The 71,067-nt window shown below is 45.3% G+C and overlaps 3 protein-coding genes across 4 annotated transcripts in view; 2 read left to right on the top strand and 1 right to left on the bottom strand.

Moving 5' to 3' along the window:
* Positions 1–1,785: 1,785 nt before the first annotated feature.
* Positions 1,786–34,086, top strand: HNF4A (hepatocyte nuclear factor 4 alpha). 2 transcript variants are annotated; one of them, XM_075072286.1, is made up of 11 exons: positions 1,792–1,906; positions 2,010–2,012; positions 11,318–11,492; positions 14,739–14,833; positions 18,397–18,503; positions 22,666–22,821; positions 27,375–27,462; positions 28,449–28,604; positions 30,576–30,812; positions 31,939–32,061; positions 33,944–34,086. In XM_075072286.1, the coding sequence occupies exons 1-11, from the start codon at positions 1,792–1,794 to the stop codon at positions 34,084–34,086; spliced, it is 1,398 nt and encodes a 465-aa protein (XP_074928387.1). The 2 variants fall into 2 exon arrangements, with proteins under 2 accessions (XP_032623237.1, XP_074928387.1); XM_032767346.1 differs by lacking the exon at positions 2,010–2,012 and having other exon boundaries at positions 1,786–1,906.
* Positions 34,087–55,403: 21,317 nt separating this feature from the next.
* Positions 55,404–64,943, top strand: TTPAL (alpha tocopherol transfer protein like). Its single transcript, XM_032767339.2, has 5 exons — positions 55,404–55,493; positions 57,285–57,738; positions 58,462–58,655; positions 59,587–59,697; positions 60,613–64,943. Exons 2-5 carry the CDS (start codon positions 57,300–57,302, stop codon positions 60,886–60,888), a joined length of 1,020 nt encoding a protein of 339 aa, XP_032623230.1. The 5' UTR covers positions 55,404–55,493; positions 57,285–57,299; the 3' UTR covers positions 60,889–64,943.
* A 643-nt stretch (positions 64,944–65,586) lies between these two features.
* The window catches only part of SERINC3 (serine incorporator 3), a 12,310-nt gene continuing 6,829 nt past the window's right edge, over positions 65,587–71,067 (bottom strand). Inside the window, exons 7-10 of the mRNA XM_032767324.2 lie at positions 69,931–70,021; positions 69,133–69,310; positions 68,168–68,395; positions 65,587–67,162 (exon numbers count right to left, since the gene is read on the bottom strand). Of these exons, the coding sequence (XP_032623215.1) occupies positions 67,024–67,162; positions 68,168–68,395; positions 69,133–69,310; positions 69,931–70,021 (636 nt within the window). The 3' untranslated portion in view covers positions 65,587–67,023. The remainder of the gene's footprint in view (positions 67,163–68,167; positions 68,396–69,132; positions 69,311–69,930; positions 70,022–71,067) is intronic.

A 71,067-nucleotide genomic window follows, 5' to 3' on the forward strand; every position in this document is an offset into this window, starting at 1 on the left:
CCTCGAGCAACCAAGTGGAATCAAGGTAGCCTATGGAGCATATAGCAGTAGCCTCAAGGTATAGGTGGTGTCTGTGCCTTCAAATATAGAGACTGTCAGTGTCTTGGGGCACAGACTTTGCAAATCACCATGCTGAGGACATCACCATGATTTTCCATTCATGTGTCGAATGTCACGGCCCAATGCCATGTACAATTTCGGAGTCTGAGGCCCCAGGATTTCAGTGTTGAGCTGCCATTCCTATCAATCAAGTCTTTTTGACTCAATGTGGCCCAGTCTGTCCTGTGTGCCTGTGAAGAGTGATCAAAACTAGTTCAAGGCCATTAACTCGCAGAGTGTAGACTAAATCGCCCTGCATTGATTGAGAAATAAACTGGGATGTTTTGATTACACAGAGAGCTGACACTAATCGTTAATTACTGGCCCTTCTATGCAATTCAGCTGATGCTGTTAAGTGATAAATTGATTTCCACTTGTTGATCTTGTGGTGTTGTGCAATGGAAATTACAGCGGATTATATAAAACCTTCCCAGTGCAAACCACTGCCACACACTGGATAAACTGGCATCTCATAAAGCGCACACGCAGCAGATGAAACCAGGAGCTCAGAAAAAGAAGAAGAAAAAGCTCTGTTTTCTGACATGTGTAACATACATTCTTACTGTCCTATATTGTTTGAAGGTCTGATCCAAAGCCCCTGGAAGTTAATAGAAAATCTCCCATTGATTTCAATGGGCTTTGGATCAGGACTTAACTCTACAGCATGTGTTGCATGCTACAGTGTATAAGTAAGACACCCTGCAGAATAAAGTTCTGTTGTATTGTAAAATGCCTGGGGGGATTTTTAAAATATAAACACACAGGGCAGATTTTTCAGATTGGCCCTTGAAAATCAAATACAGGAAAATGAGCTGCTCTTCTGGGGTGAGTTTTTTCAAATATGTTAAGGCACAAAAAAAAAGTCATTGCAATTTTATGCCTGATCCACTGTGCACTCAAAATGCACCCAGAATCACACTTATGCTCACCTTTGCCATCTACCTTTGCATGTCTGGCTCTTCAGAAAAACTGTCCCTGAAAGCTGTTGGGAAGGGCTGTAGAGCGAGAGGTGTTTATAGTGAGCTCTGACCCTGTAAAACTCGGTTTATAGGGAAGTAAAATGAAAGTCTCACGTTGTTACCATGTGGAAATGGCAATTCTGGTTAGAGTGACCTTCTGTGAAATGAAAGCGAGAGAGAAAAGGGTGTGGGGGACGAGAGGGGGAGAAAGCCAGAGGATATTAAAGGGGAGGGAACAGGACAAGAACTTCGTTCTCCAGGACGGGTTTTTCCAAGTTTTTCAGCTAAAATTAAGACCAATAATAACAATTAAGCATCAAGATCAATAGCCCAGCGAATGTACTTCACTCATTGAGAATGCTCCTCTCTCTAAGTGCTGCCACCCCGGCATGTGCCCAGAAGCTGAAATCAGCAAAGTGCATGTAGATTCAATAATAAACAGTCAACAAAATTGCTGCTGCCCCACCAAAAAAAAAAAAAAAAAAACCCAAACCAACCATCCAGCTTAGCGTTCACCAGTGGGTGAGATGATTAAAGATTAACCCCCCCCCCCCCGCCTCTTGCCTCCACCCCTCTAGGGAGTATAGGCCTTGAAGCTCAGCAAATCCTTTCAGAGAAATATCTGAAATAAAAGACAACAGATAGGGGACACAGTGAAGGCAGCCGGAGGCTAAGGGGCCAATAACCTCCGACGAGGGAATCGCTGCAATCTGGCCCGTGTTTGCTGATGATAATGCGTCTCTCCAAAGCCCTGATAGACATGGAGATGGCAGATTATAGCGCAGCTTTGGACCCAGCTTACACCACTCTGGAGTTTGAGAACATGCAGGTGCTGGCCATGGGCAACGGTAAGTCTGCCTCTGCGTTTGCTTTCACTAGTCGAAGGTGGGGTTGGTGGTAGAGCCAGCCAGTGCCTTCGGGAGCACAGGTCATCTGGCAACAGGCATGTAGCTGGTGCAGAGGGCACACGGGGAGCTGAAGCACCAGGTCGGAGGGGGACTTTTCCTGCTCCTGTAGAGAAGGGTTTCTGTTTAACTAACACGCCACTTGAACTGATCAAATGACATTAACTCAGATATCAAGGCAATGAAAAGAACCTGAACAGAACAGAAGTTTCCTGCTCAACGTCTGGCCCTGGCAGACACAGCAGAGGGACTAGGAGCCCAAGCTGACAGCTACTGTCTCTTACAAGTCCCTAACCCAAGGAAAAGGAGAAGTGTGGTTCTTTACCTCCTTGCAAGGCAGGGCTTCCGAGTAAGGAGCTTTCCATGGCTTGACAGAAATACTGTGAAGCCCAAAGTTGGGATAGTGACCCTGGACAGAGAGCAGCCCCTCTAGCAGTGAAGTAGAATGAAAGCCCCAGAAGGTTTCAGTGCATCACGCCACACAGATTGTAATACCTCCACATAGAGAGAAGCTGTTCATGTGCACAGGTGGCGTGACATTTCTCTTTACAAAAGGCTGATCGTAGCTAGCTTGAACCCCATTGCATGGCATAATTGGTGTGAATTGAAACATATGTGGGGCTCTGAGGGGAAGGTTCAGTCCTTTAACTGGAAATAGTATCAATGTCTTATAGCTGTGATAAAAGGGCACTTTCACCCACACATCCCGGGGGAGAATCACAATTCTATCAGGATTTGCAACTTTTTCCCACTGGTTATATTTTGGAACTTGTGAGGATTCCTTTTTATTAGACACTCAGAGACACAATCAATGAAAATTCCTCTCCGGGTCCCCCACAAGTCGTCTCTAAATACTGGTTTAATCGCTAAGCCGAGTATGCTGCAGAAAGCAACTAACTAGCTCTCAGGGCTAGCAGAATGACATCCCCGCACCCTGGTCAGCTTCTTTAACACCAGCCTGCTCTGGAGACAGAAACAACTTTTACTTACAAAAAGAACAGGAGTACTTGTGGCACCTTGTATCTTTTTGTGGATACAGACTAACAGAGCTGCTACTCTGAATCCTGTCACTGATCTAGTCTCACTGTGGCTGCAAGGAAGAATTTCTCCTGCCACAAACCATCTCTATAGAGTTGGGCTCCCCCTGTATATTGTTCCTCTGCTCAGCACTCCATGGGGTCAGCATTTCCAGAGCATATGAACCCAGAGGGAGCAGATCTGAGTGGTGGGTGTAATCTGCCTGAAGTGGGGCATAGACTGTAACTACCATTAACGGCATCAAGGCTGTTCAGTGCATCAAGTCTCAGTACGCAGAGCTCCTCTCTCCAGTGCTGTCTCATGCAGCTTGGCTGAAAATGCTGCCAGAATTTCTAGAGGTGGTAAAGATTTATTAAATCCCCCAGCCTCTGCCAAGGGGCTCGTTAGGGGCAGAATGGGTGAGAGAGAGAACATAATGGGTTATGCTATGGAAATTAACTCCACAGCCCTGAAACATCCCTCATCTGCTGTAACTCCTCCAGCCCTTGTTTTGGGTCTTGGTCCCACATTTGCATCTTGGCAAGCTGAGCAATTTGGCTTGGAGAGTTCAGGGGACACAGGGTGGTGGGATGCACAGAGAGGCAGCCTCCTTCATACTACATTTCCTTGAATTGTGTGGAACCAGTTGACTTGCAGAGAAGTCAGTAAGATGAGCCTAAGCTTTACTACTAAGCTTAAAGCCCCTCACGTGGCCCTTGTGCCATCCATCTAAGCAGGGCCGGCTCCAGGCACCAGCTGAGGAAGCAGAAGCCTGGGGCAGCACATTGTAAGTTCGTCAGCCAGCTTTTTTTGGAGGGGGGTTGGGGGGCAGCAAAAAAGGTACAGCCAGCCCTGCATCTAATGTATTGAACCCTCTCATCTGTGGGGAGTCATCACAACCTCTAAGGCCTAGAAAGCCTGTTGAAGCTTTGTAGGGCCAGAGCAGACACTATCTGTACCGAGTTTGCTTCAATATGTTTTTAGCAGAAATGGCTGACAAATTCTACAGGGACAGTTCTGATTTTATCAGCTGTAGCAAAGGTGATCACCTTGCAACAGGCCCTGCAAGAGGAGAGTATCAGCTTCATTTCCTACATCTTTTCTCTTCCAAGAAGTTTGTGTGTTCAGGACCAGTAGGAAAAATGCCCTAGAAACTCTCTGCTAGTAACTCAGCCAATTCATCTGAACAGCTTCCCTCTTCTTGATATGTGATACTTTGGGGCCTTTGAGCTATAATGGAGAAGATTTAAGTGAGTCTACATTAGTGGCTCTCAATCTTTCCAGATTACTGTTCCCCTTTCAGCAATCTGATTTGTGTTGCATAACCCCAAATTTCACCTCATTTAAAAATCAGACATAAAAACACAAAATACAGCACACTATTACTAGAAAATTGCCGACTTTCTCATTTTTACCATATAATTATAAAATAAATCAATTGGAATATAAATATTGTTCTTACATTTGAATATATAGTAGATAGAGCCGTATGAACAAGTCATTGTATGACATTTTAGTTTGCACTGACTTCACTAGTGCTTTTTATGTAGCCTGTTGTAAAACTAGGCAAATATCTAGATGAGTTGATATACCCCCTGGAAGACCTCTGTGCACCCCCAGGAGTATGTATACCTCTGGTTGAGAACCGGTGGTCTACATTTTTAAAAAGGATGAGGACATGAGTGTTAACTCCGATTCTGGCAAAATTCTCACTCAGGCACCCACAATCTGCCTACCTAAATAACCCACCTCTTCTGTTTTGTTGTTGTTGTTGTTTTGTTTTGTTTTTGCATTGGACACAGTCCTCTACATTTCTGATCCAAACCTGCTGTGAAATGTTGTTGTGTGCTGTTAAACAGATATTATGTTCCATTCCAGAGGTGGCTGCATTTCAATGGTAGATGCAGTTCATACCTTTTTATAGTTTTGATGCTTCTAGTTTTGGAAAATGCTTTGGGATTGGTCAGGATAAAAATTGCTATATGAGTGTTAGATCATTTTCACTGTTATTAGTTCCCTGGCTTTAAAAGGGAATTAGCTTTTTCATCTTCCCTGTCCTAACTTCTGACTAATCCCCATTAAACAGGCATTGTTGGGACAGCCAGGGAGAGAGGACAGTCATTTAAGTTTCTGACACCATACAAACAATAGTTTGAAAATTATCCATCAGCAGATAATTCCATTTCCGTTTCCAGCCAGTGAGAACAGGAGACTGGTAGACAGTAAGCTTTTTGGGATAGGGACTGTCTTTTTGTTGTGTGTGTGTGTACAGGCCCAGCACAAGGGGGCCCTGATCCCTGACTGGGGTCTCTGGGGACTACTGTCATTCATGTAATAAATAATGAGGTGATTGTGTGCAGCGCTCTCTGATGTTTTTCTTCTCTGATTCCATAACTTTGTTTTATGTTATATATGTCTGGAGGAAATTGACATATACTCATTTTTCTGACATGATTTCATCTCTGACTGTCTGAGACCCTGTGAACTGTCACACTAAGGGGAGGCATGTTTGTAGGCAGCAGCCTTCCTGCAAAGCATCACAGAAGCTACTAGCTGAAAGCTAAGAGAAGTGACTCACTCACTCAGGGGGCAGGTGCCAGATAGGACAACACAACTTTGAAAGCGACCCCTAAAATCCAGAGTTTCAATGAGAGGGAACAAAGCCCAGAAGGGCAGAATGCATGAGGACAGGTAGATATGAGCTCAGAGAAGGAGCAAGTTCCTGGGTGATACCGAAAAGCAGGAGGGTATCTGGAATTAGAATCAGAGATGGAAGCCTGTAAAGGGGACAAAGGCTGCAGGGAAGGACAGGAAGGGAGTCTAAAAAAACCACCTCAGGAGAGATTAAACCAGCTGCAAATTTCCCATCATTAACATGGCAGTGCAGGCTGATGCTACAGCCCCCAGCATATACCTTGATCCAGGGGGCAGGGGACATTGCATGCTCTGGTCGGTCACCTTTCCCTACTAGAGATTGCTGGAGGGCTGCAATTTACTCTGTTCTGTGTAAATTCAGTATGGTTCTCTCAATCCTGGCAAGATGCAAACACAGCTTGCTGGACTGGACAACAGCCACTTAGAAAGCTTACATCCAAACAGAATCCCCTCCGCCCAGCCTCAGCTGCTACTGCTGCTGTTGCAGAGGATGGATTGAGCAGACCCAAGGCCTTAGGGTTTGTCTGCCTGGGAGATTTGCCCAATTATATCAGTATAATTATAACGATCTAACTAAACCACTCTGGTTATACCAGTATAACTCCCCCATGCAGACACTCTTATTCTGAAATAGGCTTCTGAGTTTGAACAGCTTCCAAAGTGACATAAGCCACACCAGAAAAAGGCCCTCTGGGAGCAGAATAAGAGTGGCCATGTGGGAAGTAGAACTCCTGTGCTTTAAATTCACACCCCAGTTTATACCAGTATAACTTCCCTTCACAGACAAAACCTTATTCAGAGGTAAGTGAAGAGGTGTTTTGGAGCCTGTGTGTATCTCTATGCAGTGGATCAGAGGGAACAATTTCCTAGTCTGTAGCAGTCCAGTTCTCTAGCCTCTCTGGAGCCTAGTTAAACAAACAGGCAAACAAAAGAAACTTCCCACAAGCAGGGCTTTAAACAAAGGGCTCACGAAGCTCCTTCAGCCTGGCCTCTAAATGAACTCTACAGCAACAGAGCTTTGCCAGCAGCATTGTCCTACCCTCCTCTCCACCCCAGGATTCTGGCTCCTACTGCCAGCCCCAGACCTTCCCTGCACAACCCTTTTATCATGTGCTGGTGAAAGGCCTAATTTGCCCAGCCTTGCTCCCAGGTGGATCTCTCCACCGAGGCAGCTGTGGCCTATACTGAGAGAGTGTTAACCCTCTTCCTGCCAGAGCCTGTGTGAGGTCTATACATCTCTTCACAACAGGAAAGGAAATGGTGGGTAGAATATTGGGTTTCTTCCTCTCAGATCAGACAGATTCTTCGTGGGGGTTAGGGCAGAGATTCATTCATAGTGCAAGCCCGAGGAAGCCAATGGAGTTACCTCAAGAACGGGTTTGACCCCCAGGCCCCATGAGATCCAGTGTCTGTTGTATGCAAGGCAGAGGTTCATTCAAACCTTTTTTTAGGATTCCAGTTCATTTTTAGTTTATGCCCCCTGAGTTTTTGCTTTGCAGAGACCATGTCACTCACCACAGATGGTTGACGATGGTCTTCTAGAGCCCCATAGAAATTCCAGAAGTCTCCATTAGAATCCTTCAGGTAGCTTTCTAGGATTTTCTTATGGTCTCTCCTAATTCCTACTGGCGTCTATCAGTGTCTGTGTCAGTACAGCAGTGGAACCAGTAGAAATCAGAAGACCAGCAGACTCATTTCTCTGTTTCTATGGCCATCTGGAATCACTCAATAATTTTCATCTGGAATTTCCATTGAGCAAGACAACTGTATCTGTGCTGATATGTAACACATGGAGGTGTCAGTCACAGTTACAGGGTTAGCAGCATTCCGTGCCATCAGCCGTAAGGTTTGGTTGGCTCCCATCCTTCCCAGTCAATGTTTATGCAAAGCCCCTGGGGGAGATGATATCATAAAAATCATAGAAATGTCAGACTGGAAGGGACCTTGATAAGTCACCTAGTCCAGTCCCTTGCATTGAGCTGACTAACCTGTTCACAAAAACCTCCAATGAAGGAGATTCCACAACTAGAGCCCTGCGCGGATACAAATTTATATCTGTTATCGGTGGATATAAATCAGTATCTGCGGAATTGCAGGGATCTCCCGGGAACTCAGCAGCAAAATGGGCAGAATGTGGGGCCACCGCTCCCAGGAGCCAGCGCCGGCAGTTCCTCCCATGTGGCTGTACTGCCCCTAGGCCCACTCCCATCCCTTCCATGCAGCTGTCTGCATCACTGCATCTCTTTTCTGGGGTTCATACAACCACGCCGGAGGACAGGGCTGGGGTTCAGGGCCGCCCGGGGGGGGGCAAGTGGGGCAATTTGCCCCAGGCCCTGGGCCCCGCAGGGGCCCCCACGAGAGTTTTTTTTGGGGCCCCTGGAGCAGGGTCCTTCACTAGCTCTGGGGGCCCCAGAAAACTCTCATGGGGTCTGGGCCCCTGGAGCTTCTTCAGCTCTGGGTCTTCGGTGGCAGGGGGTACCTTCCACCCCTGGGTGGAAGGACTCCCCTGCTGCCGAATTACCACTGAAGACCCAGCACTTCGGTGGCGGGTCCCACTTTGGTGGTAATTCGGTGGTGGGTGCCCCCTGCCACGGGTCTTCGGGGCACTTCAGCGGCGGGTCCCGGAGTGGAAGAACCCCCCGCCACCGAAGCGGGGGCCCCCTGCCGCCGAAGAACCCAGACCTCTGAATCCTCTGGGTGGCCCTGGTGAGGTTGGGGGGCAGTACAGCTGCAGTGGAGGAGCCGCTGGCACAGGGCGCTGGCTCCTGGGAGCAGCAGCTCCACGTCCTGCTCCTTTCACCCCTGCAGTTTCCGGGAGACCCCTGCGTTTCCGCGGATACCAGTTTATATCCATGGATATCCGCATCCGCAGATATAAATTTGTATCTGCGCAGGGCTCTATCCACAACCTCTCTAGGTAATTTGTTCCAGTGCTTAACTATCCTTACAGCTAAGAAGTTTTTCATAATGTCCAACCTAAATCTCCCTCGCTGCAATTTAAGCCCATTGCTTCTTGTCCTGTCCTCAGTGGCCCTCCTTTTTATAACAATCTTTCATGAACTTGAAGAATGTTATCATGTCCTGCCTCAATCTTCTCTTCTCCAGACTAAATAACTCCAGATTTTTCAATCTTTCCTCATAGTTCATGTTTTCTAGATCTTTAATCATTTTTGTTGCTCTCCTCTGGGGACTTTCTCCAATTTGTCCACATCTTTCCCAAAGTGTGGTGCCCAGAACTGGACACAGTACTCAGGCTGAGGCCTTATCACTGCTGAATAGAGTGTAGAATTACTTCTTTTGTCTTGCTTACAACACTCCTGCTAATACATCCCAGAATGATGTTTGATTTTTTTGTAACAGTATTACATTGTTGACACATATTTAGTATGTGATCCACTATAATGCCCCAAATCCTTTTTCCTAGTTATTTCCTGCTTTTTTATATGTACAATTGATTGTTCCTTCCTTAGTGGAGTACTTTGCATTTGTCCTTATTGTATTTCATTCTGTTTATTTCAGACAATTTCCCCAGTTTGTCAAAATCATTTTGAATTTCAATCCTGTTCTCCAAAGCACTTGCAAACTCTCCCAGCTTGGTATCCTCTTCAAACTTTATATGTATACTCTCTCTATTACCATCCAAACCATTTATGATGATATTGAATTGAACCAGATCCAGAACAGTTCCCTGGAGGACCCCAATCAATATGCCCTTCCGGCTTGACTATGAACTAGTGATAGCTATTCTCCAAGTATGATTTTCCAGTTAAGCGCTGACTTTATAGTAGGTTTGTCTAGGTTATATCTTCCTAGTTTGTTTATGGGAAGGTCATGTAAGATAGTATAAAAAGTCCTACTAAAGTTGAGATATATCACATCTACTGCTTCCCCCCTATACACAAGGCTTGTTACTCTGTCAAAGAAGGATATTAGGCTGATTTGACAAACCCATGTTATTATCTTCTAGGTGCTTACAAACTGATTGTTTGATTATTTGCTCCATTATCTTTCTGGGTACTGAAGCTAAGGTGTCTGGTCTGTAATTCCCTGGGTTGTCCTTATTCCTAGATGGTGGCTTGGGGTCTAATGTTCTCAGAGACTCAAGGATGCCCAGATCTGTCTCCCAAGTTCTACAGTCTCAGCTCTCTCTTTCTGGGCTGGAGTGTGCAACCCTTGCTCAGATGGGGGGAGCACTGACTCACACAAGTCAATGGGGCTCATCATGCGGGAAAGGGCACCCTCACCTCAGTAAGGACAGCCCAATCTGTGTCTGACTGCGCTAGGGATCATCATGAAAGTGAACTGGCTGCGGCGTATCCTGACAACCCAGGTGTGGTGCCTGTTGACAGGAAAAAGCGTTTAGAGCAGTGGACTAACGCTGCATTTGAGGGAGTTTGTCCACACAGTCCACCAAGATGGTTGATGCCCTCAGAGACCTTTTGGATTAATTGCTGCTTCTGGATTTCCAGTTGGAAACAGTGGCCCATAAGGTATTTTTCCATCAGCAGCTGGTCAAGAGGCTCTCATGCAAACCTCACAATAACTATCCCTGTGTTTGTCACCACACTCCTCTAATACAGTCTACTTAGGGATAGTCTGGGCCAATGGTCCCCAACCTTTTCGTCTGGCAGGCGCCAGATGAAGGACCATGGCGCTGGTGGAGCACCCGCCGAAATGCCGCTGAATTTCGGCAGCATTTCGGCGGTAATGCCTCTCAATGACATCACTTGTTGGCAAGCGGTGTTATCGAGAGGTGTCGCAGCCGAAATGCCGTAGAAATTCAGTGGCATTTCGGCAGATGCTCCACCACCGGCCAGGAGCGGGCGCATTTAGATGCCCCCGCAGGCGCCATGGCGCCCACAGGCACCATGTTGGGGACCCCTGATCTGGGCTCTTTGAAGGCTAAAACGAGTGCAGAATGCAGCTGCATACCGATTAAATTGGGTGGCCTACACTGAGCACATGACACCTGCGCTCCAAGCACTGCCCTGGCTAGCTGTCTGCTTCCAGGGGCAATTCAAGGGGTTGTGGTCAGCACCACAAAACAGAAACTGAAATGTGAAAATCCCCAGTGAATATCGGCTCTGTGCAGTGCTAGTTGTGAGCTGTGTTGCCACGAAGTTTGAGACTGTGTCTGGATTCCAGACTGTTTGAATGCTAATTACACTGTGTGTGCAGTGACTTTCATCACAGAGTCTTGATGCACTTTGCAAACATGAAGTATTTACTGTCCCCCTTAAACTGAGCCATTGGGTGGCCTGAGCACCCAACCCCCTAACTGAAGTCCATGGGAGCTGTAAGTGTCCTGCTCCTTAGAAACTCAGGCCACTTATTTGGGTGCCTAACTTTAGGAATCCAGGTTGGAACATTCTGATCCCAGGGCCAGATTTTCCAAGGAGCCGAGCACCCCCAGTATGTGCATATGTGTGTGTGCGTGCATGCATAGGTGCTGTAACTAGAGGTGCTGCTGCACCCCAAGGCTTGAAGAGTTTTCCACTATCTACAAGGTTTACAGTCTGATTCAAGGGCTTTCAGCACCCTCATGATACAAATTGTTCCAGCATCCCTGTGTGTGTGTACGTGCATGCCACAGGGTCCCCCTGGTTACCTGCTGCCTCCTTGGGTAAAGAGCAGCTTCTCTGATTCTTCATTGTCTCTTTCTCTTTGTCCTTCCTGACGTAGACACATCTCCATCAGATGCGACAAACCTCAGCGCCTCCAATAGCATTGGGGTGAGCGCACTGTGCGCCATCTGCGGGGACCGTGCCACGGGGAAGCACTATGGGGCCTCCAGCTGTGATGGCTGTAAAGGCTTCTTCAGGAGGAGTGTCAGGAAGAACCACATGTACTCCTGCAGGTATGGACTGAGGGCACCAGGACATCGTGCTGTGCAAGGCTCCAACTGGAGCAGGGCATGTGCCATAGACAAGAAGGGGAACGAGTCTACCAGGAACTGCACTAAGAATCCCCCAGAACTTGGGGTCACTATTCCCTGTTGTCTTCTTTACCCCACATCTCACAGTACTGACCTGTCCCTCCAGCTGAGGAGGGCTGGACACAGCTCCCAGCAGAGCTCCTCACCAGCCTCAAGCCAGCGGTCACTTGAGAGTAGCAGGGAATGATGGCCTCATTCTATGGGACTAAGCACACTTTCTCTGCAACACTCTCACCCCTGCTGGGCTGGGGAGAAAGGCTGAGAGGAGCCGTCATTGCAAAGCAAGATAGAATGTTTCCTACTGCCGGGGGCTGAGCACCTCGCCTCCACCACACTCCTAGTCTGGTGGGCAGGCGTGGTGCTGAACTCCCATTCCTCCATGTGAGGCAGTGCAACAGGCCATTGGGATATTACTCCTGCATCAATCCCAGCAGAGTCTGGTCTGGGGTAAAATTTCCAAAAGCACCGAAATCATTGTAGAAGCCTACGGCCTATTTTTAAAAGTGAGTTAGGTACTCAGATGTGGCGGTGTTCAGATTTTTAAAGGGACGTTGGCATTGCTCAGCTGAGCAGAGCTACGCTTAACCTCTTGGCAGGCCGTTCCTGGTAGAATTTTCAGCCTAGAGTGAGGTAGCTCCGTGCTGCTGAGGCTCCCTATAGAGTGTGTGGGGATAGTCAAGCACCTACGAAAGTAGAAGCTGGGCAGCTGAGCAGGGAGCTGCCTAACCAAGCCAGGAGTGAAATGCTGGAGAGAGGAGAGGGACTTAGGGGTCTACATGGTTGAGCTGGTGCATTTGGCTGAAGAGCCAGAGATAAACACCTCCTTCTGCCTGGGAATCCCAGCTGTGAACCCTCTCCTGGAGTTATGCACCTAAGTCTAGATAGCCCATGGCCTAGCAGCCAGTACCACGTCTCTCTGGCTCCTGTTCAATACCTCACTCACTCTCGCCCCACGTATATCTGTGACCCTGGCTGTCTTGTGTGCAGATGCTGAGCTTCCCCCACCATCTGCAGCCAGCCCTCCTGCTTAGGGGGTAGCAGCCATCAGGTCTTGGGCATGCTCAGGGCATGTCTATGGGATGGGGCCCTACTGATAAGTCAGGTATCCCCCCACCAAGTTTGAGAATCCTGCTTTGGGGCCTCTGGGATTTCAGTTTGTGCTGCAGCTCTGAGCAGCTTGTTAGCTGTGGGGCAGCAGCAGCACTTAGGCTGTCTTGAAATGCTGACAAGCAGAAATGTAGGCACCGTGAGGTTTAGGCGGCACCTAAATTGCAGCTTTGAAAATGCCTGTGGTACCCCCATGGCGACTGTAGGCACCTAAAACCCTTTACAAATCTGGCCCGTGGGTGCCTAAGTTTCACTGAAAGTCAATGAGGCCTCAAAGTCCCTTTTGAAAATGAGACTGAGGTGCTTTTGAAAATGGTATCCTAGATCTCGGAGAAGCTGGCTGGGGAATGTGCATGGCAGTGTAAATGCAGCACCTGAGGAGCAGAAAGGAGCCCCCGATGTGTGACAGAGGTGTAATTTGAAGTGTAACTTGGAGCCTAGGGCTAAGCTTTTCAAAAATGGGTGCCTAATGTTAGACTCCTGCATCCATACAGGGCCAGTGCAAGGATATTTTGTTCCCTAGGCGAAACTTCCACCTTGTGCCCCCCACCACCACCTTCCCTCCCCTCCCCCTGGAGCATTGCTTATTATAAACTTTCAAAAATGAATATAGTAGTGTAAAAAAAAATTGGGGGGCACCGCTTTTTGGTGCTCCCAAATCTTGGTACCCTAGGTGGCCGCCTAGTTCACCTAGTGGTTACACAGGCCCTGCATCCATACTTAGACATCTAAATAAGTGGCCTGATTTTCCAAAGTGCTGAGCATCCAGCAGCTGCCACTGACTCAAGTGGTCATGGTGACACATTCAACAGTTTGGAAAAGAAGGCCACTTATTTAGGTGCCTAAACATGGATTTAGAAGGCTACCGCCAGGCACCGATCCTGGAAAATATTGGCTATGGGCTTTAATGGAACACAATGAAAACAGCACTCTCAAAAGCTAAACAATTGACATGGCAGGGGCCTTGTGTCCCTTGGGTCCCCCGACACGCCATATTCACAGGTTTAGTAAGCTGACGTGATCAGCCAGCTGAAAACTATATAGCGAGCATGAGAAGTGCCAATAAAATCTGTACTGCAAACGACTATTGACACTGTGCTACACACTAGAGCCATAAACAAGGGAAACAAGGGAGTGTCATGGACCTGGATATAGCAGTGGGGAAGGAAGAAATTGCTGTGGTTTGGATCAGAGAAGATTGGGGGTTATACTGGGAGATGGGTCTGTTTGAGCTTTAATGCGGTGTTATGTGGTGATAAAGGGCGGGAACCTGGGGGTCAGGATGTCTCGATTCTAAGCCTAGCTCTGGGAGGGACTGTGGTGTAGTGCAATGATTCTCAACATATTCCATACCAGATCGCCCATCCTCCAGGATCTCCCTCCTACCTATTTGTGTTCTACTGGGGACCCCCCACACATTTAGCAGTATAGGGGGGCAGGTTGGTTCTGACCACCCTGTCACTTGTGTGTGACCCTGCTGGGGGTTGTAACCCCCATCTTGATCAACCCTTGTCTAGTGGTCAGAGAAAAGGGCTAAGGGTCAGGACTCCTGGTTTGTATTCCCACTTCTGCCATTACCTTGCTCTGCAACCTTAGGCAAGTTTCTTGGCTCCCATAGAAATGAATGGGAGTTCTGTGTACGAATTCCTAAATTTCCTTGTGCTGCCTTAGCTGCGATAATTCTTCCTCAGTTCCTGGGGGAATAGTAGGTTAATTGAGAGCCTCATATTAAAGCAGCCCTGTAAGAGCCCAGAGTCAGTGTTCTTTCCTCAGGATCGGGGGCTCTGCTCATAGACTCATAGACTTTAAGGTCAGAAGGGACCATTGTGATCATCTAGTCTGACCTCCTGCACAATGCAGGCCACAGAATCTCACCCACTCACTCCTGTAACAAACCCCTAATCTATATCTGAGTTATTGAAGTCCTCAAATTGTGGTTTGAAGACCTCAAGGTGCAGATAATCCTCTGGTTTTGTGTCTCAGAGCACAGGGCCCCTGTGGGCTGCTCTTTCCTTAGACTCTAGGTTGTTGCAGCTGCTCACCCCCCTTTCTCCTCCCCAGGTTTAACAGGCAGTGTGTGGTAGATAAGGACAAAAGAAACCAGTGTCGATACTGCAGGCTAAAGAAGTGCTTTCGAGCAGGGATGAAGAAAGAAGGTAGGTGACTGTGTGCTTTGTCTGTTCTAATGCCAGCCACTGGTTGGGTGTGACACCAATTACACAGCCAGTTTGGTCACCTCTACCCTGCCAACCACAGACACCTACACACAACTTCACACAAATACCAATCCAATTATGTACACTTCCAGAGACATGCCTAGATGCTACAGACTTCAACCTGTGCACCAACATCTACTTGCACCCACAAACACACAAAATATTTACAGGCAGGCACTCCCTCCCTCTGACACACACACCTACCTGCACTTGCACATCCAGTGTAGCTGAATACACGTGTATAGGACAATATCGCTGAAGCATTTAGAAAAGCTGCATAATGTTGGCAAAAGCACCAAGCTTCAGAGCCCCAGTTAGTTTGGATACCGAAAAGATCGCCACATAATTAAGACCCTAAGTGCATGAATCACATCAGGTCTGATCAGTGTGAAATCAGCTGTCTCTCACTTTATATTAATTATTTTTTAGGGGGTCGGGGTTGGCTGCAAGTTCTCTCCCCCTGGAGTATCTGATCATTCTGGAGTCCAGTGAGTAGTCACTGGGAATTGAGTAACCACCAGTGCGTTCCACAGGGCCCAGCAGACTTTTTGGCCTTTCCTCATTCAGCCTGTGCCCTAAACTAGAGGATAGGTTACCTAGTTGATTGCCAGCTACTTAAGGCCTTCTCTGCAATGGTGAATTGTTTCAGTAGAATACTACAGAGCCTATACAGCTAATGTAGAGACAGTGTACACCAACAAGAGGAGTTTTGTTGCTTGGGGGTGTGGTTTTTTTCATATCCCTGACTGACACATTTATGCCAATATAAGTTTTAAGTTTAAACCAAGCCTAAGGCGTGACTTTAAAGCAATATAGTTATACTGCTCTAAATCCCTGTGTGGACACTCTTATTCCAGTATAAGGGGGTCATCTTTGGTTTAGCTTATGTCACTTGGGAAGCTAAACCAAAAAGGGTACTTCTGTAGTGGAATAAAAGTATCCACAAAGGGAGTTATACTTGTATAGATGTAAAAGCAGCAAAGAGTCCTGTGGCACCTTATAGACTAACAGACGTCTGTTAGTCGATACAGCAGACAACACTAACGTCTGTTAGTCTATAAGGTGCCACAGGACTCTGCTGCTTTTACAGATCCGGACTAACATGGCTACCCCTCTGATACTTGTATAGCTGTATAACCAGTAAAACTTTCCCGTGTAGACAAGACCTCAGTAGCGTTTGGTATCTAGTCCTTGCTCTTTAGCACTGAACTTATTCTGCTGATAAGGGAACATGAGGGTCTCCATTTGGAGGAGACAGACATTTTTGTTTTTCAAAACACTGGCTAATAATTTTTTATGTCATGGCAAAGTTTGAAAACTCTTCATCCTCCTGCCCCAAATAGGGATTGGTGCAAAGGGCTATTTTCAATAAAGAGCATTTCTGAATGAATTGCCTGCTATATTTTTTTATCCTGAGCAAGTGCTGGTGGCTTTTACATAAGGAACAAATAACCAGGGACATTTTACACACTGAGAGAGGTGCCTTTTCACAAGTTTACCAAAAAGCAAAACTCTATTCATTTTTGCTCAAAATTTTCATTAGTACCCAGAGAATTATGCACAGTGTGGGGCATACTGAAGGAGCCAGCAAAAGGCCCATGTACCACTTAGCTCCCACTTAATCCCAAGTGGTGCACAGATCTCAAGCTGGCCTTCTGCACAGAGATCAATGTCGCTCTATACACAGACAATGGCAAAATGTCCATTCCAAAATGGTGCATTTCCACCTTTAAGAAAGACCCTGGTGGAAAGTGCTGATAATTCACCCCCAGTAACATGTGTAAATGGTCATCAAAATATCCACTGCCAGGTGTGGCTACTCACCACAGCCTTGCTTTGCTCCACATGCTCCCTGCACAGCTACCTTTAGGGCCTCTGCAGTGTTTCCTGCATCTGTAACACAGACATGATGGGCCAGTCAGTGGCGTAACATCAGAGATGAATTTGGTTCTGCGAATGCACAACTTAAAACCCAAAGTTCTCCTGATTCCAGCTTGTGTCCTCTCTGCACTCAGCCCATTGAATAAAGCAACCTCCCAGGATAACAGACATCTCATGCTGCTGCAGCCAAAACACGGGCCCTTTGAGAACACCCTAACCCTGCCTTCCATGAGGAACATTTCTCCCCATACGAATAGTGACTAAGCATTGCCAAGAGCTTGCCTTAATTTTGCCTGAAGGACAGAGGAATCCTCTCTCTTTAGAGCCTACTCATCTTGTGCTTGAAGCTCTGCTTGTGTCTGTTAATATTCAATAGAAGTTACATTAGGTCCATGACCAGCTAATACTGAGCAAACATTTAGAAAACATCCTGGTGTGACTGAACCCGGGGCCTGGCCACTGATAATGAGCGATGTAACCTTGAGAGCTCCTATTTACAGCTGCTGACTGCAGGGCTTTTATTTCAGCCGAGCCCAGTTATTGCTTTTTATCAGACTGAATTATACATTCAGAAAATATAAATCCAGGGAGCCACAAGCGTTGTGCAGTTATTTTGGTGATACAGGGGATCAATAGCCTCTTCTAGCAGATTGCTTGGATGACTGTATCTCTTCCAGCATAGTTTGCCTACCATGGGTCACAATCAGCACAAGTGCTTTTCAGCAGATGCTGGAATTCACCTCCTCAGCATTATTGCTCCAACAGCAGAAGACACCCCTTAGACTTCCAGCCTAAGCCCTTCAGAGGAACAAACCAACCAGGGAGATGCATGAGAGAGAAACATACCTGTCACTGTGACTCTTCAATCTCAGATATTCTGTGTCATACCTAATTGAGAGCCTAGATACTCTAGCAATAGTCGCTGCAAGATGCACAGTAACTCTTGTTTCCTTTATCATTCTAGCATACAGGTGGTTCCCCAAAACATGATTGTACATCTCTATGCTGCATGAAGGCAAAGCCGTATTGGCCACAGTTTCAAAGGCTTCCAAAGTTATGTCCACAAAATACATTTGCACCCAGCTTTTGTGTGTACATAGTGAATAGCTGGGTGTGTGATGGCCAGTTGTCACAAGTCATGGGTGGGGGGAGGGTTGTGAGTGTTAACAAGGCACATGGACATTTTTCATGCATGGCTTAAGAGGTTCCTTTAAAACACTGGCACTATAGCATGGGACCAAGTAAAGACACTCATTTCTGCACTTGGGAGCAGATCCACTACCCATGAGTCACTGGGGGGCTTTCCATTGACCTCAGTGAGCATTGGCTCAAGCACTTACACTCCAAAATAGTTCAGTACCAAGATGTTTTAGGCACCCAGGAGAGCCCAAATGTTGAATTATGTGCTACATTTTGATCACCAATGTTTGAAAATCAGGCTTCCCATGTTTAAAACTTGATTCAGCCACATCCTGGCCTGCCTCCCACACTGTGTAGCTGTGAAACCTTGGCTAAGGAAAGCTGAGGATTTAGTGTGTAAAGGTAATACCAACGAAGTGTGAGGGCATTTGGTAAACACATTCCTGACTGAGCTTTAGCTGACCCCAAATCCTTCCTTGCAGCTGTACAGAACGAACGTGATCGAATCAGCACCCGGCGATCCAGTTATGAAGACAGCAGCTTGCCTTCCATCAATGTCTTACTGCAGGCAGAAGTCCTTGCACAACAGGTACCTCTTCTTTCCCGGTAGCCTACTGCTAATGCATCAGGTGCAAAGTTTTCAGTAGAGCCAGGTGAATAATCCATCACTGATTCTAGGGTTACCACCTGGGGCACTGTGGGGGATTGTTACTTGTCTGCAGACTGAACACCATTTTTCTCAAAGGTGGTTGTTTCTTGAAACCGTTTGTGGTGTAATTGTTGGTCTGGAGCTGATCTGTGAACAGGGTGCTGCAAGTGCTTGACATTTCAGCTATGTAGACTGGACACAAAAGGCCACATCCTCAGCTGATGTGAGGTGGTGAAGCTTCACTGAAGTCAATGGAGCCATGCTGACTCACACTCAACAAGATTAATAGGCAGCAAAATTAAAATAAATAAAAGGAAGCACTTCACACAATGCACCGTCAACCTGTGGAACTCGTTGCCAGGGGGTGTTGTGCCAGCAAAAGTATAATTGGATTCAAAAAACAATTAGAGAAGTTCATGGAGGATAGGTCCATCAGTGGCTATTAGTCAAGATTGTCAGGGACGCAACCCCGTGCTCAAGTGTCCATAAACCTCCAAGTGTGAGAAGCTAGAACTGGACAAAAGGGGAAGGATCATTCAAAATTGCCCTATTCATTCATGCCCTCTGAAGTATCTGGCCACTGTCAAACACAGGTTACTGGATTAGCTGATCTGATGAGTTAGATGATACTGGTTTAGATGGACCCAGTATGGCCATTCTTATGTTCTTAAACCATCTGGCATGTAGGTCATATGGTATGTTTCTATTCCCTGTTTAGACAAGAATAAATCTTGGAATCTGGCTTCCGGTGCAAATAGTTGTGATTATGAATTCAAGGTTTGCTTTATGCAAATATTTTCGCTAACATTTGCTTAAAATTCTTTGTTTCTGTAAACATTCCTGCCAGGACACTCATTTGCTAGAATATTCACAGAAAGGGGCCCAGAAAGAGGAAGCAAATTTGTTTAAGAATTTGAATAAATAGCCATAGGCTTAAAAAATTGACTTTGTCTAGGATGAACTGAGCCCCAGAATTCCAAGAAAGGCAAACACTCGGGATGTCCCTATCAGGCCTCCAGGTCAGAAAGCATTTCACACAATCTCCTCGCCATCAGACAACCTGAATCTAAAGCACTGGCAATATCCAGCGGTGCAGCCTTAAATCCAGTGACATAATGCAAGGAAACCATTCAAACCATTACCACTGCAGTGCAAGGAAGGTCATCTTACAAGACCATGCATCACCCAGCCCATCTCAGTCTTGGTCGCCTTAAGCACACTCCCTGCCCTCCCCACTCTGCCAGTGATGCCAATCTCAGTCCAACCAGGGTCTTTATCTCCTTTGATAGGCATCACCATGTCTTGCGCCATGTTGCTGCTTATACTTGGAATGAGCTTCCCAAATCTCCAAGTCAAACCACCTCCCTCACCTCATTCAAATCTCTCCTAAGAAGGGCTGGAGGGAGAATAGTTAAGAAAGGAGAAAGGGGGAAATTAACAGAAGCATTAAGGCATTTCTAAGCACAGCGGGATGACAATTTTTGTCCAAAACTTTTTTTTGGTTATAAATGCAGATTTGGGTTGACTGAAATATTTGTGTTAAATTTGCCATATGGTTTCAGGCAAACCAGCAAACAAAAACAACCCTGCCAAAACAAAACCAAAAAATTCTGAAAAAATTGAAATTTTATTTAAATTTTTTTAATTTGAAATGACTTTTTGTTTTGAAATTTATTTCATTTTCATTTAAAACACATAAAAACTTTATAAACACTTGAAAATGAACAAAATATTTAATTTGAACTGCAGCTATTTTTTTCCTTACTTTTTGAGGAAAGTTTAAAATTTTAAAACTTTTCATTTCAGGTCAGTTTGAAACAATGTTTTGGTTTGTTTTTCGGAATGGCCAGCAAACTGGAAAATCACATTATTTACACAGCTCCATGTCCAAGCTCTAGGGCTTGATCCTGAGAAGTGCTGAGCATTCCTGGCTTCAAAGGGAGTTGAGGGCATTCAGGATCCCAAAGGAGTGCTCAGCAGCCTACAGGATCGAGGCCCTAGTGAGTAACCATGTGATCTTTTAATTGTCCCCCTTGTCCTTCCTTTCCGCGTCCCCCACCTTCTGTCTGCTGATACTCTCTGTGGTGTATTGGGTAGAATGTCTGGCCAAGATTTTCTAAAGTCACTAGTGATTTGGGATGTCTCTGTCTCAGCTTCCGGGTGCCCAACGGGAGACGATTTTCACAGTCGGGTGCCCAACTGATTTTTCTTAGCATAAATCCAGCACTACCCAAATCACAAGGCCTTTCTGAAAATTTTGGCCCATGACTTAACTCATTCTGCGAGGCTCCTAGCACATTTATGGGCCCTGTAAAGATAACATCGCACTCTGCTGCAAGGTGAGATAAGGGTCCTCTGGCCACGAGGCTTGCAAGGGAAGAGCATTTTACAATGAGACTGGATGTTCTGAAGCAGCATGCTCCTTTGTTGAGTCAGGTCTCCTGATAAAGCCAGCAGCCCCGAAGAAACTCATTGAGACTGCTCCATTCCAGCAGAGCACATACAGACTCATTAAACACTGGGGATCCTAGCATGCTAATCGGTAACTTATATATGCCTCGCTAATTAGAACAAGATATTGCTGAGAAGCCACTTTCTCTGGGATCTCAGGTCACTCACCCAGAGGTCTGTGTTTATTTGCTAAGCCTTCCAGGCACCCTGATTAGGGTAATACATGGTGAGATTTTTACAATCTTATTTATTCAATAACAGCTCTAGAGCTGGAGATGTTCCAAGAAATGCAACCTGGAAAAACTGCTGGTGCCTTTCAAACCAGTGAGGCCGTGAAAGAGGGAGCCAGGGCTGGGTGAAAGTGCTGGGATGCACAGGACAGGAAGAGCAGGATTCCAGAGGGCAGAAGGAAGAGAGTCGCTGGGTCTGGTTAATCACTCACAAAGTCATAAGGAAAAACTGGTGATTAAAGCCAGATTTTGAAACAAGCTGAGTATGCAACTGTGCAGGCAACATGTGCATGCACTTGCGCATCTGATTGGCATGGAAGTTTGCTGCACCTTTGCATGAAAATGGGGTCCCTGCACATGAAGATGTGCCAGATCCATCATTTGCAAGTGAAATGGCACCATTTCCCTTTACAGTCATAGTAATTCTGCATGCAAATTGGACGCACGGTGTATTTTCGTGGGCATGTTTGCACATGTACAGTTTAGCAAAATATTTCTGACTTTAAACTGGGGCTTCAGCATTTCAAATGGGGATTTTAAATTTAAATGTTCTGGTTCTGATCTCACTTAAGCCAGTTTTAAGCCTGGGTAACTGACCTCAGTGGAGAGACTCCTGATTTATTTCAGTAGGAGTGAGAAGAGAATCAGGCACTATATTCAATATCTTATGAAAAAAGCCCGGCAAAGGCAGTGATAGCTCTGGTTGGTTGGGAGCAGGGTATGGCTGGCATGGCAGGTAAGGTAGTTCTCTGATCCCTCGCTGGTGAGAAGAAGTCTTTTCTCTAGCACCAGCACTAGCCTTGATGAGACTCTGCTGAAGGAAAACTGGGTTTATATCAGTGCCCATAGTACAGAAAGAAGGAATGACAGACTCGTCTGTGGGCCACACTGGGCTCTGGAGTAAATCCACTGAAACCTGACTTACTCAATCGGAGGAAGAACTCTTGACTCTGGACGTGTTTCTCACATGCTTTACAGACCGCTCAAGTCTGGTCAGGGAACGACACATTGATAATGGGGGTATCTAGGCTTTGCCTCTGTTTTTCATTCCCTTCCTCCTGTGATAAAGAAAGAAAGCAAATCTAGATCCAGCTCCCAAGTTTCTGGGGGGCATATGTACTGATCCAGGCTCCTCATCCAGACCTAGCTTAGAGATAGCTCAGTTGCTAGTGTGGAGCATCATTCCTCACATCTCAGCTATACAGAGGAAAAAGCTCCTGACTCCATTGATACCTGCCTGCCTTTTAATCTGTTCTTTGATTAATGTCTATAGATCCACAAACCTACATGTTATATCAGAGAAGGCAGAAATGCTGCCCCCACTTTTCATGGGTCTTCCCAGCTTCTGGGACTTTCATATCACTGGCTCTTCCAACTCTGAAATGTGAAGATCCTACATGGGTCCCTTCTCATCATTGCAGATATCATCACCAATTTCTGTGATCAACGGAGACATCCGAGGGAAGAAGATTGCAAACATAACAGACGTGTGTGAATCCATGAAGCAGCAGTTGCTTGTACTGGTGGAGTGGGCCAAGTACATCCCGGCCTTCTGCGAGCTTCCCTTAGATGATCAGGTTAGTGCCATTTGACCTCCCATGGCTCTTTCCTGCGGAGGGTAATCTGTGGCCAAGAGGAATGGCCCGATCTGCAAAGAAGTTGCACATTGTTTACTCAATTACCACGACTGCACAAGCAGATCAGATAACTGCATGCATACAATACTAGCACTGGCCATTTGCATGTGCAGTTAAGCAGACTGCACAATCGCTGTAACAATGTGCTCAGCTAGACGCATGTAGCGCCCCTCTCCAGCAGACAGAGCTCCAGGAATCTATGTAATCTCCTTGGGAGTTACACGCATAATCGTGCACACATTTTACAAGCAAAATTTTTCATGGACAGATGGTTGGTGAATCATTGGTTAATGCTACTGCGGCACTTTGAAAACCTAAAGCACTATACAATGCTTAGGATAATTAGACTGATTAGGTACAGTATATTGGCTTAACGTTTGAAGGCCTTTCTGTTGCCTAACATTAAAAAAATCTATCTTTAATTCATTCACTGGGCCTGTGGTTTCCTGGTGTCAGTGGTAACTGTTATTGATAGTGATTTATAAATTATAATAAAAACGTGTCTAAGATCCCAAACCAACAGCAGCATCTCTGTAGACTGAGAAGTTCTCATATATTTGTATTTAAAGCAAGATATTAAAGTAATTTACTTACCAAGACCAGCATAGAGTGCTCTGCATTCCCCTTGAAAGAAGTGAACCATAAGATCTAAGGGTATGTCTACACTGCTGGCAGAGTGTGATTTCAGACATACCGTCGCTGGCTTTAATCTAACTAGCTGAGGTCCGTGGCAGCCTGGGCTTCAGCACAAGCTGGCCACCCAAGTAAGAACCCAGGGTCCCAGGAAGGCTTGCATACTGCTATGCTCCCCACACTAGCTAGATTGAAGCTATCTTTGGCATGTCTACACAAGCTACATTCATACTTTAGACATGCCCTAATGCAGCCTCAGTGGCACAAGGAAGCGCTCAGAGTTAAGGACTGCATTTCAAAGTTGCATGCAACTGATGGAAGTGGTGAAAATGCACAACTATCTATGTACAGGTGGTACGCATGCTCAAAATACACACACATAAAAGTGGGAGTGTGCAGGGAAAACTAGTGAGAGTCCATTTCTGCGGAGGGCTCACAGTACCTGTAGTGGGGCAGGAGGATGTTTCCAAGTTAATTGTTTTTTGTTCACAAATTTAAAAAGGGTTCTTTTCATCCAGGACCAGGGAGCAGCCCAGTGACCTCCGGATCAGAGGGTAGTTTTTACCAAATCAGAAGATTAGGATATTTAGAAAATGAGAGTGCCCAGCTAGTAAAGAAAACCCACTGTCATCTCACAGTGCAGATCTCTGGGAAGTCTGCATATTTTACAGCCTTTAGGAATGCTCCCATTTCTATCTATTTGGGTGGTAGCTTTGAATTATTTACAGTGATAAACAGCACGCTAAATTCCTAAAGCAAATACACTTAGAAATCACAGAAAACAAAATGGTGTCCAACAGCAAATTGTATTTACCTAGCAAACAGGCTACAGCACATAGAGGGCTAGATGCAGCTACTGTTCTATCAAGTCTTTCAGTGCCACTTGGAATGGATGTTGTAAAACTCAGTTAATGCTTTGTAAGATCTATAACAGTTTGCACATGGAACGTCCTCACCAAGTGTCTTTGGCTTAGTCATGGGAATTTTTTGGAAAGAAAATAACCAAGGAGCAGATTGCCTGACCCCTGTGTTCACACTGAAGAGAGGTTTTTCACATGCTTCCTGCCCCGATGTGATTCCTGGTCTGAGTAACTGCTCGTCGGTGTGAGTAAGGGGCTCACAGTCTGGCCCAATATGTCAGGGAAGAATCCAGGAGAAAAATATTTGCATTTTTTTTTCTGAAATGCACATTAAAAAAAACCCGAACAATTAGACCCATATTTTCAAAGGAAGATGAACCACATGACAGTGTGGGATCCACAACTAGAAATGGCAGCAAAAATGTGTGAGTCCCTGAGCCAGCTGCATGGTGGATACTAGAGAAGTTTTCCATCAGAAACTACAGTTTCATGGAAATCAAAATATATTGTGGGAATGCCAGTTTCAGTGAAACTTTCCACAGGAAGATGTCAAAACAAATTAATGTTGAAACACTTTAAGGTAAAATACTTCATTTCAGCTTTCTCATTTTGTTTAGACTTTTATATTCAATTAAACTATTAATCTTAATATTATATTGGTATATGTTATATTAAATATTTTAATCGAATATAAAGTCAAAATGAATCAACATTATCGAAACAAAACATTTCAACATTAACAACATAATTTAACATTATTGAAACAAAATGTTTTGATAGTTGTGAATCAAAACATTTTGGCCTTTTCATTTCACAGGAAACTGTGAAACTTCCGATGCAGAATTATTTATTTTTTAAGTTCAGAATTCCCTGAGGAATGGAAATTCCGGTTTTGACCAGCTCCCGTACACACAGATAGGTGTGGTTACATGACAAACTGGATGACTGCACACATCTGGCCATCTGCACATGCACTTCACATTGTGTTGCACAAATGAGGGTTTCACAACACCTTGAAGCATTCACCCTTTTTGTAGAAGTCCCTGTTCTATTTATTTGCATAATACCTTTGTCCCCTCAAGTGTCAGCATCTTTTCTAATCAGAGCTTTGTTGTAGCTCATTTGCATTCTCTTGACACTTATGGTAGAGTGAGGCTTCCCTTGGCTTCATCTGATGCTGAAAGATAACACCCAGGAAAACTGTGATATGTTCCTGCTCCTTGCTTCATTCTCCTTTTCACCCTCTGTTTATTCAACAAGCAGAGGCTGGACCATCCCTATCAGGACACACTTTTCCAAGTCTCTCCATTAATGTTTAATAGTTGTTTTCTTCGGCCAACATCTCTGGCTGGCTATTAAGAAGCAGCTGGGCCACACTGTCCAATAGTTAACCTTTGTTTCTACAAAAGCTTTGAAATTGTTAACAGAATGGGGCAAAAGATCCGGGACATTCTCAGGAACCACTGAGGGGTGTAACATGAAGAATGTCAATTATTAACGTCAGGGCAGAAAAACATCTCTTTGCCTTCATTGGTCTAAATTGCCACTGGGGGAGCAAATGACCAGAAGATGACCCCACCTGCTGGTGGGATATAGCACGTGGCATGGTGACCCCACCCGCTGGTGGGATATAGCACGTGGCATGGTGACCCCACCTGCTGGTGGGAAGTAGTGCGTGACATGGTGACCACACTATGGGTGGGATGTAAGGCATGACATGGTGACCCCACTCCTGGTGGGACAAAAGAGGGACATGGAAATTATCCTACTTATTGTCATGATGTAGAATGTGAAATGGAAACCACCCTCTTCCCTGGCATGAATGCATTATGCAGGAGTGACTCTGCTCCCCCAACTCTCCAGCATGGCATGTATCATTCAGAAGCGACTCAACCCCTCTGGTGTGAGTGTCCAATGCTATTCCAGTCAATGCGATATTATTTGTGTGACAAGTTCTGCAAGGGTTGCCAAAGTGTGAGAAAAAGACAGACCCCTCAGGTATCTATCAGAGGAAGGAAGCCCCCCCCAGGCTGGGTCACAGACTCTGGGGTTTGATCCCTGCTTGTCACGACTATCCGTTCCTGAGCCACTGGCTGGCTGCTCTGTGGGGTAATGCCGTCTCTCTCTTTTCTCCCAGGGTCAGTCACAGTTTCTCCCAATCACTTTTTGATAAGACGTCTTTTATAGATCCTGACAACCTTCTTCCTTCCTTATACTTGGGACACTGGAGCAGGATGAGTATGTCTCTGCTGCCATGCTGGGTGCACAGTTGCTCCTCAGACTGGGCTGTGTACCTCCCGATTTCCATCTCTTGTGCAGAGCCACCCATAGGCGGGGGCAAGTGGGGCAATTTGCCCCAGGCCCCGGGCCCCACAGGGGCCCCGCAAGCCCTGGCCTGACAGTGGTCCAGGTCTTCGGTGGCATTTCAGCAGTGGGGGACCCTTCAGTTGCTCCGGGTCTTTGGCAGCATTTCGGCGGCACGGGCCCCTTCAGTGCTGTCAAAGACGTGGAGCGACTGAAGGTCCCCCTGCCGCCAAAATGCTGCTGAAGACCTGGACTGCCACTGGGTGAGTACAAGCACTGCAGCTCCCCTGCTTTGGCCTAGGCCCCCTGAATCCTCTAGGTGGCCTTACTCTTGTGTGTGGTCAGCAGTTGTGAGAGTCTACCTTAGTGTTGCATATGCCAGTGCAGTGAGGTGGGTGAGAATTCTGTGCAGGGATCTGGACCAGCTCAGGTGCTGGGCTAGTATCTTGAGCATCTTTTGGTTTAGATTGTTGGCTCCTTGGCCAAAGGGTTGGCGGTACTGCACCTGAGGAGTGGTGAGATGTAGGAGAACATTGTGTTTGAACCCCCACATATAACCAGAGCAAGGACCTTACTCCTCTGCCCTGACATGAGCAATGCAAGAGTGGGCACTTCTTCTACATTCTACTTATGTGGAATCAAAGCACTCGCCCCCCTTCTCCCAGTCACCCAGGTAATACATCTCTGTCCTTGCAGGTGGCATTGCTGAGGGCACATGCAGGAGAGCACCTGCTCCTAGGAGCTGCCAAGAGGTCCATGGTGTTCAAAGACATCTTGCTATTAGGTAAACCACTTCTTCTCTATGCTAGGATGCTGCTGCTTCCTCTAGTAAGGCAGATACACTCACACGGGATCATCCTCTTTATGGATTTGAAAGGGATGGGCATTTTATTTCGTCCTGTGTCATTTTTGGTGAATGACGCATTGGGTCGGAATTCTCATGTATCCAGGGAACCCAGCACTGTCCTGGGGTTCAGTTTGTGCTTCTGATCTAAGGGTTTGGTTCACATTTCCACCATAAAGCTCCATTACAGTGCTCCATCAGGGTAGAGGGGCCTACAGGTCATTGACCCACCCCCCGTTAAGACCCAATCACGCTGCCAGAGAGGTGAAAAGAGGCCTTAGTGTAAGTGAGAAGCAAAGCCTCCATCTTCATTCAGCTTTTCCTTGTTGCAATGATCTTCCTGTGCCCAGTAATAGAGTGAGAAGAGGCTGCTTAGGTAACATAGGTCAGCATTTATGGCCAGCACATCCCTTCTGCTACAGGAGAGGAAGGCAGTGGATGTATATAAAGACAGGCCCATTTGCTGCTCGGGGATGGGTGGAAGAGGCAACTTCACTTGTCCCAGGTGGGTTTAGTCTTGTTCTGAGATAGAAAAAAGCCCAGTTGCTAAAGCCCAGGACTGTTGTGCTTATTAGGAAACCACTGGCATGTTGCAGCATCCTGTCCCAGAGTAATGATACCTGTCCCATGCATGGCCCACCCATGGGGAGCAGCTTTGTAATGTCCTTGAAGTCTACAAAAGATCCCGGATGCTTGCTGATTCAGGAGGCCAGAGTGATTTGTCCCCACTTACACTCATACCCACATACCACACTTAATTCCAGCCTCGGTCATGTGGGGTGAGGAGTGAATGTGTGAAGCCCTGGTCAGCATTTTAAAACTTGGTGGATGCAATAAAGTCTGAGGCGCTCAGGTGCCTCCTTGTTGCTGGTTTGATCAAGAGCAGCAGAGAAGACTCCTGATATAGTTCTATTGTGTTCCTAAAGGAAATGACCACATAATCCCACGGAACTGTCCTGAGCTGGTAGAGGTGATCCGTGTGACCATCCGAATCCTCGATGAGCTGGTCCTGCCATTCCAGGAGCTGCAGATTGATGACAATGAATATGCCTGCTTGAAAGCCATCATCTTTTTTGACCCAGGTAGGCCCAAACCTTCAACAATTAATCATCAAAAAAGATTGTCTCTTACAAAACCCAGAGTAGCAACCACACAAGAGCTTCGCCCTGCTCTCACACTAGCCAGTGCCCCAGCAATTTGGTACAGTGTCGGTGGGATGTACCTGGTTTTCTCAAGGTGGTTTCTCCAGTGCTTTCAGAGCCCTTTCAAGTCTCCAAATCTCTTCTGGGACTCTGTGTCTCCTTGCACGGTGCTGGCATTTGGATACAGCGAGATAGTGCTGGGCCTATTATGATAGAGGAATTTGACTCCCTGGATAAAGTTAAAAAGGCAGCAACCCTGGCAGGCAAGACAATAGGATTGTTACTAGCAGAGCTTGGAGCTCCAGGAAGGTGCTGGTTCCACAGTGTTCCTGTGGGATCAATGGCCACACTTCATGCTCATGTACCAAAGCAATCCCAATGGAACCGGGGCAGAGCTAATGTCATCCCACACCTGGACCCCACGTGTCAGGGTTGGAGGATGAGGAGGTGGGGGCTGGGAATGCAATGAGATTCCTGAGGAATTCTGAAAGGGCAGAACTATGGATCCATGACAAGGCAATGGCTGAACCATCAATTTAGGAGACAGATTTTCACAGTCAAGCTGGACGGGCATATCAAGTGGGGTCCCACAGGGATCAGTTCTGGGTCCAGTTCTGCTCAATATCTTCATCAATCATTTAGATAATGACATAAAGAGTACACTTATAAAGTTTGCAGATGATACCAAGCTGGGAGGGGTTGCAAAAGCTGTGGAGGATAGGATTATAATTCAAAATGATCTGGACAAACTGGAGAAATGGTCTGAAGTAACTAGGATGAAATTCAATCAGGACAAATGCAAAGTTCTCCTCTTAGAAAGGAACAATCAGTTTTACCCATACAAAAGGGGAAATGACTGCCTAGGAAGGAGAACTGCAGAAAGTGATCTGGGAATCATAGTGGATCACAAGCTAAATATGAGTCAACTGTGTAACTGGAGTATTGTGTCCAGTTCTGGATGCCGCATTTCAGGAAAGATGTGGACAGGTTGGAGAAAGGTCAGAGAGGAGCAACAAAAATGATGAAAGGTCTAGAAAACATGACCTGTGAGGGAAGATTGAAAAAATTGGGTTTGTTTATTCTGGAGAAGAGAAGACTGAGAGGGGATATAATAGTGGTTTTCAAGTACATAAATGGTTGTTACAAGGAGGAGGGAGAAAAATTGGTGGTTAAGCACTGGAATAAATTGCCTAGGGAGGTTGTGGAATCTCTATCAGTGGAGATTTTTAAGAGCATGTTAGACAAACACTTGTCAGGGATGGTCTAGATAATACTTAGGCCTGCTGTGAATGCAGGGGACTGGACTAGATGACCTCTTGAGGTCCCTTCCAGTCCTATGATTCTCTAGGATGGTATGGTCACTTTGTGCTGTTCAGGTGGCACAAAGGGACTAGATCCTGCCCTTAAATAGTCAGCAGAGAATTCCCCTTGTGGAAGGGACCTCTCTTCTCACCTGAACCTGGAGACTGGGGCTCCTGTGCCAGCCCACCCCCTCCTCATTCATGGCGGGAGCGTGCCAGGTGAGGAAGGAGACGTTGAAGCAGGCCTGGGAGTGACAGAGTAGACCTGTGCTACACTGAGCCTCTGCTGCTGATAGCTGCATTAGGGACCTTACACCAGTGGTGTTAGTTAGCACAGTCCTTAGGCAGTGCCAGAGGATGCTGGGGAAGGTTGGTGCAGAACAATGGAGGCATAACTGGCTTACTGATGGCTCCCACCTCTGTGCCAAGCCAAGTTTGGATGCAGGGGAGAACTCAGCCCTAGAAAAAAGAACCACAAATGTCTATAAAACCAGATTGCAGGGAGTCAGAGAGACTGCCCAGGCCAGGCTGAGCCCACAGCTCATGGCACTGGAGAGGGTCTCTCCCTTGGGAAACAGCACTCCATTTTTTGTTCCGTGGTTTGTTTCAGACGCCAAAGGGCTGAGCGACCCCACCAAGATCAAGCGGATGCGGTACCAGGTGCAGGTCAGCCTGGAGGATTATATCAACGACCGGCAGTATGACTCGCGGGGTCGCTTTGGCGAGCTGCTGCTCCTGCTGCCCACCCTGCAGAGCATCACCTGGCAGATGATTGAGCAGATTCAGTTTGTCAAACTCTTTGGGATGGCCAAGATTGACAACCTGCTGCAGGAGATGCTGCTAGGGGGTGAGAATCTGTGCTCAGCCTCTGCAACCCTAATCCTCAGCACAACCCCATCACCTTCTCGTCATAGGGAGGGAAAGAGCTGGGATCAGAATGGGGAGTGTCCTTGATTCCCAGTCCTGTGCTCAGACTTCCTGATGCAGGGAGCTGAGCACATCCACCCAAGTAGATCATCTATCTTCATTCAGAAGCTGCAGCTTGTGTGAGATGTAATTCTGTCTGAGTAATAACAGGAGACCATTTTGTTCTTATTAAATAAAACTGGCTGTTTATGCCATACGTACCGACTCCATGGGTGCTCCATGGGTGAATCAGGGTGGGAAAAGGCAAGGTGAGGTGGAGCCTTGGGGGAAGGGGTGGAGTGGTGGCAGGGCCTGGGGCAGAGTGGGGATTGATCACCCCCAGGGAAACCAGAAAGTCGGCACCTCTGGTTTATGCAACTATTTACCGGGCTTCAGGTTAGCATTCCTAGCCATGAGCACACAGACTGACTTCTCTGTGCCTCTTCCAAACCCTTCCCTCCTGCAACCTGTCCTCCGCCTCCTCCCAAGTTCCATGCAGGTTGCTACATGTATCGAAGGTGCTGCTTCCCAACAGGAGCAGCTGCTGAAGGGATGACAAGCTGCCCCTTTGTCCTTACATCATCTCTGTGCACATTCAGAGGATGCATCTCCCAAAAGACAGAGTCAGCTACTTACCCAAGTCCTGTTTCCCCCTAGGAGATTCATGGGAGCAATATATGCACTAAAGGGCAATGGAAAGGTTTGGTAAAGCATGGCCCAGCTTTACCACTAGCTGCCGAAAGCTCAGATAACCTCATGTGATGTATGTAGTGGAGCAGCAGTTTCCCCTGTGCTGCTCCTGCACGTAGATCCTCCCCTGAAACCCATGAGGAGAGGAGAGTGACACTGCCACAACCGGTGTTGCTGTGGCAGAGGCAGAGCAGCACTGAGGTGTAGTCTCAGTAGAAGACAGGGAGGGAGTGTGTCCTGATCATTTACACAATAGTGCACCTGGAATTACTGGTCTGGCTGTGAACATTTGGCCCTCTGGGTCTATACTCTTTTAGACTGTCTAGTGCTTTCCCCTTCTGCCCTGCTCACCATTACTGACATTGAAATGGTTCTAGGCTCATCAAGTGAAACACCTCATGCTCACCACCCTCTGCACCCGCATCTGATCCAGGAGAATCTGGGGACGAACGTCATAGTTGCGAACACGATGCCTGCTCAGATGCACAATGGGCAGATGTGTAAGTATCCCTAGTAGGACTGACAGCTGCCAAAACAGACCTTGTTTGTTTGGAATAAAACTAAATGAAATGAGTAAGAACAGTAAGAATCAGGCTGGCGTTCCAGTGACATCCCTGAGCCTCAAAGGCCGCCACAGTAGTGGCATATTCTACACTGCAAAGTCACAGTGATCCAAGATGGGTATTACGATGCTAGAAATTCCTCTGGAGAAAGGACAGACAGACACACAGGGTGGCGGGGAGGTTAGAGTAGATTAGATTGAATGCATGATTCAACTGAACACTCCCTGGACTAAAGCTCCAATCTAATGCATGACTCCTGAGTGCTGATTTGATCAGGCCCCAAAAGACTAGCCTGGTATCTCTGGGGGAAAACCAGTAAAACTTTTATTAATGTTTTCCCTGTCTTGGCCTCCGCATTGTCCTTCTGTCCAAAGAACCCAGCATGAGGGGGTTGAACACTAGGCTATCACACGTGGCCACAGCACAAAGTTAGATCTCAGAGATGACATTCAAATGCAACCTACCAGTAGGGTTGCCAATTGTCGAATGGCACAAACTCAAACACTCTTGCCCTGCCCCCTAAACCACTCTTTCCCCAAGGCCCCACCCCTTCCATGCCCCTTCTCCAAGGCTCCGTCCCCACTCACTCCAGCCCCTATCCCTCTGTCGCTCCCTCTCCCCCACCCTCATTCACTTTCACTGGACTGGGGCAGGGGGTTGAGATGCAGGAAGGGGTGCAAGCTCTGAGCTGGGGGGTGGGGCCAAGGGTTTAGGAGTGTAGGAGGTGGCTCTGGGATGAGCCTGAGGCAGGGGGTTGGGATGCAGGGGCTCTGGGAGAGAGTTTGGTTGTGGGAGGGGGTGCAGGACTGGGAGGGAGTTTGGGTGCAGGATGAGGTGAGGGTTTGGATTCTGGGAGGGAGTTTGGGTGTGGGAGGGGGGTGCAGGCTTTAGGAAAGAGTTTGGGTGCAGGTGGGGGTGCAGGGTGTGGGCTCTGGGAGAGAGTTGGGTGCAGGAGGAGGTGAGGAGTCAGGCTCTGGGAGGGAGTTTGGGTGCAGACTCTGGGCTGGGGCAGGGGGTTGGGGTGTGGGAGGGGGTGCAGGGTGCAGGCTGTAAGCTGGGGCAGGGGGTTGGGGTGAAGAAGGGGGTCAGGGGGTTGGCGCTCACCTCAGGTGACTCCCGAAAGCAACTGGCACTTCCATCCAACAGCAGCTTCTAGGTGGGGAGGCCAGAGGGTCTCCACACCCTGCCCCTGCCTGCAGGCACCACCCTTGCAGCTCCCATTGGCCAATGGGAACTGTGGAGTAAGTGCTCGGGGCAGGGGCAGCATGCAGAGACCCCGGAGCTACAGGGACAGTGCCAACCACTTCCAGGAGTGGCATAGGACCAGGGCAGGCAGGGAGCCTGCCTTAGCCCCGCTGCTGTGCCGGACCTTTAACACCTAAAATCTCCGGTTTGGCTGCAGGAGACAGAGCGTTATTCCAGGAGACTCCCGGTGAAACGGGGAGGGTTGGCAACCCTACCTACCAAGTGAATCTTCAGTGCAGAGTGAAAAGCAGGCACAGAACCCCTGACCCTGTGCTTCTTGCTGCAGACTCCCCCAGCGTCTCTAGTGGCTATCTGCACTGGAGACTGTAGTGCAGCCTAAGCAGCAGCATGTGCACAGCCTACTGGAAACCATGTTTTCACTGAAGAGCAATTGGCCTCTCGGTAACCGTTGTGCCAGGGCTAGAAGGATTCAACCATATCCAGATCCTTAGCCCTTCCCCAAAGTCTGGATTATATGGAATTGAGAGCCAGATCTGAATGTTGCCTCTTGATTTCTGGTAGTCCGGTAGCATCTGCTCCTTCTGCCTTTGTAACATAGTGTTTCTTTCTGCAGCCACTCCAGAAACTCCACAGCCTTCCCCCCCTGCAGGCTCAGGATCTGAGCAATACAAGCTACTCCCTGGGGCCATCGCTACTGTAGCAAAACAGCCAGCCTCAATCCCACAACCCACCATCACAAAACAAGAAGTCATCTAGCATCTCCCAGAGGAAAACCAGCCTGTTTTAGAAAGACTGTGCGGGGGAAAACAGACTGACTGTCCCAGTGAAGACAGACGGTATCGGTGGATTCACAGGCACAAACGCATCAGCTTGTTTATTGGAATACAGCAAAAGGCTGTCTTTGTGCAGCTAGAGAGAGCATGTGCCATGGTCCAGCTGAGAGTTACATATCTGGGAGTTAAACTGTAGTGAAATCATTAGTCCTAATACGAAGGGCCAGAACTGAAACTCATGCCTGCTGGTGACTCTTTTGAGATTTGTATTGACTGGCTGTGAGGTTGCATCTGACCATTTCTTTATTGCCTCGAAGTGGGTTCAAAGCAAACCAGACACTGCTGGAAAAAAGGACTTGTCCAATACAGACACTGCATTTGAAGGAAGGGTGGAGATATCTGCTGCCGTCTTTAAAGCTTCTCAGAATAGTCCCAAGTTTCAGCCGACCTTAATGGAGCTAAAAATTCTCTGGAAACCATCATTCCGAGTCAGAGGGTATAATAACCTCTTGTGACAATATTTAGGCAAAGCCTGGTCCACATGGTGAGTGAGTTGGGCTGGGAAATCATTGCCGCTTCTAGATTCCCTGCCATTTCAGACTTTCCATGTGTTGGAGTGATGCTGGAGTTCCTTATCCAAGCACCATTATTCCCTCCCCATGGCAGACACTGAAGGAGGCAAAGGCAGCAAATTCTTCTATTATGTTACCATGGCATATTTGCGAATAGGAATGGAATGATGGTAGAGTTGTGGGATTCAGCTAATGGGCTTGGGAAGTACAGATACAGGGGCACCCTGAGATACTGCACAGATATCGCTAGGATGATTGCTGGGATCCTGTGCATGTCTGTGCCTCCTAGTGGTACTCACACAGGTTAACTATAAGCAAAAGCTTATCTGCAGCCTGGTCATGGGAGATTATGGTAGGAGGAGACCTGAAGGGGAGTGGGGAGGATTCAGAGGTGGAGAGATGAGAGATGGACCCAAGACTCAAAGGTTGGACCAAGATCTCATGTTCCTCAAGGCTTGGGAGTGGCTGGACCCAGCTGCTTGATCCAGGCTCATCTTTAATCCCAAGTGATGAATTATAGCCCGGCTGGTGCCATGTGGACTTCTCCTTCACCACAGTATAGCTGGTTGATCACAGATTTATAGGGTTTTGTATCGTGGCAGAGATTAGTCATAACAATCCGAAAGATACAGACTGCCAAAGCATGAAGACAATAGAAAACCAGGGAACCTCAAACTCTGCTGTGAAGTTCTCAAGGGGTCAGGGAGAGATGTAAATGTCCCACCTAGCCCCTGGCCTGGACCCTCGCCATAGAAGCTCCTGGGTTTTGCTTTGCTTGTGTTTTTCTTTTGCTCACTGAAGCCTATTGGTGCTATTCCCTGCAGCTCCCTCCAGCACAGGGAAAGAAGGCCATGAAGCTAGCAATTTCTCTCACCCCAAGAACTGAAATCACCTCCGGGGGAAATACTAGCTTTTCCTGACCACACACTGTATTTCTGCAAGGTCTTGGCCTTGTGGGAACATCAAGAAATGGTGGAGTCACAACTGCCAAACGGTCTTGAGACAAATCCCCAGCTGGTGTAAATGAGAGCTCCTCTGATTTACATCTGCTGCGGATGTGGCCCCTGGATTTCAAATGCAAAAGCCAACACCCCGCCCCTGCATGCGGGTTTCGAAGTATTGTATTGTCTGTCAGACCTGATGGCATTTTGTTGAGTAATTTATTGCAATGATGAATCTAATCATTTTCTATACATTATTTTGTAAATCACATTGATTATTTATGATCAGGAAATTAAATGCGAACAACTTAATAACGAGACTGTCTTTTTCCAACTGTATGCAGAGATAGTGTGAGGGGAATATGTCTCAGTGCACATTTCATTCGCACCAGACATCCCTAGTACGGTACACTAATTTTTTGCTGGTTACTGCCTTCCAATGGAAATAGAGGAATATTTCTTTACTAGAGTTTGTATTAATACAAAAAGAAATAAATGCAAAAATATTTTCTAACTTTTCCTGGAGAGATGGATTTTTTTTTCTTCTGGGAGGATAGTTCTAAACGCCCAAGCCCTGGTTAACTCTAGCAAAAGGGAGCGTCCATACCTTTGGTTTTCCAATTACACCAGGGCTGAATTTGACCCATAAACCAAATGGGCCTTCGGCAGTGTTGCCAGCTCTCATGTTATCACAAGTCTCTCAATATTTGGTATTTTTCTTAAAGTCCCAGGTGCTGGAAGCATGATTGCATGAGAATTTCATTTAAAAAGTAACTTTCTAGACATTGTGGTTGTAGAGAAAAGCTTGAACACAGGTAAGTTAATAATTACACTGTGAAGGCTCAGACACCAGAGAGTAAAGAAAAAGAAGCCAAAATCTATTTCTCCTAAATCCCAGGATTTTTTAAAGGAAATCACATGATTCTTGGGGAGGTTGACTCATGATTTTTGAACATTTCGAGGTGGCAATGCTGCTTTAGTTCTACATCCCACGTCCACTAGTTCCAGGGGGGTGTAAATGAAGGCAGAGTTGGGCCTATAATGCCCAAAAGGATGACAAAGTGAGTTAATTTGTACCATGTCTAGAAAACATGACCTATGAGGGAAGACTGAAAAAAACTGGGTTGGTTTAGTCTGGAGAAGAGAAGACCGAGGGGGGACATGATAACAGTTTTCAAGTATATAAAAGGTTGTTACAAGGAGGAGGGAGAAAAATTGTTCTTCTTAACTTCTGAGGATAGGACAAGAAGCAATGGGCTTAAATTGCAGCAAGGGAGGTTTAGGTTGGACATTAGGAAAAACTTCCTAAGAGTCAGGGTGGTTAAGCACTGGAATAAATTGCCTAGGGAGGTTGTGGAATCTCCATCATTGGGGATATTTAAGAGTAGGTTAGAGAAACACCTGTCAGGGATGGTCTAGATAATATTTAGTCCTGCCTTAAGTGCAGGGGACTAGACTAGATGACCTCTCGAGGTCCCTTCCAGTCCTATGAGTCTATGATTGTGAAGGTGAAGAAGTACACTGACAATTAGGGAAGGCTGTTAATGACCTGCCCTTCTGATCAAATGAGTTTAATCTAAGTCATAGCATGCACTGTAAGACATACATCCCAACATTTCCAGTGGCTAAAGTAGGATGGGTCCTGCTCTCAGTTCATGGGGTTTGGGGCGGGGGTCAGATGCTGCCCCTTGGAGGTGGGGGGAGTTGTAGTGGCAGTCCCTGCAGCTCCTGTCCCATGGAGGGGGCACTGGGCTCAGCTCCCTGGTTCAGGCATTGTGACTTGGACCCAGACGCATGGGGTTGCAGCAATGCTCAAGTTTGGCCTAGCCCCTCTGATGGAGTGCAACTGGGCCAAATTTGAGTGAGTGGCACTGAACCACATGCGCCAAGTCGCAACATCAGAGGAGCTGAGCCAAACCTGAGTGCTGCTGCAACCCCCAGCTAGGGTGACCAGATGTCCCTATTTTATAGGGACAGTCCTGATTTTGGGGTCTTTTTCTTATATAGGCTCCTATTACCCCTCATCCCATCCCAATTTTTCACATTTGCTATCTGGTCACCCTACCCTCTGCTCCTGGGGCCAGGTCGCAATTCCTGATGTGGGGAGCTGAGCCCAACCAGCCCCACAGAACAGGAGCCACTCAACCAGACCAGGAGGTTTGGGGGAACAAAGTGATGCAATCCTGCAAAATCCAGGGCTAGGATTGCCATCTGTCTAATCGCACAAACCCAAACACCCTTGCCCAGCCCCGAGGCCCTGCCCCTCTCCAAGGCCCCTTCCCCAGTCACTCCATCCTCCCTTCCTCTGTCGCTCACTCTCTCCAGTCCTCACTCACTTTCACTGGTCTAGGGCAGGGATGTGGATGGGGGGGACTCTGGGAGGAAGTCTGGGTGTGGGGAGGCTCAGGGCTGTGGAAGGGGTTAGAGTGCAAGAGGCACCACTCCCACAGTTCCCAGCCAATGGGAGCTGCGGAGTAGGCACTCAGGCTGGAGGCAGCACACAGAGGTGCCCACCCCTGCCTGTGCCTAGGAGCCGCAGGGACATGCTACCACTTCCAGGAGCTGCACAGCACCAGGGCAGGTAGGGAGCCGGTCTTAGCCCCACTGCACTGCCCCCTTTGACCGGACTTTTGGCCTATTAAAACCTCCCAGATTGCTTTCAATAGGAACAAGGAGATTGAGGCCAATTCCAGGAAGTCTGGCAAGCCCTATCCAGGGCTGTTGGGAGGTCTGGCAAGATAATAGGGATTGAGAGAGAGAGACCTATATTTCTGTAATGACTGAGACTTTGCCGAAGGAAAGACAATCATGCATTGGTGAGGGGTGACTGAGGCTTTCAGTTGTAGACTCCCACAGGTAGTCATTGCAAACCATTCCCGACAAAGGGCTGCTCAGTGGCCTATGTGAAATGAGTTGGAGGGTTCTCAGTCTATTTCCCAGTGGGGACAGGCACTCACCTCACCTCTGGAGTTGCTTTTGTTGTGAGGCCACCTGGAAACCTAATTCTCTTTTAGGTGGAAAGTTGACAGCAGAAATGAGCCCAGGACCCAAATTCAGAGCTAGCTTTCCCAGACTTTAGGGTTGTTCATGTCCAGAGCTTCTACTTGGGCCCATCACAGAGCCAGAGCCTGGCCAAAAGTCCAGGTCCAGTTCAACACATCTTCCAAGCTTGGAAGCCCAGCTCCAGCTGGAAAATAGACAGTCCTGGAACCTGAACTCTGCTGTTCAGTTACAGAACAGGTTCAGGAAAGGAAGTAGCAGGACAAGTTCCCATCTCCCAGTTAGGCACCTGTGTGGTTAGCCTGCTTTGGTACAAGCAAATGGGGTCAGCTTCTTGCCTCTAATAACATGCAGTTAAGCCCAGGCCTCACTCAGTCTGGCCCAGCAAAAGTGTAATGCTGCCGTTGTTTTACCTTGGTATGTGTTCCGTAAATCCATAGACAGCATCAAATCTGTGAAGCAATAAATTCTCCTGGACTGCTGCCCACAAATTGCTCCACTGAGGTTACCCTTCGCCTAGTTAATCTATTTTAAATGAGCATAGTCCCTACTTTGCTAGCTTCAGTTTGTGCTGGAAAAACACCACAGCCTCTCTCGGAAACAACTCTGGCCTCAAGTCAGCTCCACTGTCACAACACTCCCTTCTCTTTCACCCCTGACAAGATACAACCAGGGGAGCTTCAGGCTGTCCCGGGCCCGGCAGGACAATGTTTTACCCTTTCTAAGGCTCTTGTCACTAAATGGCTCCCATGACCATGGTTCATTTTGTTCTCTCTAAAATCATTTTCTTACACTATATCTGACCAGGAGTGTTCTTCGTTCCTCTCTACTGGCCCTCAGATTTTAAGCATTTTCTGGACAATAGCAGTAATATCTCCAGGAGCAAGGGTTTACCTTGATGGCCAAGCCATGATGTGAGAAAGTGGGATTTTTAGGTGTGCTGTAAAATGGGATCTCATTCATTCCTTATGTCACCTCGCTCTGAAATAGCTAATGGGCCTCGGAACGTTTCCCTTTTCCAAGTGCTTTCATCTCTCAGTGGAACACAGGAATGGTAAATTGAGTTTTACAGCCCATAGATCACGCCTGACAGAAGTAACTATTGCTGCTATTAAACCCTCAAGTACACACACAGCACCGATAGCCATAAAAGCAAGAGCCTGCAGGGACAACGTGGCACTGCTGAGACAGGCATTTCCGTGTGCCAGGCTGTACGGTCCTTTCAAGGCTGATGACAAGAATTGCAGCTCGATTTTGAGCTACTCTGTTCTGAACCACGAAGACCCTTTCCATGAAGAGAAATGGCACATGTGGCCAGAAGCTAGTACACGGACATTCTAAATCCGCCTCCCAGTTCCTAATTAAACTGCCTACAAAGATGTGACCCTATTGGTAGTAAAAACAGCAAGAGAGCTGCAAATCACCAGTAAAACACCACTACTCTGTCAGTCTCGGCAGGTATAGAATAAACAGACGAGCACAGCGCGGTCAGGATTCATATTCACTTCCTTTAACTCAGCCAGGCCAGCTCCTCGGCTGGGGTAAAGCTCCACAGGCCCATTGAAGTCAGTGCAGCTATGCCAATTTACACCAGCTGAGGAGCTGGCTCTGAAAGAGGCCTCTTCTGAGCTTGGAAATGAAGGCAAGTTGGGAACTGAACTTCCAGGGTTTGCCTGCCCAGTCTGTGACTCTTTAGCTCAAGCTGCAGCAGCTGCTGCTTTTCCTTCTGGAGCTCCTAGGTTCCCTCCTTGGGGTGTTGGCTAAAATGGCTGCCATCACAGATGCGTGATCTGAGGCTGTGTCCTAAGGGTACATGTGCAAAATGGCAGCAGAGTCAGGACACCACACTCTGCTCGAAGCATTAGACACTGTTCTCCCTCTGGAGAGTGTCAAGAGACGATAGACAAGACATAAATAGGGGCATTTGAGTCCCTCAGTTCCATACTGTTCTCATCACTCTGCAAAAATCATCCTGAGCTCTCATTTAGGAATTACCCCTGGAGTCAGATGTATGTGAGTCTGATTCTCTCAGTCCCTTGGGGTTGTAGTCCACTACTCTCCCAGAGGCTCCACGGCTTGAGGAGGGCCGGGCAGCTGGTTACAGGTTTGCAGGTTCATACCTTTGCATCTGAGTGTGATTATTTCCTGTATGAAATGCGGCTCTTTGCCCCAAAGCTCTCAGTACTGCGTAGCCCACAGGCAGAGCATTCCTCAACCCTGAGGCCATGTGAGAGCAGAGATCTTCATTTCAGTGTTGGCTTCTCTCTCGGCGCTGAGAAACACGGACCATTTGCCGAGCAGAGGCAACAGGCCGAGATATTAATTAGCCGAGATGACAAAGAGCCCAGCAAGTTTCTTGCAAGGCTCTGCTGCTCTTTCCTTTCCAGTGAAATTTGAGCTGGTGAGAGCTGCCAGACTGACAGCCTTAAGCCTCTCTTTTTCAAACCAGTGGCTGCAGTATGGGCATCAGCAGGGCAAGCTTCCCCCTTCTTTGCCCCTCTTACTGGAACACTCCCCTCTAGGAGTCAAAACAGAGCAGACTCTGTTTCTCTAGTATCTTGGGCCTCTTTGCAGGGACTGCCATCAAGGTACTGGCAAGAAGCACAGATTCCTGAAAAGCCTAGTCACTGCCCCCAAGATGACTAATCTTCCAAGGGATCCACAATACCGTGCAGCTAGCTTTGCTCTCATTCCAGGGTGCTGGGGTATTGGGAAAGACTGAGTCTTAGAGAAGAGTAAATTAAGCTACCGGAATCCTGTAACATTTAAGCTGTTTTGGATTTTCCCACCCCCACTCCGCTTATATTCTATTCTCGACCTAATTCTTGCAAAATGCAGGAATTGTTGCAGATCTAGAAGCTAGAAAAAAAGGGGGATGATGATTCTTTTAATGGAATACTCTACCCTTTGCATATATGTGCATGCCTGTGTTGCATTGTGCCCTTGTGCATCATGTTTGCTTATGTTGCATTTGTGTCTGCTTACATAGTTGACTGTGTAGGGTGACCAGATGTCCCGATTTTATAGGGACAGTACTGATTTTTAGGTCTTTTTATATAGGCTCCTATTACCCCCCACCCATCCCGATTTGTCACACTTGCTGTCTGGTCACCCTATGACTGTGTGCTTGTTTAGGGTTTCCTGTTTGCATGTTGGCACAAATGGGTATGTTTGGGCAGGTTTGTGTATGTGTGCATACAGTTGCCTCCTTGTGTAAGTTAGCAGATTTGTGTGTTTGTGTGTGCTTGCATAGGTTTGCATATTTGTATGTGTTGGTCAGGGCTGCCCAGAGGGCCTGGGCAAAGCGGGGGAGCTGCAGAGCTTGTGCTCACCTGGCAGCAGTCCGGGTCTTTGGCGGCATTTCGGCGGTGAGGGGTCCTTCAGTCGCTCCATGTCTTTGGCAGCACTGAAGGGCCCCCCGCCGCTGAAATGCCGTCGAAGACCCAGACCCCGCCAAGCAGGGCTAGCTGGGCCCCTGCGGGGCCTAGGGCAAATTGCCCCACTTGCCCCCCCCCCCGGGTGGCCCAGGTGTTGCTATATTGTTGCTGTTGTGCTGTAAATGAATGGCTGTTGGTGTTAAATTCGCACAGTACTGTGTGTAGTTGCTGACCGTAACTGTTTGCATATTTATCCGTTAATGAACTGTACTACGTATTTGCATAAGTTTATATGTTTCTGTGTGTTTGTGGGCAGAATGTTTACATGCCCTCTCCAAGTTAAAGCTGTCATCTTTATAAAAGTATCCTACAGGCCAAAAGTATATGTGGGGTCATGGATGTAAGGATTAGGGGGGAAAGATGACTTTAAGTTCCCTCTGTGCTGCCTGTATTCTGGGGCAGTGCATTGGTCTGTCTTGCCCTCACTGCAAATTACAGCAGCCTCAGAGCTGCTCTGATTTATACTGTGCTTTCCAGGGCCCCCTATGAACGCTGGTAAGCCGAGAACAAATGCAGTGGGAGGCACTGCAGCCATGCCCTTATCCATTACCTATGCTATGGGCTCTGAGCACAGCCAGGTTTACACCAAGAGGAGGCCCTCTGCACTGTGGGAATGGTCAGGATCTCTTTCCATCTACTTTAAGGCCTCTTTACATTGCCAAAGTGGTGTAAACACGCTCAGGAATACCTGAGAATCAGGACCGTGTTGTGCACAGAGGTTTCCTACCCAAACTACATTCCAGGCTCTGCTGCTTGCGAGCTGGCTTTGCAGGTTGACAGGCAAAGCCAAGAATTTCAGGATGGGCAACTCCCTACTCAAATGCTGAGCAAATTCATGGTACCTGTATCATTTGCAGGCCCCCAAGGCTCAGCCTGTGTACCCTGGGAACCTTTGGCAGGCCCTCATGTGCTAGACACTGCACGTAGATTATCTTTATTACCAGACTGTTATGTTTGCTCAGTTTAGTGATTAAAAATCAGTTTAAAGCTTTCTCCCCTAGCTCTGCTGTCTGAAGTTGTGCTCTATTTTCAACTTCATACAAATCACCCATCTCACCAGGACTGTAAAATGTTTATTGCTAATGGTGGCAAACTTAAAGAAGCCAAGATAACTTTCCCAGGCTGGGCATTCAGATTGCTTGGATAAGGCAATAAGTGAAGATGATTACATGAAACCCATTAAATATAAACCAGCACCAACAGCCATTCAGTTACAACACAAAGGCAACAAATATCCTAGAGCTGGGGAGAAGCCAGGGGCTGCAGAACTGAGAAAAGCATGAACTGTAAGGTACAGTCATGGAAGAGGACCATGAGATGGGTCAGATACACAAGTGGACACAATGTGTGGCCTTCAGAGTCATAAAATGCAGTCCTGAGCATTCTCTCTCTCACCCCCAGAAGCACAAGCAGGGGGAGAGCAGTTTAGTAACAGGATTTAATTGCTTGGGAGCTAGGACTTCTTGTCCGTCTGCACAGGGAGACAATCCTGACTGGGCCCACTTATATTCAAGAGAAACAGTCATGCAAATTCTATACGAAAATTAATCACAGTCCTTAGGCTCCAGGCAAGTTGCAAAATGTGTTTCTCAGATGATATGAAGCTTGGGTAGCCGTGTCTCACATGATTCTGGGTGAGCTTCACTTGGGGGCTGTGTCACTTATGCCACTGTCTGTCTGGACACAGGGCACCTGGCAGTGGATATTCTGCAAGGAGAAGGTGGCCACAGAAGGCAGCTGCTACCTCTCTGTGCTTAGGGACCTGCAGGGGGCAGCACAGTTGGAAAAGTGTGTGTCCATCCCTTCAGCAGACTCTTCAGATGGGGCTCCCCCAGGAGACCTTAGTGTGGGGCTTGGAACGCTGCCCTTTCTTGGCACAAACTCAGAGGGAGGTTGGGAATAGGAACAATTCCCTCTCCCCCATTAGAATGAAATTTGCAATCTCCCAGCTGGAGTGAATCTAGTCCTCTGAGTCTAGGCTCATCTGTGTCTCGTAAGTTTAGAAATCAGTCTGGAAAACTCAGGAGAACAGATCTCCTTGGGAGATTTCTACTACTTACTATTTAAATACAAGCTGGAAATATTATGGGAGGAGGAGAAGTTTTGGCATCCTGGGGCTTCCTAGCACAATGGGGCTTCGACCTGCTTGAGATCTGTCTCGCTACTACTGCAACATAAAGGATAAATAACAATGATGAACCAGGCAGTGCTGAGGTGCAGGACAATTCATATCTTGAAATTTCCCAAACATTTTCATACATCATGAAATATTTGGGGGCTCAGTGTATGAAATGCTGAGACCATCCACGCTGGCCCATTCTCAGCATTGCCACCTGTTGCAGTATTATCCTGTCTTGTGACATTTCATCTCTTGCTGTGTGAGATGTGCCACTTTCATTTAAAAGAAAACATAAAATAGCACAGTCTAGGCCTCACTGTTGGAGAGAAATGCTTGGAAAGGTGACCCGAGTGCCCCCACGAGGCTCAGAAAGCAACGAAATGTTGGGTTCTTGTTCTTCCTCATTTTTAACTTCATGATTTTAACGCCAATTTCATGATTATGCGGGCCTGGCCTCATGATTTTTGAATGCTTAGGACTAGCAAGACTGCTTTTCAAACCCTAATTTGCAAATATACTGCCTTGCTATCCACAATCTGTGACGGCAAACAGTGAGCAGTCACTGCTAGCCCCGAGGTTAGATTTTTTTTCACAGATGCAGAAGAATAAAATGAAGTACTGCCAGTATGTATCCGAATTAGGGGGGGAAATTCTGAGCTGAACTGGGGAACAGTATTCAGATCCAGGTGAGGCTTAGCCTGGGGTTTGGGTATCAGGGCTAGAATTTGCATTCTTATTTAACAGCCCCAAGATCTCATGAGCTGCTCTTGTCAGCTATCTGCCATCTTGGTGTAAATCTCACGCAGCCCTTGTGGTATTTCAGCCCTGAAGGCTGTGCTTGACAGCTTTCAGCCCTAGCTGAACTAGAGGTGGCGAGTACACTCTCTTTCCAGGCTGAGAGGTCACCTAGAACCAGTCACAAGCGTGTGTTCAGATCAAGGGATTTGAAACACTCCTCCCATGACATTCAAAATCTTTTGGATTCAAGGAACCAGCTTTGGTCCATCTCTTTAAAACAAATGATGAATTTTGCCAGCTGCATTAAACAAGTCTAATCCACAAACTATTTGGGAGGAGATATCCATATCCATTTATTTATTTGATGTTTTATGACCTATTATGCTGTGATATAAGAGAGTAAGACATATAGTACATTAAAAGAGGCCCATTCACTGAAACAACCCATAATAGACAGTGCAGACAATCTCTATTAACACCCCAGTGCCTCATAAAAAAATCTGGGAGGCCAGCAAACTAGGTCTTCCCTTTATCACTTTACAGCGATGTCTTGCAATTGCATTAACTCTGCACATCTCCAAATGGCAGCACATCTCTCCATTCTGTTGCTGAAATGTGTGTTTCCCTGTGCCGGGATTGTATTGTAATTGTTTGTAAGATTTCCTAGAATGACAGCTGTTAAAGTAGTTTTTATTTTCATAAGTAGCAACCTACAAAGTTATCCTGTGCATTCTGTCCTCAATAATAACATGGTTTCAATGTGATGTCATTTTCCAGAAGCCAATCTCAGCAGATTAGACTTTAAGCAAATTTCAGCAAACGGCTCCTGGCCCCTAATGTTTGGTTTCACATAAAGGATGTTGCAGAGGCTGCAGATCTTTTCTCACAAACCAGCTCATCTTTAAACTGTTTGTTGGAACCAGCACTTCTATGGGCTGCATCCAGGATAGCATCCCTATTCAGGAAAGCATTTAAGCCGGGAAACTGTGCTTTCCTGAGTGGGGTCCATAAGGATAGAACGGAAAAGGATCCAGAGATCCAGATGACTTGTAATGAGATTTACTATAGATCCCTAAAATGGATCCAATGACTTAGATGATGTGATTCCCCACTTCGTATGCCCAGCCTCAGCAGCTGTGCACCTAACTTTTTTCATGATCAGACCTTAACTTTTCATCTTCCTCTGCAGCCTGGGATGCAGGTCACTTGCTAGGAGCATCTGGGTATGTATCACCAAATCAATTCCCTGCCATTAGCAGGTGCCTCTGCCATTGGTGCATCTTGCTCCCTCCTATTCTCTGCCAGCGGCACACAACAGTTTAGTCTCAAGAAGGTTGTAATACTTTAGTCTAATCCAAGTTATTGGAATCAACAGTGGGGTAAGTGGGTGGTGATTAGCGGACTGTGATGTGCAGGAGGTCAGAGTACATGATCTGGTGATTCCTTCTGACCTTGAACTCTATGACTCTAAATACAGATTATATTATTTTAAAGTTGTTTTTCAAAAGAATGATCAGCAAGAACAACGCTAGTGAAAGCTGCTGGCTTGACAGCGCTGGAGACTGAAATCCAGAGCAGTTACAGCACAGGCCATAGCAGATAAAGCTTCCCACACACTTGTCATGTCCTGAATCCAGAGATCTGCCTTCTATTTGATAAGTAGGGCCAGATCCTCAGCTTCCATAAATCAGCATAGCTCCATGGTAGCCTCTCTGCATTCCTTAAAATGTCTCCACTCCCTGCTGGGAAGACACCAAATCCTGAACTCAGGGCTTGGCCAAGGAGAGGAGAGGGAGCTAACATTCAAATTCTTCCTCTTTTAAAAGCATTTTCAGTAATCTTTTCAGCACCATGGATTTCTTGTTGCTGGTTTGCAATTTTTTTTATTGGTTATTATTGCTGGAGAGCAGCATGTAGTCACAGAGCTGTGCAAAAAGTGAAGAGCTTGAATGTGTTTACAAAAGCCCCTTTGGTCCCTTTTAAAAGCTGACTTTGTTCTTAACGTGCTTTCTGAAGGGGGGCAAGGGACAATTTTCCTTCAATCTAAGAAAGAGTCCTAATAATTACATCGACTGTACAAGTGTAAAAAACAACAATAACAAGAACAAAAGGCAGTTCAGGTCTATTTAGGGGTGTTGCTACCAGATCAGATCCTGGATCTTTGCTGGTGTTTTTGATTAACCTTGTGGTCAGTAAATGAGTCAGAACAGCAGTGTGCTGCTGTCATGCTTTGGAAGGATTTGGAGTCCTGTCTGGTTTCCAGGGCCGTGTCATAGCAGTGCAAGGACACCTTCTGTCACCCCAGACTGGGTCGGGCCTCTGACTCATGAGGTTAGCAAATCAATATGTGACTGGAAAAACACCATCATGTACATTTCTCCCCAGAAACATCAGGAGAACAGGCACAGAGGATCCCTACCCCCAAAACACCAGCATCTCATATTCTGCTAACTGGTCCCAAAGTGTGTTCACACATGTGGCTAAGGGACTGCAATGAAGCCCCTCTAGAACTCACAATCCACCCTCTTTGCCACACCACCTCCAGGACCCAACACTCAGGAAAGGGTCATAATCCATTTCCAAAGAGATTTAGGGGGGTGTATCTTAGAGTGAGGGTGCTGTACAAGAAGAGTGCAGAAAGTGCACAAGGATCATAATGGGGGTAACTGTGTGGTTAAAAGTACATAAAAATGGATCAAAATACCAAAAAAGGCAAACTTGACTCCAGGCTTAACATTGGCCCCCATTTTTCCAGTGAGCAATTTGGGGTGTATTTAGCTGAGTGGGAAGCTACCACTTCTGGATGCCATTAATCACATAAGATCCTCAGTGCAAAATTGGAGGCTGGCTTGAACATCTTTAAACCTTCGGTCCTCCTGTGCAGATGCGAGCCCAGCCATGCACCCAAGAGAAGAAGGAGAGGAAAGGTGAACACAACATCATTCTTGTTTTTAGGCGCATCCCCCATTAAGAAACAGCAGTGAGCCGTATAGTTCTTTTATGGAGTAGCAAGTTTAGCAAGCTCTGCTTGACCCCTTCGCTTCACCCTGGAATTGACATGCCTGTAGGCTGAAGTGCTCCATTATTTAGCCCAAGAACAAACACAGCATGGGCAGCAGCAGTGCAAACACCCCCCCAGCTAAGCCGCCAATATACATAAAACCCTGGCCTGGAGGAACTGAGACAGGAGCTCAGTCTCCATGACCCATCCTTGTCCTCTAGGCTGAGAGAGCCATCAAGATTGCTGATTATGGTGGGGAGGACTTTCAGTTCCTGCATCAGAGTCAGACCTTAATGGCCTGTAGATTAGAGTTTCCATACCCTCTAAGCCAGCTAGTCCTCCACAAGCCAGATATTTCTTTATTTCCACAAGCCAGACAGCTGGTGACTTTTTTTGTTCTTGGGTAAACAAGTGATATTAGATTTATAGGCCAATGAGGTGTTCTGAAATCTATGCTGACTGCTCAGACCAATTGCACTCACTGAGGTAAGAAATATCTGAGAGGTCTACTCCCCCCCCACCCCCGCGTGCAGTAAGTGCCAGATATATGGAGAAATGTGTCAGCTGTTAATATGATTGGCATAAGGGACTGATCCATCTCTCACTGAAGATGAGTGTTTCCACTGACAGGAGTTGGTTTAGGCCCTAACAACCAAAGATCCTTATATCAGGGAGACCTTGAGAGCTTGAAAATAACGATGTGTGATAGGGCAAGCCTGCAAAAAGCCAATGTAGAACCTGGGGGTGAGGGGAAGACAATGGAAATCCACACAAAATTAGAGATGTGTGAATAACAGATTTTTTTGGTTCACTGGCAATTTTAGAAAATGAGTTTGTGTTGACCCAGAAAAGAAATGTTTTGGAATCTTGGATGAATTGAAAAGTTGATAAAAAATTGTTTTAGGCCCAATGATATATTTCGTTTCAATGTTGACCATTTTAAAGGGGTTTTGATTTTATTAAAATAAATTAAAGGACATTTCAAAAAGAATTTATTTTGAACCAAAAATATAAAAAGACTTTGTTTTCAAAAATGTCAGAATGAAACATTTCGACTTTTTCTGATTTTTTTTGGCTGGGGGGGTCGGTCATGACCATTTTGCAAATTCAACATCAATTTTCAAAAAGCCACTGAAGCTACATCCTTCTCCAAAGAAGTTTCAGCCAAAAAATGTTGCCCAGCTCTACACACAACACAAACCCTTCAGAAAAGTCCGCAGCACAAAGCCATTTAGCCAACAGAGAGACTGTTAGTCTGGAGAAACAGGCTCTCTGCTTAGTGAACTATGGGATTAGCTGCTCCAACCACACAGGCTTTGGAACTTCTCTTTGCTGGTAAACTTCTGAGAGACTTGAAAATTGCAGCCAGCCTACTATGTGTGCATCAGTTTGCAGGCATGAGATTTGCAGGACAGTGTGTCCTTAGGTTGCCAGCTCCCCAGGATTGTCCTGGAGTCTCCAGGAATTAAAGATTAATTTTAATTAAAGATTATATCATGTTATGAAACCTCCAGGACTACATCCAACCAAAATTGGCAACCCTAGTGTGTCATTTAATGGAATAGTAAACAGAGTATTTTGGAATGATAAAATCTTGAACTGAAATAAAATGAAATTGAACCAGAGAAACTGATTCTAAGGGAAACTAACCCCATCCCTCTATGAAAGGCTTGGAAGGCCTCTTGCTACAGTATTTGTCAAACAGCCTTTGACTCCCTCTGCTGGCTGCAGATGTGTATTGCTCTAAAGGAATACAGCAAAGCCCAGCAGAAATGACCCTAATTAGCTTATGCGCCAGCTATCCTGATTGACAGTAGCAGAGACGGTCCCTGGTATTTTAGATAATATTCAATTCTTTTGTGCTTTGTCCCTTTGAGACTTCACCTTGTCCCCTGTATTGCAATGCCACAGAAGGGCATGTCTCCTCCCCCAAATGCTCCTAGTTGTAGCTTTCGAACTCTGGCAGGTCTGGAGACTGAACATATATTACTTACTATTTATTATTTGTGTTATTTTAGCACCCCAGAGCCCCAATCAGGGACCAGGACCCAACTGTGCTAGGTGCTGGACAAACACAAAACAAGACAGACTCTGCCTCAAAGAGGTCACAGTCTAGGTTACAAGGCAAGAAGAAATCAGATGGTCTTAAAGGTGACAGTTTCTGACTGATCCAAAATAATCCTCAGGAATAAACTTATCCACCCAAATGCGCCAACCGATGTCGGCACTGCTGGGGGCTCTGAGGTGTAGGTCTCTTGATGGAAAATATTGTAGCCTCTTTATATAAGGAAAAGACACAGGCTTTCTTTCCTCAGGGGAAAAAAACAGTGTTTCCTCCCTCCAAATAAAAGATCATAAAATCATATTTACAGTCCAAACCATAAACGAGTCTGTATTATAAGGAAGTAGCTGACTGTTGCTTATTAAGCACCTGTGCTTGTTTCATTGTAACTGGAGCCTGTGTTCAGTTTTAGCCAGCATCTGTGACTCACATGGTATCAATAATAACCCTTGAAGTTTCTATAAAGCCTGTCAGCACAGGTGTCTGTAATTCTCTGGACGAGTCATTGCTCAATAGGAGACCACACCTAAATGCTGCAGAAATTGGCAATGGTGGCTCGGTATGCGGGGCTCTTCAATCTGAGCCTACACCTACTGTTTGAGCTAGGGGCGTGATTCCCAGCTTGTGTGGATATACTTGTGCTAGCTCTCACTGAACTAGTGTGCTAAAACTAGCACCCTAGCTGTAGTAGCACGGGCAAGCTATCCAGAGGACATACCCACGGGATCCAGGCAGGTTTGTACTCAAGGCAGCTAGCTAGTGCTGCTGCTCATGCTACCATGGCTACAGTTCTATTTTTAGTGCATGAGCTCATGCCAATCCAAGATAGGAATCACACCCCAAGCTCCAAGTCTGGCTGAAACAATGCCCCTAGCAGGGTAATAAGAAGCACTGTGCTACTGGAGGTACCACATTTTGAGATGAGCCATGAAAATGACATTCCTGAATACATAAGGTCATGAAAGACCCTATGCCATTGTCCAGTAAAACTAAAGGCTTGTTAATCCAGAGACCTGGCCAAATTCTAGCTCAGGTGATCGCAGTCTGCTGACCTATATTTCCCCTGAAACCTCATGCAGGTCCAAGTCTTCTGTCCTAACAATGAACCTAGAACCACACTTCCTCACTCCCTCTCTTGAACTGCTGTGTAGCTGTGCTGCATGTTGTTAAACAGCTACCATGCTCCACCTCACAGGTAGGTGCATTACTGTAGTGCATTAAACAATCTCTACAAACGGGCTGTCCCTTTCTCACCTTGGTGGAGGACACGCATGAGTAGTTAAGCACTTGAACTTCCTCACATGAAGAGAATCAATAGAAAAGGACAACCTAACTATGTCTCTTGGATTCTACATCTCACCAGCAAAGGCTAGATAGGCTTCCCTGGAGCCTGCAATAATCCTTTAAGCAATAGTTTTGTGGCTCTGAGGCATCCTTTGCCTTTGACTGGATGATTGAGGTGCAGCTCCCAGCTTCAGTGCACTTTAAAGTTAGTTCTTTTAGGAGAGGGCCAATGTCTCTCAGGCCCTGCAGTGGTGCTGTAACCCCAGTTTTGCACTCCAGATGCCTGTTGATAATTTTTAACCCAGAGTTCATAACCCAAAGATGTGGCCTGGCCTGGCCTGTTTAGATATCCATGCTTGCACTGGAAGGTGCCATAGCCAAAGCACAGTGGTTCTGTAAGGAACTCCCCAGCCTCAGCAGCCCTCCTAAAAAGCAATCTGACTAAAAGGGTTCCCTCCACCCCCAGGTGACAATGTGACTGGCCCCTTTCAGAGAGAGCAGATGTCAGTGCACCTGTGACTGATTACCTACAGCCCCACTGGGCTTAAGGTAAGGCACTTGTGCCTCATAAAGTGGAGAGTAGAAACTATTCAGGCTGCAGTGGATGGTGGTTTCTCTCTCAGGCTTCAGGTGATTAGCTTGTCCTAACTCAGACACTTTAAGTTTGGGAGTTCTGCACAGGGTCCTGAAGTGAAGCCCTTATGAATGGATTATTGTAAGTACTCCTTTCCTGAAACTTCATTAAAGGTCAAATGCTATTTTGTGAATGTATGTTGGCTCACGTCTCCTGGCCCAGATATGTTAAAGCTGAATTTTATTTTCACCCCAACAGAGGGAAATTAAGATAGGTTACACCTGCTGTGCCACACTAGGCTACAGTGGGGCATGTGGGTACAGACCATGCTTTTATAGCCCATTTCTGGCATCTGATACCCTACAAGTCCCTGAAGATCAATTCCAGATCAGTTTCAAGCTAAAAATATTGTCTGTCTAGCAACTTTAATGCACAGCTGGAGGAAACACCCTTGCAGAATATAACTACAAAATAAAGTAAGAAGCATTCATCCCTGGGACAATGGGATTTAATATTTCAAATTCCCTTAAGAAGCTGAATCATAAACACTAGAGATGAGAAAGACTCATAGACTTTAAGGTCAGAAGGGACCATTATGATCATCTAGTCTGACCTCCTGCACAATGCAGGCCACAGAATCTCACCCATCCACTTCAATAACAAACCCCTAATCTATGTCTGAGTTACTGAAGTTCTCAAATTGTGGTTTGAAGACCTCAAGCTGCAGAGAATCCTCTAGCAAGTGACCCGTGCCCTATGCTGCAGAGGAAGCCGAAAAACCTCCCTATTAGTTTTCCTGGACATCACCCAGAGAAGGGTTGTAATTTATGATATACTTACTAGTGTTTTGTCCAATGAGTTTAAAAGACCCCAGGCATGAAGGCTTCCACTGCTTTCCTTAGAGACTATCCCATACCCTGATCAATTTTGTTGCTCTTCACCCAACTCACTCCAATTTGTGTCAATACCCTTCTGGAAATAAGGTGCCCAAGACTGAACAAAACATTCCAGGCACAGCCTCATCCAACCCATATAGAGAGAGCGATAATCATCTCTCTGCTCCAGGACACCTTAGAGGTGTAGCCTCAAAATTCCATTGGCTTTTTTTGTAGCCATTTCACATTGCAAACACATTTGATTTGTTGTCAGCTGTGTCCACTAAATGATTGTAAACTTCAGGGACTTTGTCTTCATACCTGCTTGCAGAGTGCACAGCACCAACAGGGTGCTATTGGCATCATAAATCAAATAATAAAACAATGCATCTCTCGGCTAGGTCTCTTTTAGCATTTCTGCTTCTTAGAGTTCTTCCTGTAACTGAGCTGCCTAAATTATTTTTCCTTGGCTCTTTCAGGTGTGTGTTCCCTAGCTGAATCTCCTTGTTTAAGTGTGATTTGCTTTTACACAAAAGTTTATTGCCCCCAGCTCAAGGAAAGTCTGTTCTGATTCTCATTATTGTAGCTAAAGATGAATTAATTACTGGACTGGAAGTTGATGGTTACCTAGGGACCAGTGATCATGACCTGACTACATTCAATATTGGAAAACAACAGGACAGTCGTAACTAGTAATATCTTTAAAAGGGCTAATTTCCCAAATCTGAGGAAAATTGTGAGCAAAATTGATTGGGAAGACAAATTTAGACAGAAAAATGTGAATAAAAATTGAGAATTCTTTAAGAATAGTTTATTATATGGCTAAAAAGCCATCATTCTACTAGCAAAAAAAGAGAACAGCTTTGGCTAAAAGCCCATCTTGATTCAGCAGTGAAATGAAGGCAGCAATTAAAAATAAAATTTTAATATACATATAATAAATGGAAGAAGAAGGACTAGATAGCAATCCATATAAATTAGAATTTATTAATGCAGCAAATTGATGAGGAAAGCTAAAGACACCCCTCCCCCCAAAAAAAACCATAGCTGACAGGGCTAAGGATAAGAAGTTTTTTCAAATATAATAGGAACAAAAGAAATTCTAGCAATGGTAAAGGCTAGATGAATACTGTAAAATTATTAATAATGATACAGAAAAAGCAGAAGTGTTCAATAAATCTTTTCTGTATATGGAAAAAATAGGATGAAGTACTCATATCATAGAAGAATGACAAAGTGCTGTCCAGTTCACTAATAAGTGAGACGGATGTTAGACATCTGCATCGAATTATGAACATTTTTAAATCAGCAGTCCGAGATAACTTGCACCCAAGATCCTAGAAGAGTTGGTTGAGGAGAGCTCTGGTCCACTGACATTAATTTTTAATAAATCTTGGAATACTAGGAAAATTCCAGACAACCAGGAGAGTGCTAATGTTGGACAATATTCAAAAAAGGGCAAGTGGGATGACACAGTTTGACTGACATCAATGTAGGCAAACTAATGGAAAAGCTGATATGGGATTCAACTGATAAAGAATTAAAGGATAGGAATATAATTAATGCCAGTCAACACGGTATTATAGAAAATAGGTCTTGTCAATAAATCCAATTTCATTCTTTGATGAGATTATAAATTTGTCTGATAAGGATAACCGTGTCGATATAATGTCCTTAGACTTTTATATGGTATTTAACTCAGTACCACACAACTTTTTGATTTAAAAAAGGCAATATGCAATATCCATAAAGCACACATTATATGTATTAAGAACTAGCTAACAAGCAGATCACAAAAAATAGTTGTCAATAGGGAAATAATAGTTGAATATGGATGCTCTGACATGGATGAATTTGTTGTACCAAGAAGCAGGGCACTGCTGGGAGTAGTCATCCTGCAGGCAGCCCCAGTGAGGGCTGGGGACTGTGATCTCTGAAGGAGGTTACACTGTGATATGCACACCCTGCTCTGGCGGGACCTTGGACCTGCTTCCCTAGCCCTAGGAGGGTGAAGGGAAGCAGGTATCAAGGTGTGGAGTGCAAAAGGACACATGCACCTGGAAGGCACCACACTGTGTGCGTGGGAGGGCCACATCCTCCCCTCCCCTCAGAAGGTACCACATGTGGGGTAGGGAGACATGGCACAGCTTGACCTCCTCCCGGTACATCAGTGGGGGCAGCCTCACCCTCCAGAAGACATACCCCTGTGTATGGGGGCAGAGGGGTGATAGCCTCACACACCCCCCTAAAAGTACCACAGTGTGTTGGGGGCCCATCCAGCCACCCCCAGAAGGCTCTACATAGGGTGACCGGATGTCCCAATTTTATAGGGACAGTCCCGATTTTGGGGTCTTTTTCTTATATAGGCTCCTATTACCCCCCACCCTCTGTCCCGATTTTCCACACTTGCTGTCTGGTCACCGTAGCACTACAACGCGTGGGGAGGGGGGCACAATCGCACCCCACTGGAAGGTACCACAACGGCTGTGAGGGGTAACCACAATCCGTGCGGGGGGAGGGGCACATCCTCAACCCCCCTGGAAGGTACCACAACGGCTGTGGGGGGTAACCACAATCCATGCGGGGCGGGCACATCCTGACTCCCACGGAAAGTACCGCGGAGCGGAGGAATTAATGAGCCCCCCGCGCGCCGGAGCGCAGGTATTCAGCGCGTGACCTCTCCCATCGCCTTTGCGTGACTTCCGGCGGGCCGTGGGCGGTGTGTTTCCGGGGTCACGGTGTCTAATCCCCCCGGAACGGTTCCTTCTGCTCAGAGCCGGCGCTCCGGTAATTTGCGTGGAGAAGGCCCGGGCCCGGGGGTGGGGCGTGGCAGGCCGGCGTGAGGAGCGAGACAGTGGGGGAGGGGTCGCCTCTCTCGCCGTGGGATTGAGCGCGTGGAGGGGGACCGGCCCGCCCCCTCCCCCCCACGGAGTGGAGCGCTCGGGGCGAGGGCTGGGAGCCCGGGACTCTCCGTGTGGGGGAAGGGGGAGTCTGTGACATTGATACAGGACCTGGGAGGCTGCCAGTCTTGCCCCTGTCGCAGAGGCCGGGGCCTGGCCCCTGTATCTGCTGGTGAGGGTGATGCTAGGCCCCTACTGCTGCTATCCAGACAATACCGAGCGTCCCCGGGGTGTGGCGAGAGGAGACAAGTCCCAGGAAATAACCTAAATGCCCATCCTGCTCCCTCGCACCAAGTCCCGAGGGGCTGCTATGGAAGATGAAAAGATCAATTTATTCAGTTGCATCAGGGAGTTGATCGTGTGCGATGTTTATAGAGATGATTCCTATTTAACGCTTTAGGGGAAGGCACAGCCCAGCACATCTCTCAGAAGGTCTCAGTGCGGGTGAATGTGACTCACAGTAGCCACAAAAGTAATCCTATTTTTTTCTAGTGCCAGCCCCAAATCAGGCTCCAAGAAATAACTCAAATGCAGTATTTCATCCTTTATTCTCTTCCCCTCTCCCCACCCCTTATCCACTCACAATATGTCCCTAATCCCTGTTTGCCAGAAACTGGGAATAGGCAACGGGATGGATCACGTGATTATTACCTGTTCTGTTTATTCCCTCTAGGGTGACCAAATGTCCCAATTTTATAGGGGCAGTCCCAATTTTTGGGCCTTTTTTCTTATATAGGCTCCTATTTACACCCCACCCCATCCCGATTTTTCACATTTGTTGTCTGGTCACCCTAATTCCCTCTGGGGCACCTGGCCACTGTTGGAAGACAGGATACTGGGCTAGATGGACCTTTGGTCTGACCCAGTATGGCCATTCTTGTGTTTATGCAATAAAGGACATTTACAGTTTGAAGGTATCTGCTGTTTAATCTACTATATATTTGAGGAACTATTGCAGTAAGAATTTGTTTCTGTATCTACTACACTTCTCTAGTCTGTGCACTGCAGTACTTTCCAGTATAATTAAGACACGTACTTGTGAAATGCTACACATTTGACTGTAAAGTATCTAATTGCCCAAATGACACAAATGTCATAAATGCTAATTGGCAGTTACACACAACTTTGTAGGGGAACTGAATGAAAACTTCTTGCTGCAAGCTGATAGAAGAATTTCTTAGGGTAGTGATTGTGACTTGACTAATGCTTTATGCAGAGACTTAGAAAATTTCAGTCAGTTGTACTGATACAGATCTGCTGGTGTAAGAGACGCTAAAAATCCCAGTCAGGACAACTTATATCCAATTAAAAACTGAAAGTAAACGAAGGGCTAATACAAACTTATTTCTCTTAGATATACTGTTTGCAGTTTATTGGTGGCACAGCTCTATAACTGTCATCATCAACTGACTTATGTGCAAAAGCTTCTTCTAATATTATTTAATACTGTTTTGGGGCATAAAACAATGACATGGTCTAGTAATCTGATTCTAGGACAGAGAGACAGGAACTCCTGAACGCTAATTCTGGCTCTCATACCAATTCCCATTGTGCCTGTGATTGAGCCACTTAGCCTCTCTGTGCCATAATTTTCCCACCTGTTTATTAGGGATAAAATACATATTATGTAAATACTGATAGTATGGGGATTATTTGTTGTGTGTGTTGTTTTGGACAGACTTCCTGCTGACTAATGTCAGGAGACAGTGATTGTACCCGAACAAGCACATCCGTGGGGTCTCCATCAGATAATGAGTTCCTGCCAGATCGGCCAAGGTATGTGTGCTCACTGTCTCCTGACCTTATTGCCAAGGCTCGTGAAGAGCTGCAGGAGAAACCTGAATGGAGGCTTCGTGATGTGCAAGCCCTCCGAGACATGGTGTGTAAGGATTACCCTACTCTGGGCACGTGTCTGGACGATGCTTTCTTGCTAAGGTTCCTTAGAGCCAGGAAATTTGATTATGACCGAGCGCTTCAGCTTCTGGTGAACTATCACAGCTGCAGGAGGAGCTGGCCCGAGGTCTTCAATAACTTGAAACCATCTGCAATTAAGGCTGTCCTAGCATCTGGCTTTGTCACTGTGCTGCCTCACTTGGACACTGAGGGACGCCACGTTGTCTGCATTCGTCCAGGTATTGTAATGCCTGAATTCCCTGGTTGGAACAAGATTCTTTGTGTGTTTGAGGTATCTCTGACTGTATCAAAGTCTGTTTCTTGCTCCCTTGTGGACACTGGTGACTCTTGCAGATTACATGGCATTGCTTCCTTTTGAAATCTGAAAAGTTACTTGTGAAAGGATTCATGTCTGTTGTTTTCCCAATTTAGATCACTTTTTTTCCTTTTTAGCAATAGCTGCAGTTGAGTAAAACCAAAAATACAAAGTGGGTTAATGTGGTTGCCGGATGATTTGAGAAAAATATGAATGTGCAGTCAGCCTGAGATAGCAATTGGTCTGCTGTCTTCTAGATGCAAGTTTATAATAAGCCTCTTCAACAACTAGATGGGGATTCAAGGTGGGGCAAAGAGCGTCTGACATCCTAAATCTGCTTTCAGTGCTGCCAGGTTTGCTGTAAACTGTTTTCATACTTTGCTTTCCTGTTGACCTGCTTTCTTTCTGAGATGAAATGATTTCTCTTCTTGTAATCTGTGCTGGGGAAAGTAGGGGTTTCTGAAGACCAGGGCCTTTGATTCTTGAAGTATATATGGCATCTTGCTTGAGAAATGTTGCTGTAAACTAGGACTGTGGGTATTAAAGAATAACTTAGGAGTTCTGGAAAATAGATCATTTTGGGGTATATTTATATTGTCATTTTATATTTACTTTCCAAATAACCATACGTGTTTTGTAACCTTAGACAGATGGACACCAAGTAATTATCCAATTACTGAGAACATTCGTGCCATATACTTAACGTTAGAAAAACTCATTCAGTCTGAAGAGACCCAAGTGAATGGAATTGTAATCCTTGCAGACTACAAAGGAGTCAGCTTATCTAAGGCATCTCATTTCGGTCCTTTTGTAGCCAAAAAAGTGATTGGAATTCTTCAGGTAAGACCTGACTTGTGCACTGTAAACTGCTTCTGTGTCTAGAGTTCTGCTCAGGCTAACAAAAATATTCATATGTTGGCTTTTACCTGAATGCTTTTAAAATGTGTTTCTGCCTTCTGCCAGCTCTTAACTGGCTGATGCTGGCTGCTCTGGGTCTGACTTTATATTCCCAGCCTCCCAAAACTACTGCTACTTTGGGAATTTGAAGTTTTGAGTTGTTGAGCCTGCTTTCCATCTGGTAGGGGGAGGATACATGAAGTAAGACTAGAGAGAAGAGACCCCCTTGCTGATCTTTGAGTGTTGATAATATGCCCTGCTGTACAAATGGTTTTTACTAAAGAGCTTCCAATCTAGATGGGACATAGAACCATTCACACACTGAGCCTTGGGTGACTGAAAATTTCAAGTGGTGCTGCAGGGATTTGGCAGAGTTGGCTTTTGAAAGACTTCCCTGAAAGGTGTGTTTTGAGGAAGGATTTCAAAGAGGGAAGAGGTTGAGGAGAAGCTGCTCCATGCCTAAGGAGGCAGAATAGAAAGAAGTGCGGAGCAGGCTCTGGTTACCTTGTCTGAGTGGCAGGAGAGGATGATAATTGTAGCTGTAGCATTTTCTATAGTTTAGAGGGGTGCGTGGTAATGTACTGTGGACAAGTTCCTATTGAATGACTTTTTCTCCTTCCCATAAGCTTTAGTCTAGTCTGAGCTGTGCATGGTTTTTTGTTGGGTCTCTGTAGGGAGAATGGGGAGAGTTCTGTGGAGACAGGACTAGACACCTAATTACACACTGGCTAGTACTCTCACTGTTCTTACAGAAGTTCCACAATCTGAACATGATTGTTTTGCAAAGTTCTGTCTGAATCCACAATCAAGAAAGTTAAATAGAAAAAGCTGTCCAGTGTTTCTAAACTGCTGTAAAAATCTCCTCCTCCCCCAGGATGGTTTCCCCATTAGAATCAAAGCTGTCAATATTATAAACGAGCCTCGCATATTCAAAGGAATTTTTGCCATCATCAAGCCTTTTCTGAAGGAAAAGATAGCAAACCGGGTAAGTGATTGTGCCTTTTAATATTGGACCTAATGACAAGCTCTTTGCTGGACGTGAAATGTAAAGAATATTGAAACAGATAATAGTTGGGAATGGCAGTGTCCTTTACTTGATGTGGCTATATCATCCTTTGTTTCCTGGCTTTTGTCTGGCTCTGTCATAACTTCATCGTTTTGAATGTGCTGAGGGTTAGGGAGACTGGTCAGTAGGATTTCTCAGAAGACTGACAGAAGTGGTTGGCTTTCTTTGATAAATACAACTTGGCATTTTACCTAGTTAAATGCACATTTTTAGGACCTACGTTGTGAATTCAGTATAGTAACTTTCCTCTGGAGTTGGGATTATTGGGCTAACAGCATCGTATGCATTAATGTTATGTTTGTTAGAGGCAATCTTCTGAGTTGTCCTTTCTCAAAGGTCCTATGTTGTTGTAACTTTCTCATCAGCTAAACAGGTTGGATGCCAGTTCCCCCTGCAGTTGGTTGATTCTTCTCTTTCACATGCAGAAGAAGAATCCTCTCTCCACGAGGCTGAGTGCTGCCTTCTCTGCACTCCCAGTCCTTGTGAATGAGTTTAGACTCAAACTGAACTGGAAACCTGGTTATTGTGATTAAGATTTACTAGCTGGATCGCCTATAAGGCTAGACTTTCAAAAAGGTATCGAACTGGCTTCTACTCTTGCATGCACAATGTTGTGCACTGTCCTTTGCAAAAATAAAATGATGTGGCTTGCAATTGTGCATGCAGAGCCAGTGGCCTCATCTTGAAATGTGCCCCTGAGAATTATTTAAAGAACAAAATAGACTCTCCCTTCTTGTCATGTGCTGGTCTCTCTGCAGTTTTAAAATGTTTAATTACAAGCTGGAAAAGTATGTGATACATTTTATTAAAGTATTTTGGGATTTTTTTCCTCAGTTTTTTCTTCATGGCTCTGATTTGAATTCTCTTCATCAAAACCTTCCACAAAGGATCCTTCCTGAAGAATATGGTGGAACATCAGGAAAACTGGACATCGCTGCCTGGAATGAGTTGCTGCTCGCCTCAGAAGAGGATTTTCTGCATGACTTCTCTCAGCTGGTTCTCCCAGGTGACAGCTCACCATCTGAAGCTCTAGTGAGTGGGGACGCTGAGGAGAAGCAGAGTGAAGAGCCTCTGCGAGGCATGAAACCTCAACTCTACTACTGTTATTAACAAAGCACTTAAAGGAAGCTTCCTTGCACAGTCAGTGTAGATGCCTTCTCCTGTTCTGAAAGGAATAAGAACACAGTGGGGTTATGAACTCTTCCTTGCTCCTAAACTTCCAGTTCGTGAGTAGAGTACTGAGGCATTTTACGCTGTGGAACCAAAGCAAGTTAAAGTGGGTGAGATGGGGGCAAGGCAAAGTTCTCTTTGGAATCTAGGCAGGACACACAATTCCCAAGCCACCTCAAGTATTAAGGGTTGTTAATCTCAGTGTGAAAGATGCCATCTAGCAAATTCCTCTTAATAGTAGTGAGAGAAAAAATATCTCATTAGAGTGAATATCGTAAGAGTGTCTCTCAGGGTAAAAGTAGCAGAAAAGACTTGCTAGTTTGGCAATCATCAGAAAATAGCATCATCACTGCACCCTGCAAAGTGAAGCTCTGTCAGTGGAGATTGTCAGAAATGTCCAATTCGCAGTCCTGGACCTAATACCTGGTCCTGTCTGTGCAGTAGCATGTTCCAGGAGTATCAGAGTGCATACTGGAGCTTCTCCCTGATATTTTGCACACTCTGCGTGTGTGGAATTCCTAACAGATTTGTTGTTTGGATTTGAAAGGAGAAAGTTACCATAACTTTGTAAACATTGTGACTAGTTATTTCAAAGCATATTGTAATCAGACACAAATTCCACTTCAAAAAAATTGAGCCTTTCAGATCATGGATTGCGTAGCTTTTTTTCCAGAAAGATGCATCTTTGAATGTTAACAATATAGACCACCTGAGAAGGAATGAGGTCATTCACTCATATTCAGCATGGCTTAGATAGAATCAGTTGCTCTTTCCTTCAGCTGGTCACTTTGATGCCCTGTCTTACTTTTCAACTTCCCCAAGTAACTTAAATAGAACCTATGTGGAAACAGTGTGTAGCAGGTAGCATCCACAGAAGGCAATATTAAGTAAGAGAAAGCACGGTAGTTCTTGAGCTATGTTACTTTGGATAGAATTTTTGAATCGGAGTCTTCATAAACCAAATGCAGATGTATATTTTTAAGAATGTTCAGAGTTGTTGTATTGCAGTTGTTCTCTGTTCATGTTTGTCCTGGTTTAAGTAACAGTGTTGCTATTTGTCATCCCCTTCTCTTTGGATGGCAGCTTCTTTTGTAAAGTTTAGAATTTGGTCGGTTCTGTAGGGCTTAACCTAAGCTTATGTGTTCCAGTGCTTTAGATCCTTAGTTCTAATGTCAAATGAGGTTAACATGTCCTGCATCTGTGTAGGCTATTCCCCAAGTTCATTCTGTGTCATGATATTGAATTTTAAGTGAACTCTGAGCACATTATCTTTGCACATGTCATGCACTATATAAATGGTGCAAAGGTGAAACCTCATTACAGCCAGGAAAGCACACCTCGTTATTTAAAAGGGTATGTCAGTGGACAAGAACACTGATTATAATCACACACCTCATCTTTATAGCACTTTTAAAATGGCTGGAATTTCTTTTTGGTGGGTGGGGGGAAGGAGAGAGGTTGGGAGTGTGAATCTTTTTTTACTGAGTGCCAAGTGGGAAACAGGGACCAGTTATCTTACTGTAAATATGAAATGTATGGTCTCAAGGAGTTGGACCATCCTTTTCTCTGAGTGCCAAACTGTGCTTGTTTGAATGTCTCTTCCTAGATTATACCATAGCATGACTTTGTTGCCAAAAAGAGTTTCGGAAGGAATAGATTAGGGAAGTCACAGCTCCCTGGCCTGGTAAAATTCTAGCTCTTTTATTTCTATAGAAGAGTGGGACTGGGTTTTGAATGGAATAAAGTCTAAAGCTTTTTCCACTTAGCAGTTCATAGCTCCAGTGAGGACAAGAAGTTCATATCCTGTCACTTGAACAGAAAGACTTTAGCAGACCACTTTTACTGTTGTGTAGGATGCTGGAGAGCTGGCAGGAATCTATTGAGAGAGAATATAGCTTTCTTCTTTCCTTCTCCTTTTTAGTATGAAGGATAGTAGGAGAAACTCTTCTGCCTCTAACATCAGTGCATGACAGCCCATGCCCCTTTTATACTAGTCTTAATTTTCATGGGGGAAAGTATTTTTAGATGACAAATATAATTCCTGTCATAAACCATGTCCGCCCCCAACTTTTGTGCAGAGCTGGCAGAAATGCAGTGCTGATTAGTGTCTCTTCATTTGAGCAAAACTTTCCTCTGAGCTACTGTGCAGTGCTTAACCTTCATGTTGCTTGCCTTTACTGTGGAGATAAATCCAGCTCTTCTTCCACCTAGCAAAATAATCGGAAGGTGGCATAGCTTTGCTTAAAACCATAATTGTCAACCCATCTAACTGCCAAAAATGTGTTGGGGTGTCTTGGATGGTTTGAGTGATTGCTGACTACTAATTTCCCTCTGTCCCCTACCAAACATTAAAAAAACCCTCCAGGATACAGCATTTGTCTTTGAACTGGTTGCATGGCAGGCTTTATTCTTCCTCTTTCATTGTTGGGTGGTTTCTCCTTTACGGCTACATCTACACTGCATTTCTCCCTAGCACTAGTGTAAAAAGCAGCACAGCTGATGAATATTCCTTGGGCGAGGAGAGGAAGGACATGCCTAAAGCGGGTGCATATGTATCCTACTTGCCCACATGGTGCCACCCCACTCACTGCTATTTTTAGCAGCATAGTGTCCTGCTGCTGGAGTCTTTCCCTAAAGCAGTGACAGGCTTTGGCACGGAGGAACTACCCTAGCCTTTCCTTAGCATGTGTAGCTACACACCAGTGTGGATGCAGCCTGCTTTTCTCTGTGGCACATAGCTACCTCTGCCCTGCATGCCACCAGGGTGCAGTGTAGACATAGCCTAAGTGGAGCTGCTCTCAACCAGTTTGGTAACTACTGAAGAGGAAAAGCTCCATGTTAGAAAACTTAGCTTCCTCTTTAAAAAGGATTTGTGGGTAGGAAGTCTCCAGCAACTAGGGCAACACCTGATTTTTTTCAATGCTTTTGCACTGTGGCCTGCCTTAAAATATGATAACCAAACTAGATTTCATGTGTAGCCTCAAGCCAAGGTCTTCCTTGGAAGAAAAATTGACAGTTTGTTGTACTTTATCCTTAAACAAAATAGCTTTGCTCATCTTACTTGTAAACGGAGACTTAAGTTTTCCTCTCAGCAGAACTTTTGTTTGAGTTGTTAAAGACTCTTTGGAATCTAGCTTTTAAGTTCATTATAGCTCTATCATCAGTAATACAGCACAAGTAGACAAAGCCAGTATGTTATCCATTACTCTCAGCTATAACTTTTCTTAATTCCCTCATGGGGGGCCAATGCTTTCCTTGTCTTCCTAGTGAAAATGTAGACTCTCACAAGATGAACTACAGCTTAACATCTGGAAGCTGTTAATATTTTGGTACCTAAAACACTAATTAAAAAACAAACACTTTGTAGAAAAGTTGAGCTGTCAAGCTCTTTAATGACTGGCAGCCCTTTTGTCTCAGCAGCAGGTAGCACATTTGACAACAGGCCCACAGTTTTAGTTACTCCTTATCTTTAAAGTAGGAGGGAAGGAAGAGCAATGGAGTTAACTCAAAAAAATCCCTTTCAGTATTAGAATTAACAATCTGGCTGTTTCAACTAAACTTTTCTAAAAATCAGTTCCATGGGAAGCTTGCTGAGTAAGGACAATGTCAGAAGTAACAATTCTGGCTAGGCAGTAACTGAGAGGAAGGTGCTTAAACTGCCTTGGGCGACCTGGACTGTCTCACAGGAAGTGTGACAACAGTTAATTGCATACTGTAAATAAAATACTTGAATTTATACTAGGGCAAATAGGTGTTATGTATACAGAGGTCTTTTTTCAGGGAATCAGGGTGTTTTGGCACAAGTTCTGTAATATACATGATTGTTCAAATGATTTATTTTGCTTTTTGGTTTAAGTGGACCTAAAGTTGTTGGGTTTAATATACATCTGTTATTTTGATAAAATGTTTATTTTTATATGGCATTTTATAAAATGGAGTGGTCAAAGTATGTACTTTTATTATGCATGACTGGGTATTAAATAATTCTACCATAACAGTATCCAGTTCATTTTGAGTCTACATGTACAATACCCTTTTCCAAGTTAGGTTAGATGTCACTGCATTACTCCTAAATGATGCAACTTCAGGCTTATTTCCCTCTGGCAAATCAGACTCCCTCCTCCCCCGATAGCAGCTCACCCTCAGTTTAGTACAACTTAAATATTAATGCAAGATAACTTTACTACATGCCTACACAGGCAAATTGGAAATCTTGATTCTTCAGATATCTTGCTCGAAGCATTGGCCTTGTGTCTGTAGGGGTACTATGATGGTTAAAGTTTGAATAATCAAACAAAAGTATAACATTCAAGTTGACAGAAGTTGGCTTAGTTAGCTCAACTGAAATGCCATTTGGCCATTCTAATTAAACAGTGTTTGGGAATCTTCATAAGTGAGAGATGTGACCTGAATCTGCTGAGATGCAAGATGACATGTCTATTCCAACTAATTAACTAAGCATAGTTAAAGTACCATTAATAGGAGATAAAAATCCAACCTTAGTAGTAGACAGCATTTAGTAACTGAAAAAAACTCAAGTAGGCTAGTGAGCATGCTGCACACCATCCAGGATAGAATATGAAATGAACAGCTGTAGCCTAGTATCTGTAGCTACATTAAATAAAAAGGGAGTCCTAATAGCAGTCAGATAACCTTTTAATTTATTGATAATTGTATTTTAGCAGTGGCTGTAGGATACAAGATAGTGATGACACAAAGGCTACCCTAGCTTTTCCATCTTTCCACTTCTTTTCCTTACCAGCACACACCCAGTTGTACGTAGTGTCCTTTGTTACAACATACTTGTTGACACCATGACCAGGCCAAATTACAAGAAAGTGGACATGCTGAGAAACTTAAACATACTCTTAGGCCTGAATTGTCACTTTAATATTGTATGTGCACTAGGATGCAGTAAAAAGCTAAAAATTTAAGACGCAAGCTTGGATACCTTCTTCCTCCTTATAAAATAACTAATGTTAGTAATCTAATTGTAATAGTCCGCAGTAAAAAAAAATAACCAAATCCACTTTGCTGTGTTTTGTAAGTGTGCTCATTATAGACTCACCATCCAACATGTGATTCAGCATCAGAGGACTGGAATGAAGGTATAATTACAATGTTCGTTCATATGACACACCACTTGAGCCATTAACTTCTACGTACTACATATCCTACCACATGACTTGTAACTTCAGCAGCTGTATTAGCTACCCTTTAATTCAAAATATGGTGGGAAACTATGAATTTGCTGCCTCAATCCCTGCACCTACCTGGAACAGAGAGTTTGAAAGATGCTTTGAATAGTTAATCTATATTTTAATCAAATGCATTTATCATGCAAATATTGACAATTTCATGTGTATTAACTCCTTCAAGCTCAGACAAATTGAGACAATAAAAAAAAACTTGTTTTTCCAGCATAACGTTAATTTGAAATAACAGAAGTATCTGATTAGTTTAGAGTTAAATCAAAGTTAAAACATTTGGCAAATATACTAAATCAAGAAGCATAGTTTCCATAAAATCTAAAAGTATTATTCTGGGAACAGGAATTAGAGTTAACAGCTACACATCTGCAAGATCTTGGTTTTCCAGTGAATGTATAGGTTTCTGCCCACAAACAGGAGGATGCTCTTTTAGACAATGGAATGTAGAAACTTACACAGTATGGCTTACACTTCCACATACTGAAGCATTTAGTGCATTATGCTGAACACAGCTTGTTCTTTAAAATACATTACTTTATGTTTAATGGTTCTTTTCAATATTGTGTTGGAACTAATGGATACTACAAGTGTTTTTCTTCTGTGCTGTAACACTACCACCACAGTGGTGGTAGCTTTCAAAAATGCACTAATAGCTAACCTCACATAGGTTAAAATAGTATCAAAATTATTGTAGTTTAGGTACTGCATCAAGCTTTACATAATCCAGCAGTTTCTATCCACGTGCATGGAACATGAAAAGATCCATTTTCCTTAGTTTTAAGGAATAACCAAAGCAATACATGACATTTTGGCTTTCAGCAGAGAAACTTCAGGCATTTTCATGATCCCAGACAAGCACAAACATTTAAGTGAAGTCCCGATTGGTAAGGACAAGAGGAGCCACGAGGGTCCAGACATAGAGAAGGAGGCAGACCCAGCTTGAGGTGATCTTCACCCAGACGGCTGGCCACTTGCTTGTCATAGTTTTGAAGTCTGCATCAGGGCTGTAATAATGGAAAAATAGTTGTTAATGACAAGCCTCCTGCTGCTACCCTCTCTGCACTTTTACTGAATTGAAGGTGCAGCATGTTTGGAACAACTCCACCATCATTTCCAAAAAGGCTCCTTGCCTTATAAGTGAAGACTGCAAAGTCCCTCATTTCAGAACTTTAGAGGTGTCCTGCCACCTAGCCTCAGTATGTCCCAGCCTATGTATGTTTATGCATCACCACTCTTAAAACTGACCCCACAGCCAGTTAACCAACTTCAGTTCTTCATTTCAGGCAGCTGTTCCTCCACTAAATGAGAAAATGCAAGACCACTCCATGTAGTAGGTCAGCCAATCAAGAAAAAGGCAGTAAGTAGGTGGTGTGGGCACAGCCTCAAGATGGACAGTCTCAGTGGCGCTGGGGGAACCCTCACCACATAAGTGGCTTCTATGTCTGTAGCTGCCAACATTCCTTCTCCCGTTTGTCTTTTCAATCTCACACTGGGCAGAATGAAAAACTTTTCAAAAGGACAGAGTCCCTGACTAACTCATTATGCCAACTGAAGGAAAGATGCACAGCCACAGGAATCTGAAGAAAAATCTGCTAGTCAGTCTGGTATCTGCTGCTCTTACAAATTTGAATAATCCTTTACGCAGGCTCACCCACCCCACTTCTACTGTCAATGCCTTTAATGCTTTCTACTGTTTCTTTACTATTCTATTTCATCAACACAAAAAGCTAAGCCACCACAACTTTGATGCAACTAGCATGAAGGGAAGATCTCAAACCACGGGACAGATGTCCCAGATTTCAGAGTAGCCTTCAGATTTCCAATTCCTAAACTACCAGAGAACTCACTGGATATAAGGGGGAATGGGGCATAAGAGTTACTCTCCCAGCAGGAATTAAAGCTGCAAGATAGTCAGAATAGCCACCCAGAGTTGAGGTAGCAGGTGCACATTTCACCCACCTTCGTAAATATATTTTATGTTTAAAAAGTTAAACTCATTTTGTTCCTACCTGTACCAGTTAGTGAGTGTCATCATGATATAGAGAGAGGCAAGGAGCAACATGAAGTGAAAGAAAGCATAGCTGTACTGAACTGCCCCTTTCTCATTGTCCATTACCCGACGAACTTCTCCATCTTCCACAGACCCACCATCAGTTCCCACAGCATCATTCAGCATGACACTATCACTCCCAGACAAAGTCAGCTTGTTCACCTGGCTGTTACTGGAAGAGCGGATGCTGCGAAGTGACCCAAAAAAGAAAAGTTAAAAATCCATCCTACAGAACACGGGGGAGTTTCACTAGTGACTATAACTACTAGTCAAATTTTTCCATTCCCAAAATGTGTTGTGATTGACTGAAATTTTTCCAAAGGGCTAAAAAAAAGGAATGCTCCTTAGGAGATCCAGTTCTATCCATGTTACATATCAGAGACCCAATCTCTGGAGCAGGAACATATTCCCCCGCTTTTCAGAGAGACCTGACACGGCTGTGGAGATCACTGCAGGTGACAGTACCACACCAGGAAGTTAACTCCTAGCCCCTCCTAGAGCTGGAAACTCAAGACACAGATTCCAGTTGCTATCAATGGAAGCCGTGTGCTGCTTCTGAACTTCTAGTCCAGGCAAACACCTTACCCCAATGTGTTTAGTTTTGCTTTTTTTTTTTTATTGTGATTGGAGGTCAGTTCAGAAACAACTCTCCTACTATCTACCTACTGATTAAGTAACATCCTCCTCCCCACTTCATGTTATTACGTCCTTTTTTAGCTTAAGACTTCAACTAATTAAGAACAACGTTGGTGAAGCCTCTACCCTCCTCACAGTTTTACTAGTCTTTCAGATTTTTATTTGCCCACATCAAGCTAGACAGAGCCTTATGTGCAAGCCAGGTAGATTTCATACACAAACCCACCCAGTGTCCACAAAAGGAAGGTAAGTGCTGCCTGTTTCTGCTTTGAGTGACTCAGATCTTACCTAGAATACAGGAGACAAAGAACAAAGATACCAAGTCCAACAATACTCTGTGCATCCCACCACTGCAAGGACTTTGATGGAGCTGGAGTAGCAGGTATGACAGTTGCATTAGCTGGAGCTACTGTGGGTGCAGTTATCTGTGTGATGATGTTCAACAAACTTGGGTTGCAGCTTCTATCTGAAAGAGGTTTACAAAAAAAAAAAAAAAAAAAAAAAGAGATAAAACAGGCACAAACTTTTTAGTAAAACTCATCCCTGTCATCTTATTGGCCAGGTTTGTAGTCTAGAGTTCCTTCTGGACTTCCAATTGCTCTTGGATTCCCCAGCAGCATCAGTGGCAAGAAGTCTTCCCACCTGCAGTTGACTAGATTGGAGTACAATAATCAGGCCCTCTCTCAGAACTTTGCACAGATACCATCCTTCCCACATTCCAATCCCCCCACTGCTTGATTCTCAAAATATTTAGTTCTGTGGTTCACTAGAAAGGAGTTCAGAGAACGCAATACATAAGCCTGGTATAGAGAATTAACTTCAGTCCAGACCCTGTCCATCAACCAGGTCTTCGGGACCTCCAGAACAGATGGCTGCAATATGCGCCACACAAAAGAAAGCCACAGAGAGGCTGAATATGACTACGTAGCAAGTCTACACCTTGAGTATGCACATGTTGCATGGATTCGCAAATGCATCATTTGACCAGCAATCTCAGCACAATGGCTTCTGATTACAGTAAACTCCACTGATATGTTTTTGTTTTAAAAATGGAATACATTACTACCAAGGCAGATAGATGCTTACCAGGCTCATTAGACATAGCTGACCAAGTGAGATACATTGTGTAGAGACTAATAACAGAGGACTGGAGGAGGCCAGAGTGAAGCTGATGTTCCTGTTTAAAGACAAAATGCCTTCCAGAGTCAAAAAAGGCATTTCAGATAGAGCTGGATTTAATCCTAATTGCTGCAGATTCGCCTAACATCTAGTAACTACAATCAAATCCTTTAAAAAAAGTCTTGTCTATGAGTATTTAGTGACTAAAACATTTGCCATAACTGTTTAGGGCCATGTATTACATATATGGCAGCAGATAATTCAGGGCTGAGAACCACGCTGGGAGCCTATCTTTGGAGGTTGAGAACACTGGTAATAAACAAGCCAGGGACACACGTTCATCCCTCTTGACCCAAACGCATGCACTGCACACACCATCTTTGATCAGCAGCTCTTGCTTGACTTAATCAGGACATGACTCTGACCGTAGCAGGCTTGCAAAATACAAGTCTAGCAAATAACTTTGAGCAATATCTAGTAATCCCCCGATACATATTAGCAGCGGTGGTGACTCAAAATAGATTTGGGGGAAGAGTAGCAACTTTAAAACCCAAGACCTACAGATATGCCCAGTATTCTTCAAAGGATGTTTAACCAGGTGAAGCAAGTGTATTCTACCTGATGCAGAACTATTTTTTGTTTAACAGACATCAAAACAGGTCATCAAAGTATTTGCCTGTTTATAATCACCCAAAATAGAACAATCCAAATTCAACCCTCAATTTACACATGTGCAATCCTTTTCATTTAATGCGGGTTTCCACAATTATCATAAAGGGCAACATTCTTTATGTTGCTGTTGTAAGATACAATCAGAGCAAAGGAAGACTAATCTATCATCATTCATTGTTTGCTAGCTAGGCCAAGGGTTCTTAGAAATTTTCATAGTGCACCATATGTCATGAAAGTATTCAAAAGCATCTTAATGACTTAAGAGCCTAAATCCAATTGATGTGATTTAGGTATGCTGAAAGTTTTACCCAGCATCTCTTGGATGCCTCCCCTCTGATCCATGGTAGCTGTAGTATCTCTGAGGCAACCACAGCAACTGCTTTCATTAAGTGCACTAAAAAATAGTATTGTATTTCAGATGTGTCCAATACG

This window comes from Chelonoidis abingdonii, chromosome 14, assembly GCF_003597395.2.
Source record: "Chelonoidis abingdonii isolate Lonesome George chromosome 14, CheloAbing_2.0, whole genome shotgun sequence".
NCBI lineage: Eukaryota > Metazoa > Chordata > Testudines > Testudinidae > Chelonoidis > Chelonoidis abingdonii.

Excerpts from the sequence above, each read along its gene's own strand:
- TTPAL (XM_032767339.2), top strand. The coding sequence starts at position 57,300 with ATGTCAGGAGACAGTGATTGTACCCGAACAAGCACATCCGTGGGGTCT. Across the intron at positions 58,656-59,586 it reads AAGTGATTGGAATTCTTCAG|GATGGTTTCCCCATTAGAAT; the intron begins GTAAGACCTGAC and ends CTCCTCCCCCAG. Across the intron at positions 59,698-60,612 it reads AGGAAAAGATAGCAAACCGG|TTTTTTCTTCATGGCTCTGA; the intron begins GTAAGTGATTGT and ends TTTTTTCCTCAG.
- HNF4A (XM_032767346.1), top strand. The coding sequence starts at position 1,786 with ATGATAATGCGTCTCTCCAAAGCCCTGATAGACATGGAGATGGCAGAT. Across the intron at positions 18,504-22,665 it reads CAGAAGTCCTTGCACAACAG|ATATCATCACCAATTTCTGT; the intron begins GTACCTCTTCTT and ends TCATCATTGCAG. Across the intron at positions 27,463-28,448 it reads CAAAGACATCTTGCTATTAG|GAAATGACCACATAATCCCA; the intron begins GTAAACCACTTC and ends GTGTTCCTAAAG.